The 72,089-nt window shown below is 39.4% G+C and overlaps 4 protein-coding genes across 5 annotated transcripts in view; all 4 read left to right on the top strand.

Annotated features, from left to right (window-relative positions):
- The window catches only part of LOC114291078 (uncharacterized), a 13,296-nt gene extending 1,696 nt beyond the window's left edge, over positions 1–11,600 (top strand). The window contains exons 2-3 of the mRNA XM_028235107.2: positions 9,699–10,444; positions 10,820–11,600. Of these exons, the coding sequence (XP_028090908.2) occupies positions 9,699–10,444; positions 10,820–11,339 (1,266 nt within the window). The 3' untranslated portion in view covers positions 11,340–11,600. The remainder of the gene's footprint in view (positions 1–9,698; positions 10,445–10,819) is intronic.
- Positions 11,601–17,113: 5,513 nt separating this feature from the next.
- LOC114291080 (uncharacterized) lies at positions 17,114–39,715 on the top strand. Of its 2 annotated transcripts, XR_014341290.1 has the most exons (4): positions 17,114–17,702; positions 34,011–34,756; positions 37,460–38,066; positions 39,519–39,715. XR_014341290.1 is itself a non-coding variant. In XM_082889171.1 (3 exons), exons 1-3 carry the CDS (start codon positions 17,403–17,405, stop codon positions 37,983–37,985), a joined length of 1,572 nt encoding a protein of 523 aa, XP_082745297.1. In that variant the 5' UTR covers positions 17,114–17,402; the 3' UTR covers positions 37,986–38,067. The 2 variants fall into 2 exon arrangements, 1 of the variants encoding a protein (XP_082745297.1); XM_082889171.1 differs by lacking the exon at positions 39,519–39,715 and having other exon boundaries at positions 37,460–38,067.
- A 2,324-nt stretch (positions 39,716–42,039) lies between these two features.
- On the top strand, positions 42,040–48,232 carry LOC114291079 (uncharacterized). Its single transcript, XM_028235108.2, has 3 exons — positions 42,040–42,543; positions 43,623–44,374; positions 47,413–48,232. The coding sequence occupies exons 1-3, from the start codon at positions 42,235–42,237 to the stop codon at positions 47,906–47,908; spliced, it is 1,557 nt and encodes a 518-aa protein (XP_028090909.2). The 5' UTR covers positions 42,040–42,234; the 3' UTR covers positions 47,909–48,232.
- Positions 48,233–59,458: 11,226 nt separating this feature from the next.
- On the top strand, positions 59,459–63,833 carry LOC145820823 (uncharacterized). The gene is made up of 3 exons (XM_082917369.1): positions 59,459–60,461; positions 61,635–61,763; positions 63,517–63,833. The coding sequence occupies exons 1-3, from the start codon at positions 59,459–59,461 to the stop codon at positions 63,831–63,833; spliced, it is 1,449 nt and encodes a 482-aa protein (XP_082773495.1).
- The last annotated feature ends 8,256 nt before the right edge of the window (positions 63,834–72,089 follow it).

Here is a 72,089-nt window from a genome sequence, read left to right as displayed (position 1 = left end):
AAAGACATGCATGATATAATAAGAATACATTAATTTAACAAATTATATTTGTGGGATTTCAAAAGAAATCTTAACCCCAAAATCTCAAGTCAAATCAATAGAAGAAAACAATAATATTTGCGCACCTGACTCCATTGATAGAGTTAATCTAAGCAGTAAACTTCTTAATGATTATTGTCTTCCACTCGAAAACCCTGCTCTTGTTTGCTCTCACACATTGATGGAAAAATATGAGATTGAGGCTAGGGTTGAAGTGGGGACCTTAACCATATATTTATAAAGCCCTAATTCCATATTAGCCCATCACAAAATATAGAATTACAAGTGGGCTTAAACTGGTCTTTACACATATGGTTTAACCCATACTCTTTTAGTGCACATAACATGACAAAAAAATATGTGCTATTAGAGATGTGTCCATAACCTGGTTATGTTTCTGTATGGATCATAATTTAATGAGTCTAACCGACACCACGCAAACTTCATTTAACCTCATACTTTATTTAACAGAATACAATGTATAATTATTTGATCTATGTAGGCCCACCTATAGAAAATTCCTTACAATCTTCCACTGGTCAACTTGATATTAAACATTGTTAAATTTATGAGCTCAAACTTTTTCCGTTAAAATTTATGAGTGTCATCTCTAAAACAATCTGGTCCACTAAAAACATCAATATAGGATCATAACGACCTTTGTCGCATTTATCATGGCAAGACCCATCCATGGTCACAAATACCAATATCATCAATGACATAGATCAAGTATGGATGTGTAGCATGGAAATTTCATGTAAAATGATCTCCTATCATGTCTATGTCCAACTGATCCAACTTTATAACTCAAAAGAGTTCATGTATTAAATTCTTTTTTTTCAACTTTATGTTTAACCACAATAGAAAAAAAAAAAAAAAAACATCTTTATTTCAGAATCATCCAAAAATAAACCAAAAGTGATCAAAGTAAGACAGACTTCCACTAACAACACACATCACTAGAACTAAACACTCCCATACGAGCTACATGCTCCTTGAATGCTTTAGGTGGTAAGCCATTAGTAAGCGGATCTACAATCATGAGGCATGTGCTAAGCTACTCAATTGACACATGATGACTCTGAACTTTTTCCTTCATGACAAGAAATTTTATGTCAATATGTTTTGATTTTGACAAACTCTTGTCATTCTTGGAATAAAGTTCAGCAGCTTTATTATCACAATAAATCTTTAGTTGAAGTCCCAAGATAAAATTCCGCATCCATATTGCTTGATTGGATGCCTCGTAGCAAGCAATAAATTCAGCTTCCATGGTAGATGAAGCTATGAGTGCCTGTTTGACACTTTTCCATGACACAGCTCCTCTAGCTAACACGAAAACATAACCACAAGTGGATCTCCTACTATCGAGGCAACCAGCAAAATCGAAGTCTGAATATCCAATCATCTCCAAGTGATCAAACCTTCTGTATGTGAGCATATAATCTTTTGTTTGTAGATACTGCATTACCCTTTTAACTGCTTTCCAGTGATCCATGCCTGGATTGCTTAAATATCTTCCAAGCATTCCAACTGTGTACGCAATATCCGGACGCGTACAAACTTGAGCATACATGAGGCACTCCACTGCTGAAGCATAAGGGATGTCCTCCATCTATTTCTCTTTCATGTTATTCTTTGGGCATTGGAGCAAACTCAATTTATCACCCTTTGCAATGGGTGCATCACCTAGTGCACAATTTTGCATTCCAAACCTACTGAGCACCCTTTCGACATATGCCTTTTGTGATAAGCCAATTATACCACGTGATCTATCGCGATGATTCTGTATGCCTATTACAAAAGATGCATCACCAAGATCTTTCATCTCAAAATTCTTTGAAAGAAATCTCTTAGTTTCATGCAATAAACCCATGTTACTGCTTGCCAGTAAAATGTCATCAACATATAACACTAGAAAAATAAATTTACTCCCACAAAACTTGTGATAGACACATTGATCTACAATGTTTTCCTTAAAACCATAATAGGAAATCACTTGATCAAACTTTCGATACCATTGACGAGATGCCTGCTTTAAACCATAGATGGATTTCTTTAGTTTGCAAACTAAATGTTCTGATCCCTTAGTCTCAAAACCTTGTGGTTGCTCCGTATATATGGTTTCTTCAACATTGCCATTAAGAAACATAGTCTTTACATCCATTTGGTGAAGTTCTAGGTCATAATAAGCCACAAGTGCCATAATAATCCTAAAAGAGTCTTTCAATGAAACCGGAGAGAAAGTCTCTTTACAGTCAATGCCTTCCTTTTGAGTGAAGCCTTTAGCAACAAGACATGCTTTATATCTTTCGACATTGCCTTTAGAGTCCCGTTTGGTCTTAAAGACCCATTTACAACCAATTGGTTTTATACCCTTAGGCAATTCAACAATATTCCAAACGTCATTGTCTTTCATAGACTTTAATTCATCGACCATGGCATCCATCCACTTTAAGGAGTGAACACTTTGTTTGGCTTGATTGAAAGAAGTTGGATCATCTTCCAATCCTATATCCAACTCATGTTCTTGGACATAAACGATATAATCATCCGAAATCCCTGATCTTTTCTCCCTATTTGATCTCCTTATAGACATTTCCAATTGAGGTTGTTGAGGTTCATCCGTATTAGTAGGAGGCAACTCAAGAATATTTTGATGGCTTGCATCCGCATCGTGTACAATGATAGTTGTCACTGTCTCATTATTTTCAATATTTACCATAGGAATGTCAATACTTTCCTCTTCAAATAAAATATTCCTGGGTTGTGAACTCCCACTACTTTCTGCATCCTTAATAAATTTAGCATTATCCATCTCAATAATGGTATTAGTGGAAGGGCAATAAAACTTAAAGCCCCTTGACCGTTTCGAGTATCCAATAAAGTAGCAACTAATAGTTCTTGAGTCCAATTTTCTTTCATTTGGCCTATAAGGCCTAGCTTCAGCTGGACAATCCCAGACATGAAAATGCCCAATGCTAGGGCTCTTTCCAGTCCATAGCTCATATGGGGTTTTAGCTGCTGCCTTACTAGGTACTCCGATTAAGAACGTAAACTGCAGTCGTTAAGGCCTCTCCCCAAAGAGATTCTGGCAAAGAATAATGATTTATCATACTTCTAACTTTATCTTTTAGGGTCCGATTTCGCCTCTCAAATACACCATTTTGACGCAGGGTCCCTGGCATGGTGTATTAAGGAAAATGCCACATTCCTGTAAGTATCTCGTAAATGGCCCTGGACGTTGTTCACCTGATCCGTCAAATCTACCATAGTATTCACCACCACGATCAGATCTAATGGCTTTAATTTTCTTATCAAGTTGATTTTCAACCTCAACTTTATATGCCTTATATACATCCAGTGCTTGTGATTTTTCATGTATTATGTATAAATAGCCATAACGAGAATAGTCATCTATGAAAGTGATAAAATACCGTTGACCATTCCAAGAAGCCGTAGGGAATGGACCACAAATATCGATATGAATCACTTCTAAGACACTTGAACTCCTGTTGGCACCTAACTTCCTTATGTTTGTTTGCTTCCCTTTTATACATTCAGTACAAATTTTAATATCTGTAAAATAAAGAGAACCAAGAACTCCACTTGACACAAGCCTTTCAATTCTCTGTCGAGAGATATGTCCCAAGCGCTTGTGCCACAACATAAAAGAGCTCTCATTAATTAATCTTCACTTTGTACCATAATTTATTATATGCAAAGTTTCATTAAACTTTACGTGAGAAACATTTAAGTCTAACCTGTATAGATTATCAATCAAAAAACCTGTACCAATAAAATTTGAATTTTGAAAGAGACTAAATTTTTCTTTTCCAAATGAACAAGTATAACCAGATTTGTCCAAACAAGAAACAGAAATCAAATTCCATCTAAATGACGGTATATAAACAGTCTCATCTAAATCCAAATAAAAACCAGATTCTAATTTTAATCTAAAGACTCCAATGGCCTCAACACTTGCTTTATTGCCATCTCCCATGTAAATAAACCTTTCGGCATCGCTGGGCAGTCGGCTCCTTAGGCAACCCTGCATGGTAACACTAATGTGAATAATAGCTTCCGTATCTATCCACCAAGTGAGGGGTGGTACTTTAGCTAAATTAAATTCAGAACAAACAAAACTGAAATTATCACCTTTCTTTGCGAGCCACTGATGGTACGTGGGACAATCCTTCTTCACATGACTGGCAGCCTTCTTGCAAAAGAAACAAGAAAGAACCTTATCATGTTTCCGTTGCACCTTTGCATGTGAAGTCCCGACATCTGCAGTTCCCTTACCTTTAATATCTCTTTTTCTTTTCTTAGTGCCCGATTTGCCATGAGGAAAAGTTGTCAAGTGAGCACTTTCCGTCTTTTCTTGTTTTAGCCTTTCTTCCTCTGCACACATTGAGCAATGAGCTCATTAAAAGTCCACTTTTCCCTTTGAGTATTATTATTAATTTTAAAGGGACCAAAAAGTGAAATCAGAATGAGATGCACAAGAATTTCATCAAAAAATTCTGACTTTGGAGCTCTCATTCTAGTAACAAGATTAGACATCTCTATAATGTACTCTCCTATATTTCCTTTGCCATTATACCACAGGGCGACAAGTTTGCTAAGAAGCTTACTTGTCTCCACCTTTTCTAATGCAACAAATCGGTCTGCAATTTGGCTTAAAAATTTCTTGAAGTTCTGTTCCTTAGGAATTGCACCTCAAATTGTGTCAGAGATAGAATGCTTTATTATCATAAGACTCATGCGATTTGAACGTTCCCACTTTTCATATGCAGCTTTTTCATCAGTTGAACTTTTATCTGTAAGTGCAGAAGGCTTATTAACATGAAGCGCATAATCCAAATCCATACACCCAAGAACAATGGTAACATGCTCTTTCCACTTTTTAAAGTTAGAACCATTAAGAATTGGAATACTGTTCAAACTGGCAAATATAGAAGATGTATTCACTATATACAAAAGAAAAGAAATCTCACAATTAATAAATGTCCCATCTACCTTAATGCATTGATAAAAGCATAAAACCATAATTATTATCATGCAAAAAAAATTAGTCTAATCAAAGGGGCAATAAATTAGACTATAGGGAATTAAATTTAATAACAAAAATTAAATCTGTAATAATGGGCCCTCATGAGAAACCTAATCCATCATTACAATCAAGTCTTTGAACAAGTATTGTAACATGCAAGTGGTTTTTTCCCAATGAGGCTAATTAATATGAATAATGTAAAAATAAGTCTGGCCAAACAATAGGTCTTCCTTTGGGCCGACTATTGAATGCATAGATTAATCCCATAATTATATCACCCACACCTTGGATTGTCTATGATCCAGCCAAAATAATAACTTTCCTATGGGCCAATTAGTACTTGCATGAATCTAGACATAACCATATGCAATCCAAAACTTTTATCTCGAATTCAAGAAAATTTACATGACAGAGACCACTTAGGTGGTATATCACTTCAATTATCTTAAATTCTAGGTATGAATTGCGAATTCAACTTCAATATTCTGTATTCAAATAAATAGTGCAATCATAACCACAAAACAATATGGTTATTGACAGCACCACAATAATAACAAGAATGTATAAATAAAAAAGAACCTGATCAAACTAGATTCATGACCATAAAAAGATTCTATACATGATGCAACAAGGCTGCCTTTTGCTTTAATAATAATTGTTATTATATTAATCAATGACAAATAAGAGAACATGAACTCAAACCATGCCATGGGTATGACAACATTGTATATTGCGCAGTGGAAATCATAATGATATACATACACGATTAGTCAACAATCCATAATAATTATAAATAAAAGTACTAATGCGAGAAACCGACGCTAGCCGTAGGATACATAGATCACATATCAATAGCCTTATATCTCCTTCAAATAATTAATATATATTTGAGAACAAAAGTCTATGCAAAGAAGCCATTAAATCTTTGAATGGCCTTCAATCTTGACCTATGTCATGAAACCACTATTACGGTAATAGGTAACAGTTTGAAAATATCATATGCAGAGGCAAAAAATAAAATATGTATACTGATCGATACGGTGACAATAAAACTAAATAGAGATATTAAATTGTCACATGGCTTGGAAAAAAAAAAAAAATACTAATTAAAGAAAATAAAATTTATATTTTCTTCAATGATCTGACAAGAAGCTCTGATACCACTTGTGGGATTTGAAAAGAAATCTTAACCCCAAAATCTCAAGTCAAATCAATAGAAGAAGACAATAATAGTTGCGTATCTACACCATTAATAGAGTTAACCTAAGCGGTAGACTTCTTAATGATTATTGTCTTCCGCTCCAAAACCCTGCTCATGTTTGCTCTCACACACTGATGGGAAAATATAAGATGGAGGCTAGGGTTGAAGTGGGGACCTTAACCATATATTTATAAAGCCTTTACAAGTGGGCCTAAACTGGTCTCTACACATATGGTTTAACCCATACTCTTTTAGTGCACATAACATGACAAAAAATTTGTGCTATTAGAGATGTATCCATGACCCGATCATGCTTCTGTATGCATCATAATTTAACGAGTCTAACCGACACCACTCATACTTCATTTAACAAAATACAATGTATAATTATTTGATCTATGTAGGCCCACCTACAGAAAATTCCTTACAATATTATTTTAACTCACTATGTTCTTCTTATCAAAAGCAAAGTATTGATAAACTATTCTTGTATATATTCTTATAATTATATTATATTATAGGAAAAATTACATTTGTAGTCCCTATATTTTAACCCTCCCCGGGTCATTTTGGACCCTATAGTTTCAATGGGCTCGATTTTGATCCCGAATTTATGATTTTGTCTCAATTTGGTCCAATTGATTACATTTGGTAGTAAGTTTGATAGAAAATACACACATAAGTGACTTGTGTTATGTTTTTATAGGCAAAATTGATACTTATTTAACTTAGTGAGTTAACTTCATTAATGATCATTTTCCTTCAAAAACACTAATCGGCATTATGAATTGGACCAAATTGACACAAAATCTGAAATTAATGGTCAAAACCAAGCTAATTGAAATTACAAAGACCAAAATGATACAAAGAATAAAATGCAAGGACTATCGATGTAATTTACCATATATTATATTATAATGCTATGCAAAAAATGCTACATTTCTAATTTCAAATATATTGAAAAAATAGTCTCTCTTTCGTCTAATGATCACTCTTGTTAATATTAAAATAATTTAAGAATATTTATGGATGAGTATTTTAATACTAACGTTTTTGTATTAGGTGAATGATAAAGCAAGAGGTGTAACATATATGCATATGATACCTATGATTTCTTAATTTCCAAGTACAATTTGAATCATAACGTAAGATACACATCTAAACTCAACAAGCTATGTTGTAGTAAACGTGCCATAATATCATTTGCTTAGTCTGGGAAAGAAACGGGCAAGGGAATGATCAGGATTGAGAGGTTGCACTTCAAAGGTATTGCTATCTATCCATCTCTCTATGGAGTCGATTCACTGGAAAAGGGAGGACGACGTACGAGTTCAATCCTGCCTTGTTATCTGGGGCATTTCTATATTGTTGGTAGGGGGTGGACAAAGACCGTCAACAGCTACAAGCACAGGAGAGGAGAACGGAAGCAACTTAGCAGTGAAATGAGCCTTTCAACGGAAACCACTTACTGAAACAAGCCACTCCTACCAGCTCAGCTAGAGACGGCTCAAAGCAAGCAGAAGCAATCGGAGGTGCCATGACAGAACGCTCAAAGTAGGGTGGCGCCTCTTCCAGTTTCATATCTGGGTTTACCTCTAGGGGCATCATTCAAGGCAACGGGGGTATGGGATGGGGTGGTGGCCCGTGTTCAGCGGCGCTTGGCAGGCTGGAAAAGGCAGTATTTATCTAAAGGTGGCAGACTTACGTTGATTAAGAGTGTCTTGTCCAGCATTCTGACTTACTTTATGTCCGTTCACGTGATTCCGGTGTCTGTAGCAACACGGATTGAGCGGTTGCAGAGGGATTTCCTCTGGGGAAATGGAGGGGAGGGATCTTATCATTTGGTGGCTTGGGATTGGATTTGTAGTTCCAAGGTTCATGGGGGTTTAGGGGTTCGGAGGTTGGTCCTGTTTAATGTGGTTTTGTTGGGCAAGTGGTGGTGGCATTTTGTGGAGGAGAGGGATCGCCTTTAGAGGAGGGTGGTGGTTGCGAAGTTTGGTGTGGGGCAGTGAGGGTGGTGTTCAGGTAGGGTGGGGCAATCGCATGGCCATGGTCTTTGGAAAGGGATTTGGTTGGGGTGGGAGGAGTTTTGGAAGAGGGTTCTGTTCCAAGTAGGGGTGGGAGATAGAATTCGATTTTGGCGGGATAGGTGGTGTGGTGACGTTCCATTGGAAGTGCGGTTCCCTTCGATTTATGCTCTTGCCGTTGATAGAGAGGTTTTGGTGGGTGATGTAAAGTGTGGCCATGGGGATTCGATTGTTTGGAATGTGCACTTGCGCCGTGCTATTCAGGATTGGGAGCAAGATCAGTTGATGGCGTTGTTGGGTTTTTTATATGAGTTGCGAGTTGGGAGGGCTGGGCAGGATTCTTTGGTGTGGAATTGTCCTGGGGCTAAGGGGAAATTTTCTGTGTCCTCGTATTATACAGTGCTAGCCCATGCGGAGGCTGTTGTTTTTCCGTGGAAATGTGTCTAGGTGTCAGGTTCGCCATCCAAGGTGGCATTTTTTGTGTGGACGGCTATGTTGGGGCGTATCTTGACATTGGATAATCTAATTCGCCGTGGCCATATATTGGTTAATTGGTGCTGCATGTGTTGTGGTGAAGTGGAGTCGGTGGCCCATTTGCTCGTTCATTGTCCAGTTACTCATCGCCTATGGATGCTTGTGGTTGCAACTTTTGATTTGGCCTGGGTGCAACCAGTTTCAGTTATGGCGGTTTTGCAAAGTTGGATGGGGGGTCGTGTTGGTAGGCGGCGGTGGAAAGCGTGGTTGCTTGCTTCTCATTGTATTGTTTGGTTGGAACGTAATAGGCGTGTTTTCCAAGGGGTGTCTCATTCTGTTCCTTGGTTGGAACGCCGACTACTTGTCGTTTTGCATAGTTAGCTGACCTGTTCGGTTGATCCTGATGTTTTGGCATTTGTAGATTTTGTGGAGGATTTGACTTGTTAATATGTTGAGCCTTTGTGGCTTCTAGTTTGTATTCTTTGCATATTCTTGATACTTTTCTAATAAAGTTTGGTTATTTATCAAAAATAAATAAATAAATAACAGAACGCTCAAAGTGGAACACAGAGTGGAGTCCAATCCATATCTATATTTCTTTAGTGGTGAAGCTATCACAAATTTATCTTCTTTGGGTTGGGTGTACGATACTTGGTTGATCCGGATTCTCTTCTCAAAAATTTAGAGCCACTAATCCTAATTGAAAAACTCATTTCAGGGTTGGTTGACATTCCATAGACTTTCAAGTAATGTCAAATAAAGTTGGGGGGACTTGAGATTTTTTTATTTTTAAAATTGATGTCTTGCAAGCCGAGAATAGTCAGTTTTCTGTAACACAGTATTTGCTTCCTTTACACAATATATTGCATCATCTAATGCTTAATTGTCTTAACTGGTTAATCAGGTGGCTATTTCAAGAGGTTTGAATGGAATAGGACTTGCCATAGTCACACCAGCCATTCAGTCCCTAGTTGCAGACTCAACTGATGAGACCAACCGTGGTATGGCTTTTGGATGGCTACAATTAACCGGAAACTTTGGTTCAATCATTGGTGGGCTTAGTGCAGTGCTGATAGCCTCAACATCATTCATGGGTATTCCAGGTTGGAGAATAGCTTTCCATCTGGTTGGACTAATTAGTGTTATAGTTGGTGTTTTGGTTCGCCTCTTTGCCAATGATCCCCGCTTTTCTGATAGTAATGCTAAAGCTCAAATTCCACGTAAACCCTTCTTGTCTGAACTGATGGACCTGGTTAAAGAAGCAAAATCAGTAATAAAAATACCGTCTTTCCAAATAATTGTGGCCCAAGGAATCGCAGGATCATTTCCTGGGTCAGCTTTGTCATTTGCTCCTATGTGGTTAGAGCTCATTGGTTTCTCCCACAAGAAAGTGGCATTACTTTGGACCCTTTTCGTTATGGCTGGCTCACTTGGTGGTCTGTTTGGAGGAAGGATGGGGGATATCCTTGCCCAACGCTTTCCAAATTCTGGGAGAATAATTCTTGCACAGATTAGCTCCATTTCAGCTGTCCCTCTAGCTGCAATACTGCTGTTAGTATTGCCTGATGATCCTTCCACGACATTTATGCATGCTTTGGTCTTGTTTATCATGGGATTCTACACATCCTGGAATGCTCCAGCTGCAAACAAGTATGTCTCTTCAAACTCGAATATAGTTTTTTCTCATGTTTATGGACTAAAGGGAGTGGAGATACGAGCTTTCTTAAATCTCTCATATTGCATAATAGAACTTGATTGGCATGGACCAACAATTTTAAGTTTAAACTTGCACCTCTAGGGAACCTTGAATATTTGTGAAATTTGCTAATGTGGATATGATTGTAAGGATGATTATGATACTCCCACTAACATGTTTGACATGATTCTCCCCCAAATCAATTACAAGAATGCATGTTATAGCGTGAATCAAAAATACAATATGGTATATATTCAATTGTGCATGAACCAGTGATACTACAAAAATTTAGTACATTACTGAACTATTCATTGTTGACACGTGTACAGTCCAATATTTGCAGAGATAGTTCCTGAGAGATCTCGAACGAGCATCTATGCCTTGGATCGATCTTTTGAGTCCATACTAGCTTCATTTGCTCCGCCTGTAGTTGGGGTTCTGGCACAGCATGTTTTTGGTTACAAACCAATTAAAAAAGGATCAACAGACTCGGAAGAAATTGAAACGGATAGAGAGAATGCTGCAGCACTTGCCAAGGCACTTTACGTAGCAATTGCCATTCCTTTTGCGGTATGTTGCCTCATATACTCCTTCCTCCACTGTAGTTATCCAAGAGACAGAGAGCGGGCAAGAATGCATGCTTTAATAGAGTCAGATACTCAACTGGTTGAAAATCCTGCTCCAGGAGAAGAATACTCTCAACTTCATGTTTCAGGATCTGATAAGCTACAGGAAAAGGAAATAAGTGTGACTGAAATGGATTATGAAGCTAAGGAAACCCTTGATTTTGATGAGAATGATAAGAAGAGATTGCTTTCCCACGAGATGGCTCTTTCAGATTCTAGATAGCAAATAAACATGATTGATGGAAAGCTGGTTCACACAAGTTGGACGAGCACTAAACCATTTTCATTCAAATTACATTCACCAACATTGTTTCCCCAAACTTGGTATGTGCTTGCAAGATCCCCTTCCAAGTCTATATTCATATGTTGTTTGCGTCTTGTTACCTTTTATTTACTCACGCTGTCTAAGAAGCAAGCAAGACGTTATTTTATTGTTATTATTATTGTTGTCATTATTTATTATTATCTATTATATTTTTTTCTAGACCTCTGTTTCACTATTATGAAGTTCAAAAACATCCTATGATATAAATCATTTGAGAGTTTCATTAGTTAGAACTGAAATGTCAAAGAGACATCATATTTTATCCAAATCAAAATTTGTGGGATATTTTGCATCCTCGAAGGATATTTTCTAGGATTTCAAGGCTATTCCTTCGGAATTCTTTAATGTTTCTTTATGTGATAGCTTCGATTTAATAATCTTGCATTCTAGAGCTTGGTTTTAGCATTCAAATCCTTGTAAAATTAGTAGATTTTATGACTATTCTGTCCATACCCAAGCCCAAGCTTCAATATGATCATTGCAATGAAATTGCCAACACAATTGATTCACTAAATATGCAGAGTTAAAGAGTCAATGCAATTACAATAGGCATTTCAAATAATTAACGATATACATGACGAACTCATTTTGTTTGAACAACGTATTCGGTAGTAAATTTGATATATGGATTATGTAACAATCACAGAACTTGGAAGTACCCTTTTAACAGTTAAACATCTGAATTTTCTTATTTCATGGCTTCATCATTGTGTTCCAAAACTGTTGCATCTTTGATTTCAAATTGCTGCCGTAAAATCAATGACATTTCAACCTCTGATATTCTTGGCTCTGAATCAATGCTAACATTATGCATGAATGAACCAATCTGCTCAAGTTGCTACTGTTTTGATTTTAATAATTGTTTCTCTTTTTGTTCAGTACTACAGTAGTTTGCAAACACATCTACACAGAATGTAATCAATCCTTTCTAGTGCTGAGTATTGGCCATAATCATTCAGCAATTAGAGCATCTCCACCCAAACATTCAAATTTTGGTATGCCAAATTTTTTGTAAAGCTTAGGTGGCAAATTGACATGTGTCGATTTGATATAGAAACTCTCCACCCAATATGTCAAATCTATTATTTTATTATTTTTAAAAATGAAATTATTTTATCTGATAGACTTAACATTTGACATCAATATGGAGCATGCCAAATTTGACATGTTGAGTTCATGCCAAATGCTTGGCATATCGGGTGGACTTCATTCCTCATGTCAAAATAGAATTGTTGGACTGCTACATTAGATTTGGCGCATCAGGTGGAGGTTGTCTTATATTATGAAAATATTTGTGGCAATTTTTATGAAGGAAAATCACTTATCATGCAACATATTTATTTTTTTAGTTTTTAATAATTAAGATCTGATAGATAGAAATAAGAGGGAATAAAAAAGAAGACCACGACGAACCATATCGATAGCTACTTGAATAGACACGAATTTCGATCTAACCCTTAGACTTAATTAATCGGCCCAAGAAGCACTACTCATTAATGTTTTGTATTTTGTCCTTAAAATTTGGAATAATTATATGGTTCAACAAGAAAATAATAATGAAACAAAGGTACCTCAAAAAGAAAATGCGTGAAGTCTGGCCGATTTTCGGTGCGATCTCCAGTGACTTCTAGGGAGTTCCAGAACACTCCTCACTCATTTTCATCAGAGCATGTCTCTCTCCTGGGAGGGGGGGTTGCAAAGGTATGATCTATCCATCAACTGTGCTATGAGCCGTATTCGACCTCCTTTTTTGGCGAAGAACTAGTCTTTCCCTCCCTTGTTCTCAGTCCAGATTTAGTCTTGGTTTGTGCTTTGGTTTTCTTGAAATCTCTATTAACTTGCTATAGTTAGAAAGTTTGTGGGTTGTGGTTCTTCTCTGCACTTAGGGTTCTATTTGTTTGGTGTTTTTTAAATTTTTGTGGTGTAGTTTCTTTACTATTTGATACCTCTTTCGCTGGCTGGTTTTTGGGTCTTTCTTGGTGCTCTTGGAAGGTTTGTCACTATGGTGAAAAAAAGATTTTTGCTCAAGTCTATTCCGGTCATTAAGAGGCTATCAAGGATAGAAAAAGGCAAAGGTATTGTGATAGAAAGTGACTCAAATCATGACAATTCACTATATTTGTTGCAAGATGATATGGTTTCTTTTTTGGACCCCTTTGAAATTGCTCTTATCAATGATACGGTAGATGATGATTTCCATTTTGATTGGAAAAAGGCTAAGCGGACTTTTCAGAATAGGGATTTTGTAGCTATGGATGAAGATATTGGTATGAATGGCAGTGCTTTTTCTAAATTCCCATAAGATTTTCCAATTGTGGCATAGGAGTTGATTCTAGTGAGGGGGTCCATCAGGAAGCTCACATCCGTATGAACACAATGGTAGCGGGGGTAGGAGGGGGCACAAGTGGAGCCACTCTAAAAAAGCCTCTCAAGCCAAAAAAAAAAAAAAGGTGATCATGGGCATAAATGTTCTTTTTATTGATCATAGTTTGCGTCACAACCTTAATGATGGTGGTACATTCAGATTCTTTCATCACCAGAGCTTGTCGGTTGTCCAAGTGCAAACAAAAGAGTCGGCCCTCTCCGATGTACTAGTTGGCATGGCTGAAGATCTTATTGTTGAAGTGCAACCTAATGAACATCACCCGAGTGTTCTTGAGCCACAATCACAATAGGTTAACGATATTTTTCTATTGGAACAAGCAGCCCCTGTCTCAATAGTACATGAAGCGCAACTGCTAGATCTGATCTCGGAGCAAGTTGAGATTTTTCGTGTAGAAGGCCCTAAAAAAATTCGAGCACCAAGACTTTAGTTGCTAGCACCAGTTCTTGAGCACGTTGGGAATTTCCGTGTAGGAGGCCCAAAGAGAATTCGAGCACCAAGACTTCAGCCCTATGATCTTGATCTTGGCAAGCGCAAGAGAGAGCCATGCATTGAAAACAGCGGCAACAAGCCCAATCTTTTTCGACCTCCTTGGCATAGAACTATCTAATGTAGTAATTTGTTCTTATTCTTATACTTATGTGTCTATTGGATGTGTTCTAATATTTTTGCAGGGATTTGTTGTTGAGGCTTGCGGTGTGAGGTTGCTGGTAAAGAATTCACAATCTTCGTTTGGACGTGCTAATGAAACTGGCTCTTGCATTTGCATTGTTAGAATTAGTTTTTGATATTTTTCTATGTTTGTTCAATTCTCTATAAGGGGACTATCTATGTTCTTCGATCTTTATATATATGCAGTTTTAATTGTTTTCAAAAATAAATAAGTAAATAAATAACGAAAATAATAAGAGCCACTGGATCATCTTAGTGGTTAGAACCGGTGTAATTGGTTGTACCTGCGGTTTGAATCCTAGTAGCCCCCTCCTAGGTATGCTATGTTTTTATTCTTGGTATATTCTTTTTCTTATTGTACTAAGAAAAATAAAGAAATGATAAAATTTAAGGAGAATTACAGTGTCAGTCAAAAAATATTTACAAGTAAATAAAAGATATTATAAATATTAATAATTAAAATTATAATTTTTTTATTAATATATAATTAAATTACATTGAATTACATTGATACCACTACAGTGTTATTCTCCCTAAAATTTATGTGCTTAAAACTGTACTTCTAAATGTTAATATGCCAACTCATTGAGCTCAACCATCCTATATGTATATGCCTTCGTTTGGCATGGGATTAATAGGTTAAAATAGTCACGAAAATGTAAAATAAGTTAAAAAATTAATTAGACAAAATATTACTTTTAAATTATAGTCATTTTATTTTTTCTTTTACAAAAATCGAAAAAGTCAAAAAATTCAAGCCAAACGAGATTTTTTAACTGAGGCTAAAAATCAAAAAGTCAATCCACTTTTCAAATGAAACTTATGTGTCGAGCAAAAAATAATAATAATTATAATAATCTTGTCTTCTCATAAAAAAAGAAATATTAGAAAATGAAAATACACTAGTTGATTCTAATTGGTCCAATTATATGAATACCTGCATCATTTAGAAATATTAAATATAATTTTTTTTAATTAAAACTCTAAATATAAAATTATAAATTAAAAAAAGTAAAGTAAGTTTAAGATTAGGGGTTTAGAGATATGGGATTCAATTATTAATCCTTAAACCTTAAAAAAAAAAACCCCGCATGCTTGATTTTTAAAATGTTATGGGATTATGAAACCCTACTGATGAGATTAGCATTATCATGGAGAATTTGAGATTGCTAATGTAAGAATTGTTCATTTTACAAAAATGATAAAATTATCTTTTCGATAATGAGAATTTTTATGTAATTTAATAAATTTAATCTCAACTAACCAAATATAATTCATGTTAGAGCATCTCCAACGGTGACTCAAATTTTTCACCAAATTTGAGTAAAAAAAGACCCATTTCACTAAATTGATATCACTCGCTCCAACGGTTCACCTTTCACCAAATCTATCCCGGGACAACCGGGTGGTCGACCGGCCAGTTGACCGGTTAGGCAAATTTATTTATTTATTTATTATTTTTTTTTTTTGCGAATTGTCTGAACTTTTTTTGAACTTTATGAACTTTTTCGGGACGACCAGGGTGGTCGACCGGCCGGTTGACCGGTTAGGCAAAATTTTTTTTTTTAACGGTTTGAACTTTTTTTCCTGAACTGTTTGAATCTTTTACTGGTTGACTAGTTGGTCAACCGGCCGGGCAACCGGCTGGTCGACCGGTGTACCTCTTTCAACGGTTAGTAACAGTGATTTGGTAAAATCTACGTCTCGTTCTCAGTTTGATACTTTTTTTGCTGAAATCTCATTTTGATATCAATCTGGTGCAACGGTTGGAGCTTGAAAAAGTAGGTTTTTCATCAAAATTTGAATTTGATGCTGGGTTTGGTTCACCGTTGGAGATGGTCTTACATGTTGAATCTAATACTAGTAGATCTTATTTGATTGACATGATTGATAGTGAAAAGATAAATAATCCCATACATTCGTGCAGGATTAGTTATTCAATTAAATTAGTGAAATAATCATTTATTATGTATTTATTTTATTTTTTTCTTTCATACTAGAAATTATGATTTTTAACCATTCTCAATATTAAAAATTTACCAATTTCGTCATATTTTATAATTCAATTAATAAAATTTATAATCAAATATAAGATTGTGAAGTCATGATTTAATAATCTCAATTCTATATTATGTTATAGTATGTCTTTTTATTCATAATCTCATCTAAACAGATCATTAGACAAATAAACATGACCAAAAAGGATTAAGGAGAGAATCCAGGTGGGAATCTAGCAATTCCTATTTTATCGGAGGTATCCGAAGAGAATCCAGAGATTCCACTTTACAGTATAGACACCATGTGATCGGAATTATTAGACACATTAATTGCGGACTGTCCCAAAATTCTTGCTACAGTTTTTATTGGTCTAAATCTTACCACCGTTTCTATTTACTTCCATTAAAAGCAAAAGAAAGGTTACTCCCACCGAATCAAGATTCTCCTTAATTTCTCTTTTTAATTCTCTACTTGATAAGTTATTAGACTCATTTTTAGACTTAATTTTGATAATTTGGTTCGTTCATATTTTAAGATTTATTGAAAATATTATACTTATAAAAAATCAAATTAATCGAATATCAAAAATTACATATTTGAATCATCAAACAAAAAATTATTTTTTTAAAAAAAATTAATAAATAATTTTCTAAATACATATTTTTTTGATATTAGATTAATTTTTTTACAGATATAATATACCTAACAAATTTTAAAATATAAACGGTTTCCAAAAATGAATCCAATCGCCCAGCAGATAGGAAGTCAAGGAGAGTTTAGGGAGAGGATCTTGATTCCTGCCCACTCCTAACGCGTTTCCTCGCCGTTACCTTCCTTCACGCTTCAAAAAAAAGAAAAGAAGAAAAAAAAGACAGCAAAAAAACAGAGGATTGCTTTGAAACAGAGAGATGGTGATGATGATGAAATCAGAGACGTTGACGCTGTTATTGGTGAATCTGGCTGGGATTATGGAGAGAGCCGACGAGTCTCTGCTTCCTGGAGTCTACAAGGAAGTCGGTGCGGCTCTCCACACCGACCCAACTGGGCTCGGCTCCCTCACTCTATTCAGATCCATAGTACAGTCGGCTTGTTACCCACTCGCCGCCTACCTCGCTGCCCGTCACAACCGTGCCCACGTCATCGCCCTCGGCGCTTTCCTCTGGGCCGCCGCCACTTTCCTCGTCGCCATCTCCTCCACTTTCTTTGAGGTACCCCCCTCTCTCTCTCTCTATATATATATATATATATGCATAAAATGGTAAGTATATATTGGTAAACAAGTTTGATTTAGTGAAATGGGGATGAATGAGAGATGGTGTTTGAACTAGTGTTATTGTGGACCTGGTCAATTGTCAGGGTTTTAGGGTCACAAAATGTGGTTGTGTTGGAGTGAAATTGAGTATCTTCAAGATTAGATATGTAGATCTGTTGGGGGGAGTGTTGAGTGGGATTGGTTTGGAGAACTGGGAAAATGGGTTTTTGTTGGGATTTTGGGAGTTGGTGGGTTTTAACGTGGGGTTTTGGTCTTGTGAAGATCTAGCTGCAATCCCAACCAAAACTAATGAATTAACCAGTTGCAATTTAAGCAAGGAACATGGCAAGTGGTATGTGTTCCATGTGTTATAATAGAGCGGTAGAATTGCTTACATTGATGTAGCTAGCATTGTTGAATTTGTAAAAACCAGGCTGCAAAGACTTGTATTCTTCTGTCTCTCTCTCTCTCTCTCCCTCAAAGCCACATGAAAAGGGAATTATCAGGTTTCGGTCAAAATCAGGATTTTTTTTCTTTTTTTCTTTTTGGGTGATTATATTATATGAATAATGGGAAGGATTTCTTGATTTACATGCTGAAATTTTTAATAGCTCTATGAAAAGAAAATACACCCATTTTAAGTTCTAGTGAAACTAAACTGAACCCGTATTGAACACTTGGTTAAGTTGTGTTTGGGTGGGTAATTTTTTGGGTTATGAGCCGAGTTATTGTGTGTTAAATGATCTATCTAGGAATAGGAAGGAGAAGAACTCCATATAAGTTTGGTTTCATAACCCTTAGGTAGTGTTTTGTTCATTAGAATGAATCGGAATGGAATGATCATTCTATCAAAATATTCATTCCTATGTTTGGTTAAACTAAAAATATAATGACAAATGCATTACAAACGGGATCGTATTTCACTATGTTAAGGGAATGATCATTCCCTAAGAAAGCCTAAGGAATTGCCATTCCATCTCATTCCAATGCACCAAATAGAGCACTATTGTTGATCTATGCATTATTTATTATCAATGGTGACAATCGTAATTTTTATGCTCTGTTTGTATTTGTGAATTTGAAATGCATGGATTTGACATTATTCATTCAAGGATAAAGTAAGTAGAATAACTCAAATTTAGATTTGATAGTTTACCCAAATATGTGAAGATTAAATTAAAGAGCTTGATCATAGTGGATTTGAAATACCTATGCAAAAGTAATTATTTAAAATCATGCTAAGGATTCCCCTTTTAGGTACAGAGATGCAACTAAAATATATCTTTTCTAGTTTTTCTATCTGTGGTAGCCGAATAAATGAAATTGAGTCCTGGGCTGGCATAGTACGAGTCGGCGAAGTACGCCGAATCCATGGTCACAAACAAGTTGGCCATATCAGGTCCAGTGGGCCAAAGCCGAATGAAACCAGGCTTAAAGGGCCATCTGAGTCAATTATTCCATGGGCTATATAGAGGGTCCATGAATGGGGTCAAAGCCCAACAGGGAGCAGTGGGCCCTTGGAGGGTCACTAGGGAAACAATATAAAAGAAAAGAGAGGAGGACAGAGGTGGGGGATATATTTTTTTTTCTGTTCTTGGACAATAGAGTATTCCTAAAACCATCACACCACAATTGGCGCTGTCTATGGAAATACTAGAGCTTGTTCATGACAGACGTAACAGATGATCCTCCATTGGTGGCTGACGATGTTACACCAAGAACCATGCTTGGTCCGGAGAACATCACCGCAAAAAGAGCTTTGAATTTCGACGCAGTAACTCAGTCTTCACCTTCAACCTCGATGCAGCAAACCATGCAGACGATAATGGACCAGGCAAAATGAAAATTGGCGCCGTCTGTGGAAATACTAGAGCTTGTTCATGACAGACGTAACAGATGATCCTCCATTGGTGGCTGACGATGTTACACCAAGAACCATGCTTGGTCCGGAGAACATCACCGCAAAAAGAGCTTTGAATTTCGACGCAGTAACTCAGTCTTCACCTTCAACCTCGATGCAGCAAACCATCCAGATGATAATGGACCAGGCAAAACGAAATAACGACTGGAAGAGATGGTGGTTGACAACAAACAATTACGCAAAGAGCTAGCTTTGGAATTAGCCAAATCTTAGCAAACCACACAGCATCTCGAACGAGGTCGGTCGCTGGAACAGAAGAAAGATAATCCACGACGTCGACATCGGAGGCACGATAGTAGCACCGCCTTCGACTCATCAACTCAAGAGCCCAAAAAAAAGGAGTGTATTAGCGCTTTTAGCTCATCTAAAGGGAGTCCATACATGCGCTACAGACAAGGAAAAGGTGACGATTCAGATGAAGAAGATAGACATAATTCTTTTGCACGACGAATTGCAAGGGTCGTCCTGTCTAAAAAATTCAAGGCACCGACGTTTACGTTGTATGACGGTAAATCAGATCTTACGGATCACATTCGCCATTACAAGCAGGCAATGACGTTGCACGCTGACGATGAGGCGCTTATGTGTCGCATGTTCCCAAGCAGCCTGGATCCGTTGGCAATCCGGGGATATTATAAACTCGAACCAGCCTCAATCAAAAGTTTTCATCAGCTCCAAAAATCCTTCCGGGCAAGATTCATCACCAACAAGGTTCAGCCAAAGCAAGCCAACTCACTCTGGGCGATGCAAATCAATCCGGAAGAAACTCTCCATGAGTATTCAGCGTGTTATTGGGAATGTTTCAACCTGGTTGACGACGCCAGCAATGATTCCATGGCGATCACTGCCTTCAAGATGGGTTTACACCCTGACAGTCCGCTCTGGAGCTCATTGACAAGGCGACCGCCTAAAACTGTGTAGGCCTTGATAAAGAAGGTTGAGGAGTACTACAAAGTGGAGGATGATGCACTCTGCGTCAAAGCAAGTCAGAAGGTCATGGAAACGGCGGCACCCACCCTGGTGTAGCCGATAAGTGTAGTCTCGCCACAAGGGAGCCTGAGCCATGAAGTAGGCCAAAACGAGAAAGTCGCCAAGACAGCCGCCGATCGAGGGAGCAACGTTCATGCCGATCGAGCAAACAATATCAGGTGGAGAGCAGGCGCCCCACGCGGTCTGACAAGAAATATACCGAGTTGACCGAGCTAATCAGCAAAATACTACCCAAAGTTCAGCACCTACCCTTTTTTAAATGGCCGACCAAGATGATTGGCCCCCCCGACGCAAGGCGAAGGGATCGGCAATGTGATTACCACAAAGACCATGAGCACTAAACCGACAGATGCTACGCCTTGAAAGATCATCTCGAAGAGTTAGTGCAAGATGGCCGACTAGGTCAATACCTCCCACGAAAGGTCAATGCATCCAACACAGTAGCCTTGTGCCCGGAGTCACCACCACTGGGAGTAATTCATATGATTTATAGTCTTCCATCACCAAATAGCGTCCATGCGATTCAGTCTCAGCAACCTCAACCATGCCCATCCAAGCCGCTCACACCAGCTAAACGGCCTTATTCAACTGGCAAGATTAGCTTTGACGACACAGATTTTGAAGGGTTGGTCCTTCCCCATGACAACCCTCTCGTTATCGAGTTATGTGTCAACAAATTTGTTGTTGAATGCATTTTGATAGATCAGGGGAGCACATTAGAGATAATGTACTACAAGACGTTTCTTAAACTCGGCTTCACAGTATCAGACCTCCTGCCGACCGAATACCCCATGTTCGGCTTCAACGCGAATCCCGAATACCCTCTGGGCAAGGTCAGGGTCGCAGTGCGTGCAGGCACTAGGACACTCGACGTGGAGTTTCTGGTTGTAAAACTTCCATTGTCATACTGTTAGAATATAATAGAATATTATAAATTTGTGTTTTGTACAAATTAGAGTCCTATTAGAGGCATGATTGTGTTATTAAGTTAGAGTCCTGTTAGAGACATAATTGTATTTGTATTTTCCTTTTTGGTTTAGGATTTAGGGCTATATAATCTACGATCTGATTGTAATCTTTGATACATTGAATTTTGCATATACAGAAAAGTTTTCAGGATTCTTACATGGTATCAGAGCTTGGTTCGAATCCCTAATCTGACGGATTCGAAACCCTAGCAACCATCTCTGTTCGTTTTCGTCTGGTTCGAAATCAACCCATCCATCGTGATTCGTCTGTTCGTCGCATTCCATCTGGGTTCAGGTCAAGACCCATCGTCACAACCTGCTGGTTGTCTGTTTCTGCCTCTTTCGTGCCTTGCGCGATGGTCTGGTCTGCTTCTCTCCTCACAAAGGTCTGCTTACTGGTTCTTATATAATTTTGGGTTGATTCGTCTCGCTCTGTCTGTGGTTTGTTGCTACTTTGCTGGTTGCTTTGTCGCATCTGCTGGTTGCTTCGAAGTGATCTCAGTGCTTCTCTTTCTCTACATGGGATTTCTAGCTATTAGTTCTTGACTTCTAGAAACTTTTTGTTTGAGTTACTGAATTTTGGAAAATCTGGTTCTTGGTTTATTATATCTTGACTCATCTGATAGTAGCTTTGGTATCTCTAAACTGGTTGTCAACAAGTCTGGTTATTCTGTTCAAAAAAAAAAAAAAAAAAAAAAAAGAAGGAAGAAGAAGTAGTCTGGTTATTACTCTTTTACCCAAGGTTCTCAGAAATTATAATTTGATCCCAAAGTTTCAAGTTTCTTGGTTCTTTAGTATCATCATGTCGGATGATAAAATTCAGGCTATCAGCTGTAGGCTCACTGGTGCCAATTATGGTTATTGGTCCATTGTTATGAAGAATTTTCTTACGGGTCGAAAAAAATGGGGTTATGTGTCTGGGTCTATACCACGTCCTTTGGATCCAAAACAGGACAATTATCTAGCTGCTTGTGACACATGGGATTGTGACAATGCTCAAATTCTGACTTGGTTTCATAATTCTGTAGAAGATCGCATTGGAATGATGTTCTCCAAATATCCTACTGCCAAAGAGGTGTGGGAATACTTATTTGGTGTCTATCAACAGTCTAACTTTGCCAAACGGTATGAGTTAGAGTCCGCTATTCAGCATGCTCGTCAGCGGGATAAATCTATTCAGGATTTTTATGTTGAGATGACGGGTCTCTGGGATCAGCTTGCTCTTATGGAACCTCCTCGTCTTACAGCCCTCGATGCTTATGTGCAGTTTAGGGAAGAGGGTCGTTTGGTGCAATTTTTAACGGCTCTCTCTCCTCAGTACGAGGCTATCCGCGGTGGCATCCTTCACCGTTCTCCTCTCCCTTCTGTGGATGCTATTGTTCGTGAGCTTCTTTCCGAAGAAACACGTCTCAAAACAACCAATCAGACTGTGTCTCCTTCAGTCTTCTTAACACAACCACCCCTATTGGCACCTCCATCTGCGTCTCCGCCCCAGTCTTCTGTCAAACCCACAAAGGGGCCCTTAGCATCAGATGAGTGTGCTTTCTGCCATCAAAAGGGTCACTGGAAGTACAACTGTCCTAAGAAGAACCGTCAGTCTGCTCAATCATCTCAGCCACAATTCCGAGGTCCTGCTCCGAGTACTTTTCACCCTCCTGCTGCTTATACTTCATCTGCTCCGGCTTCTGATCCTAACTTGGCTTCCTTGAGTGCTCAGGTTGCACAACTTCAGCATATCTTGTCCACCTCTCAGTCATCCCCATCTGCCTCCGCTCTCACCTCTTCTCATTCAGGTTTGCTTGGGTCCTCTTCAGGATCGGGTATCCAAGAAGCAGATTGGGACCGGCCGTAGAGTTGGAGATCTCTATGTGGTGGAACGCCTGCATCTTCCTCAGTCTACCTCCCCCGTTGCACTTTCATCTTTTCAGTTAGATTCTCAGTCGAGTCAGTTATATCTGTTGGGTCTGTTATACTGTCTGCTGTGTCTGCAGTCTCTATTCCGTCCGTTTTATATGTTTCTCAGTTATCTGTCAGTTTATTATCTATTAGTCAACTGGATGCCTTCTGAGATTGAATCTGAATCTGAATCTGTCTCTGACTCTGAAACTGATGTTCTGGATGCCTTCTGAGATCGAATCTGCATCTGAATCTCACACTACCGCTCGGTTTCAGTTTCTTCTTAGCAAACTCTCAGTGTTTTCTGCTAAAACACCTTGAGTTTGAGTGGGGGTGTTAGAATATAATAGAATATTATAAATTTGTGTTTTGTACAAATTAGAGTCCTATTAGAGGCATGATTGTGTTATTAAGTTAGAGTCCTGTTAGAGACATAATTGTATTTGTATTTTCCTTTTTGGTTTAGGATTTAGGGCTATATAATCTACGATCTGATTGTAATCTTTGATACATTGAATTTTGCATATACAGAAAAATTTTCAGGATTCTTACACATACAACTTGATTATGGAAAGAACTTGGTTGCACGCAATGCAAGCCATACCAAGTAGGGATGGCAATGGGGGTTAATGGAGTGGATATTAATTCCCCATCCCCATTCCCCTATAATAAAATTTTCCCATTCCCCATTCCCCATGGGTACCACCCTCCCCATTTCTTAATGGGTATGGATTTTCTCCAACCCACTTTAATTCCCATTTTTATTTTATTTTTATTTTTTATATTTAATGTTAACAACTACTTTTTTTTTTTTTTTAAGGTTCACAACAAAAGCTAAATATACCTTCAATCTTTTTTCTTTCTTTTTTAATATATTTAATGTTAACAAATTTTTTTTTTTTAAAGGTTTTAGCTAAATATACCTTCAATCTTTTTTCTTTCTTTTTTAATATATTTAATGTTAACAACTTATTTTTTTATTTTTTTTTAAGGTTCACAACAAAAGCTAAATATGCATTCAGTCTTATATTATTTTATTTGGTTCAACAACAAAATCAAATACATATTAATTAATTAATTAAAAAGTTTGTTTTATAATAATCAAATATATAATTTTGAGACAATCAAATAAGTTTTAGTAATTGAAAAAAAAATGTGGAAGAACGTGGAATAAAAAAAAAATTACATCCATCTCTCTCTCTCACTCTCACTCTCTCCCCTACATGTTATAAGAACCTGATTAAAATGTTATAAGAGCCTGTTTGAAGAAATAAAATGTGAAAGAACCTGTTTGAAGAAAGTGTTATAAGAACCATATTAAATTGCATCAGGGCATAAATAAGGAATTGTTTGTTGATTTCTTAGGCACAGACATTTTAGACATTAAACCATGTTTCTCTTAGCAAATTTGAACCATTCATTTTAATTTATTCAAAATCTAATTATACCTTTTAACAAATCTGAACCACTCATTTTAAGATATCTATGCCTTACCACACCCAATCCATCCTTCATCTTCTTCCTTTAGTCCCTCACGAATTTTGTTGTTTGTTACTTTTAAAAAATAAAAAATGTTTTTTCAATTAAATTTTTACTAATTTCACAACACCATCACCACTATTCTCACCTTCACTGTCACACTACCATCACCATAGCCACTACCATCATCACTGCCGCCATCACCCCACCACTATGTCACAATCTCTACTTTCACCTTCGTTTCATCACCACAACCACCAAATATAAAAAAAAAATATTTTTAATTTTTTTTATAAAAAATATTTTTCATCAAAAAATATTTTCTATCTAAATAAATGAAGCATAACATTGGGAAACAAGCTGATTTCAGTTAAATCTGTTCATAACTAAGAAAAATTCTTTTATTTTAAAAAAAATTATTTAGTAAGACTTTGTATCCCTTTTTTGTTTTTCCAGCAAATAAATTTTTGTACCCATCCTTTCTAACCAATCACGACTCATACTTGTTTCGATTCTCTACAATTTTCTTATTTTCAAATACATTCATATATATATATATATATATGTTGTATAAATTGTGTGATAACATAAAACAAATAGATTCATACTTGTTAATTGAAATTCAGAACAAGCAAACCATTCTGAAAATTACAATAAATAACAAAATAAAATAACATAGAAAAGCGAACCGAAACCTACACTAGACATTGCCTTTAATTTTTTAAATAAATTTAAAAAATTCTAGATATGCATAAAATTTGACAAGAATAATGTGACAATGTTAATTAATGTGTATTTGATTTTATTGTTGAGCCAAATAAAATAAAATAAGATTGAATGCATATTTAGCTTTAGTTGTGAATCTTAAAAAAAAAACAAAAGAAAAAAAATTGAATGTATATTTAGCTTTGGTTGTGAATCTTAAAAATTTTTAAAAAAATGGTTGTGAACCTTAAAAATAAAAAAAAATAAAAAAGAGATTTGATGTATATTTAGCTTTGGTTGTGGATCTTAAAAAAAAAAAAAAAAAAAAAGAGTTGGTTGTGAACCTGAAAAAATAAATAAATAAATAAAAGAAAAAAGATTGAATGTATATTTAGTTTTGGTTGTGAATCTTAAAAAAAAAATATATATATATATATATATGAGGAATTAGTGGGTACCCATCCCCAACCCATCCCTTATGGATATTTAAAGAATATCACTTACCCTACCCAATGGATAAGAAAAAAAGGAAAAAATTCATGTATTTGGGTTGGGTCTCCATGGATACCCACAGGGTAGGTTATCTATTGTCATCCCTAATACCAAGTACTTATCATCAGTTACTTCGCTTCCCAACGCAACACGACATTGAGCAGATTCGTGGTTCTCAGAAGTCGGCGAAGGAGTGTTATCTTATAGCTTCAGTCAAAAAGCCAAAGGAGATGGAAGTAAATTCAATTGAAATTTCAGACTGAGAAAGCCTCGAGGACGTCGGGAAACCTCCAACCGATAAGGTAACCAAGGATCTTGATCAGATCGGACTTGCAAATGAACCAAACAAGTTCTTCCTGATCGGGACACATCTCAACGCCGACGACCGCCAAGAGTTGATTTCATTCCTACTCGACAATATTGATGTATTCGCCTAAATGCCTTACGAGATGCCGGGTGTAGACCCCAACGTGGCATAACACCATTTGAATGTAGACCCAACTACTAAGCCTGTTGTCCAGAAGAAGAGCCGCCGATCCGCAGCCGAACATACTTTAGCCGTTGTTGCCGAAGTCGACAAACTTCTGGAAGCCGGTGCGATCCGCGAAGTGAAATACCCCACCTGGCTATCCAATACAGTTGTCGTTAAGAAAAAAAACGGATCCTGGCGTATCTGTGTGGATTTCACGGACCTCAATAAAGCCTGTCCCAAGGATTGTTTCCCTCTTTTCAGAATTAACCAACTGGTCGACGCAACTGCTCATCATCAACGTATGAGCTTCCTGGACGCATACAGGGGTTATCACCAAATCGCCGTGCATCCCGAAGACCAGGAAAAAATCGCATTCCTTACCCCGAAAGGCACTTATTGTTATAAAGTCATGCCCTTCGGTCTGAAGAATGCCGAGGCAACTTACCAAAGGCTTGTCACTACAATGTTTAAAGAGCACTCGGCCATACCATGGAAGTATATATCGACGACATGGTGGTAAAGTCCAAAGCAAAGCATACCGCGAGCACTTATTTCCGACAACGGCACCCAATTTGACTGCGCTGTCTATCGCGAATTGTGCAGCACATATGGTATACGGCCGTACTTCTCACCAGCTTATCGGCAGAGCAACGGCTAGGCTGATACCACCAATAGAGTGATCCTAGATGGAATCAAGAAACGCCTAGAAAAGGCCAAAGGTAAGTGGATTGAAAAACTGCCCAGTGTATTGTGGGCTCATCACACCACGCCAAGGCGACCTACCGGCGAAACTCCATTCGCCTTGTGTTTCGGTACGGAAGCCATTATTCCTCTTGAAATCGGCCTGCCTACTTTAAGATCAAAGGCATTTGACTCGGGGCAACATGATATGATGTTGGCCTTAAGACCTCAATCTGATTGAAAAACGTCGTGATCGAGCTCTTGTGCATATGGCACGATACTAGCAGTAGCTTGCCAAATCGTACAACCAGCATGTGCAGCAACGCCGATACACCCCAGGCGAATTGGTTCTTAAGAAGGTGCTTCCTGCCACTAAAAATCCGGCAGACGGCAAACTACAAACTAGGCCCCAACTGGAACGATCCTTACCAAGTTAACTCAATTGCTGGGGCAGGAGCATATCGGCTCTCGGATATGGCGAGCAATAAGCTTCCCCAACTATGGAACGCGACTCACTTGCACAAATTCTACCATTAAACAACATCGAAACCAACTTTTTGTTATGATGTAATGACTCGGTTTCTTTTCCACAAATGTATCTTTACAGTTCATCAATGAATCGAGTCTTTTCCGCAAATGTATCTTTACAGTTCAATAAATCTTCATGGCTCATATTTGCTTGAATGATTGACCGAATAAGCCTTCGAATTCGGAGCATCCTTTGTGCTTGGCACAATTGGCCAATGCAAAAGACTCCGAATTCGGAGTGCCCCTCGTGCAAGTCACGATCGGCTGAATAAGCCTCCAAATTCGGAGCGCCTTTTATGCTTGGCACAATTGACCAATACAAAAGACTCCGAATTCGGAGCGCTCCTCGTGCAAGTCACGATCGGCCGAATAAGCTTCCGAATTCGGAGCGCCCATTGTGCTTGGCACAATTGGCCATTACAAAAGACTCCGAATTCGTAGCGCCTCTCGTGCAAGTCACGATCGACCGAATAAGCCGCCGAATTCGGAGCGCTCTTTATGCTTGGCACAATTGGCCAATACAAAAGACTCCGAATTCGGAGCGCCCCTCGTGCAAGTCACGATCGGCAATAAGCCTCCGAATTCGGAGCGGCCTTTGTGCTTGGCATAATTGGCCAATACTAAAGACTCCGAATTCGTAGCGCCCCTCGTGCAAGTCACGATCGGTCAAATAAGCCGCCGAATTCGTAGCGCCTTTTGTGCTTGGCACAATTGGCCAATACAAAAGACTCTAAATTCGGAGCGCCTCTCGTGCAAGTCATGATCGCCCGAATAAGCCTCCGAATTCGGAGCGGCCTTTGTGCTTGGCCCAATTGTCCATTACAAAAGACTCCGAATTCGGAGCGCCCCTCGTGCAAATCACGATCGGCCGAATAAGCCGCCGAATTCAAAATACCCTTTTTGCTTGGCACAACTAGCCATTACAAGACTCCGAATTCGGAGCACCCCTTATACAAGTCACGATTAGCCGAATAAGTCCCAACCATGAGCCAAGTTTGAATGCATAATTGGCGTCCTGTAATCAGCAGAATGCCATGTCATGGTCAGGATTGGATTTTTCCGAACTAATTATAAAAGATAATACAAGTGACATCGTATTGTATGAAAGAAACAAACACTTAGTATTAAAGTAATTCGAGTTTTACTAGAACAAACGGCAATAGGCATTAAAATTACAAGAAAAACACAATACTAAACTATTTCATCCCTATCATTCGCCTCCTCTTCATCGTCAATCTTCTCGGCATCATATGCTTTGAATGGAAATTCGTAATACAGGGACGACGAGGATCTGAAGAGCCTTAAGGCATCCGTGTTTGAAACCGTAGTTCTCGCAGCGACAAACATCATTGGCCAGCTTTTCCTTGGTTTTCTCGATACCGACTTTTCGACCATCAAAGAAGCCTTCCTCATACGCGCGGGATCGTATGGTCTCTTTGGCAAATACGGCGGCCGTGTCCCAATCGGCTTTAGCATGGTCTATCAGCCGCTGGTTTACTCTATCGCTAACAGCCATATTCGCCGACCTTATGGGCGCCTTCTCGGCGCGACATTCCAAATCTCGAATCCGCCCATCTTTTTGAACAATTTCTTTTTGAGCGGCCCGCAGTCGCATGACGGTCTCGTATGCTCAATAGAGTCCCTTGATCGACCCATGGACTCCGTCTCTAAACACCTCATAGTCACTCCGCCCGATCATAGATTGCTGTACCTCAGGCGGAAATATTTGATGAGTAAAGTCCACCGCCACATTGGGATCGTAAATGATCAAGTTTGCTTCAGTCATGGGCTTATTGCCAATAAACAAAGCGAAACTAAGAGGACGTGGCGATCTGCTCGGCTCCTGTCGAACGGACGCCCGTGCACCTGCCACCCTGTCGTTGCCTTTTTGTTGTGACCCGCCTCTGGGCGATTTCTTCACTTCGCTCCTCCTTGGAGACTTGCTTCGTCGATGAGGTGAATGTCGTCTTCCTCGTTCCTCCGACGCCACAGTATTCGCACGGGAAGCTGTTCCACGATCCATTTCCTTTCCAACTCTGCTAAACTTTTTCCCTCACCTTTACTGTTGAAAAATAATCTGCCAGACATACGCTCACACTTAGTAATTGCGCAGATGCTTTCGCCTCTTCCCCTTGACTCGCTGCTCACTACGGCTAGATACCCCTTTTGTGGGCTGCTCAAGGGCTATTTAATGATGCCCGCTTCATTAATTACGTGCACTACTAACGATGCGCTCGCAGTCGCTGCCGTCGCCGCTGATAATTGGCCAAATTAAGTGAAAATAATCTCATCTGGCCGAATTATTCTGCTGCCCCACTTGATCATGGAGGCCATGTTATGTAGTCGGCGTAAATCTCATGCTCAATTGGGGTAAGGGCAGATTTTTCATCTGCTCGGCTCATTCATTTCTGGCCGAATTATTCTGCTGCCCCACTTGATCATGGAGGCCATGTTATGTAGTCGGCGTAAATCTCGTGCTCAATTAGGACAATGGTAGATATTTCATCTACTCGGCTCATCCATATCTGGCCGAATTATTCTGCTGCCCCACTTGATCATGGAGACCATGTTATGTAATCGGCAGAAATCTCATGCTCAATTGGGGCAAGGGCAGATATTTCATCTACTCGGCTCATCCGTATCTGGCCGAATTATTCTGCTGCCCCACTTGATCATGGAGGCTATGTTATGTAGTCGGTGAAAATCTCATGCTCAAATGAGGCAAGGGCAAATATTTCATCTACTCAACTCATCTATGTCTGGCCGAATTATTCTGCTACCCCACTTGATCATGGAAGCCATGTTTATGTAATCGGCGTAAATCTCATGCTCAATTAGGGCAAGGTCAGATATCTCATTTACTCGGCTCATCCGTATCTGGCCGAATTATTCTGCTGCCCACTTGACCATTCGCCGCAGTTCATTTTTTGCTTTAAGCATTACAATAAGTTCATTACAATAATTTCAAACACAAATCATTACTATGATTTCATTTGTATACATACATCACTTCTCAAAACTGGTATTTTTCATTCATAAACTGTATACGAACAAAGTATTATTTTATCAATGAAAACCGTCCTAAATATAAAATATTACTAATGCTATATTAACAACTACAAATAAACAGCAAAAATAAGCAAACTATTGTCAAACACCTTCAAAATCCTCTTGGTCCGATTCTAGAGGTTCAACCTCCAGCTGCTCATACGGAATCGGCAGATCAAGAGTCACTTTGGCAACCGCCAAAGCTTTAAGCCAGCCATGCTTGAAGCCTCGGTATTCGAACTTCAATGCTTCATCGGCATATAATCTTTTGGCTTGAAGTTTGCAGGCATCAAACGCCTTGGCTGCATCCGCTTCCGCTCGCTCTTGGGCCTTATTTGTCTCCTCTAACTCGGCCATTAATTTCACATTCTCCGCCTTAGCTAACTTTAACTCACCGTCCATACTGGTAGCCCTTTCCTTGGCGCACCTGGCTTTCTCTTTTTCGGCAACAGCCTTCGCCCGCTCATCTTTTGCCTTCGTAGCTTCGGCCTTCGCCTTATCTGTCACCGTTTTCAAATCAGCCATCGCAATCGCAGCCTTATTTCTTTCATCTTCAAGTTGGACTTCGATCACGCCGAGTTTCTCTACGGCATCATAGTGATGACGGCCAATCTCCGTTATCCTGCCCGCCGCCTAAACAAGTAAAACAACAACCACATTAGTAAACATAAAAACGGCAGAACAGATTAACTCAAGTGCTTACCAGTATAGCCGACTACGCCACCAAAGCAATAGAGACGACGTTCGGCTCGGCACGGAACATGGCTTTCTCCGACAGAAGTGAAAACGCCGATGCTACACTCAGAGCCACAACGGGATCTTTAATGGCCGACCCGTTGGACAGAACCGGCGCATTTTTCATCCTTGGCTGGATGACGAACGGCTCGGCCGAATCCGGAGAAAACGCCTCCAGCCTTTGCCGTTTGTCAACCGATTCTTCTGGCGATTTGGCAATCAATTCAGCGGGGCGCTTTTCGTCCCTTTGATCGATTTGATTAGAGCCCGAGGTCTTCATTGGCTGACGATCAGGGACTTCGTCAGCCACGATTAATTCTTGAGTTGTAACAACGGCAGCCAGAGAGGGAGTTTCTAAGCTCCCTCCATTACCACTGGCTCTCCTCCGTGCCGTCATCTTCTCGGCATTTCTTCTCCTAGCGAACTAGGCAAGCGACTCTCCGCCTATTTCTTCAAGGTCGGCTCCAAGCAAATCTCCTAATTCGGAAAAAATGTCCTCTGGAGAAGTAATCTCCACTCGGCCTGAAGTAGAGGGTTGGCCGTTGCTCCCTTGGTTGAGTTGCTCAAAGGCCAACTCAACTTCTCTATTCAGCTCTTGTTCTTCGAAACGGATCCCCTGTCTAGCATCTTCCGCGTCTGAACTCTCTTCTTCTAAACGACCCTCCGGTCTAGCCTCGTCGGCGTCCGAACCCTCAAGACCGATGTCCCTTAAGCTCTTAAAGCTGGGGCTTATGAGTGTCGTGAGATGCTGCTCTTCTCTCGGCACGGGGATATGAGCTGTCACCAAAAAGGTTGCGTAGGTTGGGTTATATCTTAACAGAATATGCGCCGCGCGTCCTTGGGTTGAGAGGGAATGAAACCCCAGTAGCGCAGAACAGTCCTAAGGAAGGGGTGTAAGGGGAAACGAACCCCACCCTCAGCAATTGACCAGAGAAGGAAGATTATGGTGTTTGCATCAACCCTTTCCATGTCAACCACACTGTCTGCTACAAGGGACAGGTGGATGTCGTCGGGGATCGAAAAGTGACGACGGAAGGCGGCGACTCACTCCTCAGAAAGGAGAGCTTTCAAATGAGTCGCCATTCTAGACGGGATAGAAGATAAATAAAAATGCACAAAGGGATTGGAATATGAACAAAAGATGAAGAGAGGGAAAGACTTACAGACCAGAACGAGGAAGCAAAGTGAAAGAGCGATATGAAGCAAAGTCAGAAACACAGGAGTCTTGTGAGGGAGGAAGAACGGTATGAAGAATGCGAAGGAGCCAAAATTCAATACGTACTATTTTTTTAAAAACGCATTAAATGAACGTCAAATTACGAAGGGACGGGAAGTAATGATGACCCCAAATTGCGACTAATCTGACGCATCGCCGTATTTCCGACTTCCAAGATTTTTAGTCGAAATATTCAAGAAAACTGACCACGCCAAATAACGGATGTTAATCGGATGTTCGGGGGGCAATTGTGGTAGCCGAATAAATGAAATTGAGTCCTGGACTGGCATAGTACGAGTCGGCAGAACACGTCATATCCATGGTCACAAACAAGTTGGCCATATCAGGTCCAGTGGGCCAAAGCCGAATAAAACCAGGCTTAAAGGGCCGTCTAAGTCAATTATCCCATGGGCTATATAGAGGGTCCATGAATGGGGTCAAAGCCCAATAGGGAGCAATGGTCCCTTGGAGGGTCACTAGGGAAACAATATAAAAGAAAGGAGAGGAGGACAGAGGTGGGGGATATTTTTTTTTTCTGTTCTTGGACAATAGAGTATTCCTAAACCCATCACACTACACAATCTATCTATAATAGGTAACTCTCTAATAGTTTTATAAAATCCAACCGCAAATCCCTTGATTTGAAATCCACATCTATCCAAACGCAGCCCTAATGAATATACATCTGCATATTGTTGTTTTAGTTGAATGATTAGGCAAGAGGTGTAATGTATATGGATAAGCAATAAATGTAGTACATTACTTATGGTTTCTTGATTTCTAAGTCCAGTTTCAACCTTTATAACTCAAACATAATCATAACATGAGATACACATCTCAACTCAACAAGCTATGTTGCAGCAAACAAGTCCTAATACCCTTTGCATAAGTAAACCAAGTTTTCATAAAATTAGAGCCACTAATCCTAATTGAAAATCTCATTTCAGGATTGACATTCTGTAGATTTTCAGGTAATGTTAAATAACGTTGGGGAGAGACTTGAGATTTTTTATTTGTAAATTTGATGCCTTTTGCAACCCTTGAAATGTCAGTATCTGTATAACATTGTACTGTTTTCTTTCACACAATATATTGCATCATCTAATGCTTAATTGTCTTTACTGGTAATTCAGGTGGCAGTTTCAAGAGGTTTGAATGGAATAGGACTTGCCATAGTCACACCAGCCATTCTGTCGCTAGTTGCAGACTCAACTGATGAGACCAACCGTGGTATGGCTTTTGGATGGCTACAATTAGCAGGAAACTTTGGCTCAATCATTGGTGGGCTTTGTTCAGTGCTGATAGCCTCAACATCATTCATGGGTATCGCTGGTTGGAGAATAGCCTTCCATCTGGTTGGGCTAATTAGTGTTATAGTTGGTGTTTTGGTTCGCCTCTTTGCCAATGATCCCCGCTTTTCTGACGGTAATGCTAAAGCTCAAATTCCAAATAAACCCTTTTGGTCAGAAATGAAAGACCTGGTTAAAGAAGCAAAATCAGTAATGAAAATATCATCTTTCCAAATAATTGTGGCCCAAGGTGTTGCCGGATCCTTTCCTTGGTCAGCTTTGTCATTTGCCCCTATGTGGTTAGAGCTTATTGGTTTCTCCCACAAGACAGTGGCAATACTCTGGACCCTTTTTGTTATGGCTGGATCACTCGGTGGTCTATTTGGAGGAAAGATGGGGGATATCCTTGGCCAACGCTTTCCAAATTCTGGGAGAATAATTCTGTCGCAGATTAGCTCTGTTTCAGCTATCCCTTTAGCTGCAATACTGCTGCTAGTATTGCCTGATGATCCTTCTACAGCATTCATGCATGGTTTGATCATGTTCATCATGGGGTTATGCATATCCTGGAATGGACCGGCTACAAACAGGTACATATCTTCAAAGTTGAATATATATTTTTCCTCGTATTTGTGGTCTAACAGAAGTGGAGATGTGAACTTTGTTAAAGGTCTAGTATTTCACAATGACACTTGATTAGCATGGATGAACATTTTTACCTTGCACCTCAAGGGAACTTTGAATAGACTGAAATTTGTTAATGTGGATTTATTTTTTATTTGTTATTTATTTTTGAAAGAATGAATATGATACATCACTAAATTTTCAATGTTTAAACCCCCCCCCCCCCCCCCCCCCCCCCCCCCCTTCACTTCCTCTTCAAGATTTGTTGGAGAAGTAGATATACAAATGCCAACTTAAGGAAATACTCTATGGTCTTATTTATTTGCACTTTGCACCAAGTGGAAATTATAATCTCCAACATCACCAACTTTGCGTGTAGTTCATATAAGCACTAATGGGAGAGAGAATCAAGGCCCTTTCTTGAACAATCTTCAGCGTTTTGGAGTTTAAAAAGTCTCCTATTTTACATATGTTGTTTGGGTAACTGTAGTTTTGTTGACTATGGTTTAAATTCCATGGTAGCAATTTGTAGGTACATGTTCAGCTCCAGCATGTGGCATTACCATGTCATCTACAAGCTAGATTCTCCAAGGAATCTAGTGTCATGTGTCAGCCTCACGGGGTGACATGTGGGCATAGGGGTGAGATATGCACTCAATGCCCTAGCCTCTAGCCTAGCCACTTAAGAGCAAGCCCCAAGGCCATTTTTGAAGCACCCCCTCAGTTGGGCTGAGGATCCTTCACTATAATGTGCCACCCCCTCCGATTGTGATCAGTATATTCAGTATTCCCTTTGGCTCGACCAAGCTATTCTATTTGAGTACGCTTTCTCTTATAATTGAGCTTTGCAATATAAGGGTGCACTCGTACTTTGGCTGATCACTTCCCTCAATGGCATCCATTGTCTGCCTAGCTTGCCTATAGTCTCTGTTGAGTGGTACCCCAAATGTTCAGCACACTTGGTCCCCGTAAGAGCATCCTAGCATTACCATGATCACCTAGGCTAGGATCTGGGCCAAGAAACCCCAATGGAGATCGCTAGAGGCTTATGGCTATAGGGCCAGAGTTAAGGGTTCGTCAAGGTACCTCATCACCCCCTTCCTTCAGGGAGCTACACCTTGACTTGTCTTAGAGAGAAGTTTTGATCAACAGACGAGTCTCCATAGAATGTGTCACACCTATCACTGCAGTGTTGTAGTGCACAGGGCCAACCCAATAGTAAAGCCATTATGGCCATTGCCAAAGCCCCCAATTGAAGGAGGCCCTATATATAGACAGGTTGGGAACAACAGAAATTTTTAACCACCGTTGCTACTGTTGGTTTCAAACTTATGACTAGAAAAATTAAATAAAGGCACACTAACCACCAGGCCATAGCTTCACATGGGATGTTGTAAGATATTTTTTACTTATGTAAATACTCTTGAACATGTAACTTAAAAATAAGGGCCCTATATAACGGACCTCCATGCACACATTATGTAAATATTCCTGTCCATGGCTGAGTTGTCTCCATGGTTTAGTTTACCTATATAAGGGACCTCCATGCACACGTTGAAGGATCTTCAACTATCCTTTGTCTCACCTCCACCCCCGGGCTCTAGCCTGTGCTGTCTCAGTGCCTACCATCTTACTAAAAGGCTACCTCCATACTATCTTATCCCCATCCCTCCATCCACAAAATCTAATGTGCTACTATTTGGAAATATTTTTGTTTGGGTACAAGTTAAAGTTGTCGTGCCATAGTTTTTCTTACTTTCTAAGGGATTGAATTTGAAACATAGCAGCATTTTTTCGAATAAACATGAATGTAGTTACTTGTTATGAAAAACATTTTTTCTTGATAGATACTTTGCTTGAGCTGATATTAACATACTGTAGATGGTTGTTGCTATTAAGGGCACTGAAGCTAGAGATCCTTGTGAAACGGTTCGGCCAATAGGCCCAAGCTGGAATCATTTTGGGCCAAAAGGACACTTGTTCAAAGTTTAGCTATCTATCTATCTGTTTGAATATCGCCTATCTATTCAAATATCAGATATTTGTACACGTGTCACTTATCAATCCAACTATCTATTCAAATGTCCACTTATTTGTACACGTGTCACCTATTTGTTCAACTATCTGTTCAAATCTGTACACATTTCACCTATCTGTTCAATGTCACCTATCTATCCATCTCATTGCCACTAGCTACCGTCGCCGGCGACTTTCCAGCCGCTTTAATGTGTGTCCTTATCACAAAATAAAAAATAAAAAAAAATTAAACATTGGAGTAAATAATATATGGCTCCATAGGAATGGATTTTTCATCAATTAATCCTATTTTAAATTGCTATTCTGATTATTTTGTTCACATTTATCCAATGCACTTTTCCAAAAATGTACTTATTAAGTGGTGAGGAAACTATAAAAACAAGATCAATAAAAAAGTGAGGATGGACAAGAAGAGTCATCCAGTTATAACTTCAAACTACTCTAAAAGATGAAATTCGTGATTTCAGTCCTTGCAAGTTGCAAGTGTGTGATAACAGCATGAATCAAAGTTAAAGTGCAATATGGTATATTCTGGAGTTAACATGACCAATCTAGTATTCAGTTGGCATGAAACAGTGATATTACAAAAATTAATACATTTATTTAACTCAGGATTGTTGACATATATGCAGTCCAATATTTGCAGAGATAGTTCCTGAGAGATCTCGAACAACCATCTATGCTTTGGATCGATCTTTTGAGTCTATACTATCTTCATTTGCTCCCCCTGTAGTTGGGATTCTGGCTCAGCATGTTTTCGGTTATAAACCAATTCAAAAAGGCTCAACAGACTCGGAAGAAATTGAAACAGATAGAGAGAATGCCGCACCACTTGCCAAGGCACTTTACTCAGCAATTGGTATTCCATTTGTGATATGTTGCCTCTTCTACTCTTTCCTCTACTATACTTATCCAAGAGACAGAGAGCGGGCAAGAATGCATGCTTTAATAGAGTCAGAGATGCAACCAATAGAGAATCCTCCTTCTGAACAAGAATACTCTCAACTTCATGTTTCGGGATTAGATGAGCTACAAAGAAAGGAAAGAAGTGTGATTCAAATGTATTATGAAGGAGAGGAAAGCCTTAATGTTGACGAGAATGATGAGAAGAGATTGCTTTCCTGTGAGCTGCCACTGTCAGATAATGGCAAATCATAGAAGCTGGTTCACACAAGCTGGACAACCACTTACCATGTGTAATCAAGAATAGCGTTAACCAACATGATTTTCCCAAATTCGGTATGTGCTTACAAGAGCCCCTTCTAAGTTTATAATCAAAGTTTGTTTGTGTGTTGTTGCCTTCTATTTACTCACACTCTACCTTAGAAGTAAGTTGGTATGACATATAAAAAAAAAAAAACTAAAAACTAATCTAAACCTCAATGAATGTACAAGTTGTACACCATGGTCCATTTGTGTTATTATTACTTTAATCTTGTGATAAATGGATGACAAAAAGTTGCTCAGCTTACTGTGAATTTCAGAACATCCTATGACATAAATCATATAGAGTTTTATTAATTATTAACTAAAATACTGAAGGAAGGTTCATATTTCTATCCAAATCAAAATTTGGATGGGATGTTCAAAATAGTTTGTTTAACAGACTGATGAGAAACATTATTCTCTCTGAATGGCCAAAACATATAAACATTACCTAACAATACATTCATAACTTGATCTGCTCAAACATTGTAAATGTCCAAGAACCTATTGTAATGTTAATTTATTCTAGTTCTGGTTGCTTATCCAGAGATGGAATAAACACTTCTTAACATTACCCATCTGCCGAAGCATAACTTATTTCATCAACCTTGGGTTCCTCCTTATCTGCTGTAGTTTTGACTAATTAATTTACCTACCTTGATCTAGTCATATATGATTTCAATACGTCTAAAAAACCATATGCTTTTACTGTTTTGCAGGAAAAATTGTCGACGACTGTATTTCATAAAGATCATATTTAGATATATTTGTTTACAAAATCATTTTATAGTGTTGTATTCAAGTTTTTGGATAAGCCCATTTTGTTTGTGTAGTAATTAAGTTGAGTCTGTCAATTGAAAGCTTGAAGGATATTTGGTAGGATTTCATGGTCATTTGTTTGCAATTCTTTAATGTTGCTCCAATTTAATATTCTTACATTATAGAGCATGATTTGAGTCTTTAAATCCATGTAAAATTAGATTGTAGTAACTCTATTCTGTGAAATGCCCGAGCCAAGCTCCAATGATGATATTTAACATCAAATTGCCAAATCAGTTTTGAATGTAATCTGATGCACTATGCATTGCAAATTATTAACCATAAGCATTGAAAACTCTGTTTGCTGAACTATGTAGTAATTAGTATTAAATGTGATATGTGATGTAACAATCACAGAACTTATAAGTACTTTTTTAAACAGTCGACATCTGATTTTTCCTTTTTCATGGTTTTAACCAACATAAGTTCCTAATTCTAATCCTAGATGTTCTGGACTACTTGCATTCCTGAAACAATTGCATCTTTTGTTTCAATTACTGCCATAAAATCCATGCTAATTTAAGTTCTGACGTTATTGACTCTGAGTCAATTCTAAATTAGACATCATAAAGTAAATCGCGCAATTTTTTGTTTTTGCTTGTGTTCTTTTTTTGTTTTTGTCGAAAGCTGCTCATGTTGATATATATCCACTTTCTTTCTTGATAGGTAATGGAAGAGGAACCTCGGCTTCTGCATTACCACAACACCCAAAGCACCAGTTCATTTGATTTTTCATACTTGCTTCTCTATCTCTTTTACATATTTTCATGCCCAGAGGGATTGATTGGTTTTACTTCTATAATGATCTTGTACAAACTTGTACATAACACACAAAGGTATAATCAAATTACATTTTTATAGAATAGCTTAGAATTAGCTGCAATTTGTGAATGTGAGACTGGATTATGGGTGTATGGAGTTAATCAAGTTTTTTTTTTTTTTTTTTTTTTTTTTTTTTTTTTTTCCAAAAGAAAGATGAGTTAATCAAGTATGGAACACTGATTCTTGTTCCTTTTTCCCACATTTGGTACATCAAATGAGGGTTAGAAAGATGGTTTTATTAGAATGCTTGTTCCAACATTTGGTTAGAATGGTAATTCCATTCCCTTGTGAAATGAACTGACTGATGATACAGAAAATGTATTATATTTATATGTAACTTATTTACAAATTTAGGAGTTTTTTCAATTTATTTTTCAAATTATGTTAAACGTGATTATTAATGTTTTCTTAAAAAATATTTAGTTACCACGCTTTATTATTTTCTGTTTGATTAGAACTTTGATGAAAACGTCATTGTTAACGCTTTGAATAACCACACTTGGCGGCTGCTTGGGCCCTTAAATTTTGTCCAAAAAAGGGGCCCTTGTTAAATAACCATGATATATATATATATATATATACTAATAAAAAATTCATATTAATTTCCCTTTTATCTCTTCAACTGTTATCAAATTTTATTTCATGGGAAATGCTAGATTGGTATCTTTTTTGACTTTTTACGAAAAAAACGATAAATATGAATTAGGTTTAAAGAAATGTGATAGAGAGATGATATAATTTAAATAAGATAATTATGACCTAAATAGGATAATGTGCTGAAGTAACATGTACTATTTTAGCACATGTCAAACAACCACTTAATCCATATACTTTTAAATATTAATTTATAGACTGTAACATTTTCTTCAAATAAGTAACTGACTTTTTTATTTTAAGACAATTGTCAATAAAACAAGTGGTTCCAATTATGAGGACAGTCTTTTACTATTATTATGGATGATCTACTCCACACAGTAGCATTAAAAAAAATTAAGGAATTGAATAATTGAAGTTTATAGTATGCTCATGGGCCCAAATTGAACTATCCTTTATTTAAACGACTGATAGAAGCTAAGGTTTTTAATTTTAAGATCAATTATACTAACTTTTCTTAAGATTCACAAATTCTATAATTTCGACATGATTACATTGATATCTTTGATCTCCTTAGGTGCCGTTTGGAAAGTGGGTTGGTTTTTTGGTTTTTTGACTTTTTGACTTTTTTTACTATTTTAGCCTGGGTTAAAAAACTTGGTTTGGGAATGACTTTTTGATTTTTTGATTTTTTTTACTTTTTTTGTGAAAGAAGAGTGTAATGATTATGGATTGAATGTAATGTTTTGTTTTTTATAATTAAAATAGTCTATTTTGTCTTTTATGACTAAAATAGCCAAAAAAAGCTTGGTTTAGCTCTTCCCAAACCGTGTTAAAATGACAAGACCTAATAGAGATAGTGAGAGAACACAAAGAAAAATAAGAACAAAAAATATACATTTTCATTAAAACATAGGACACTTTTCCTTCATGTCTATGTGATTGACAAATTATTGAGTTAATTGTTATACAAATTAAAATCTTCAGAGAATTTAATAGTATAATTATATCAAGACTGAATTTACTATAAGAGAATCTAATAATATACTTATACCAAGACTATGAATTTACTGTAATTTTTTTCAAATTTTATATAAAAAAAAAAAAAATTGGTGTAATTTATCTATAATTTACTGTAATTTATCTCTACTTATAAGCTTGGTTTAGTACACTTATCAAACAATTTATTTCAAGTACAGGCAAAGAAAGTTTGGTATATGGCTCCAACAAACACCTTTGGATGTGCAATCTAGCTATCCGTGACTATGGTTTCGTTTTGGATGAATTTTTTAAATTATTTTAGTTTAATTAATTTTTTATTTGTCTATGATGAACTTTTAATTTTTTTATAATTAAAAAAATAAATAAAATAATTATAATTTAAATATAATATTTTACTTTAAAAAAATTTTAACCTATTTTATCTTCTAATAGACAAATTTAGGTCAAGTTTGGCTAAACTAAAAAAGTATACTTATTTCATCTTTTTATCTTTTTTGAGTCACATCAATCAACATCTCCTCTCTACTTTTTCTATACATAATACAAAAAAAATCAAAAAATATATTTATTTAGTCTTCTCAAACTTGGCCTTACTCTCAATTGGCAAATATGAATCAAGTTTGAAGGGAACCATACCCATTTATGGAAAGTAAGTTAAATTCGTGAGTTTCCTTTTATGGAAAACAATGCAAAAATTTGCTTAGACTTGCTACTGTTTGTCGTGGTTGGTTCCCTTGAAGCTTTTTAAAATTTCATTACAATCTGGGATAGTTCAGTTCAATCAGTAGTTGCCAAGAATCAATAAACAAAGTGGGAATGTTAAAATTAATGAGCCCCAAATCAATCACTGCACTCTCCACCATCAAAATGCACTTACCCTTACAAAGCAAACCAGCTAAAAACAGAGGAAGAAGAGGGTGGTTGTTTTTTGTTTTGTGAGAGAGAGAGAGAGAGAGAGAGAGAGATGGGGATGATGATGATGATGATGAAATCAGAGACGTTGACTCTGATACTGGTGAATCTGGCTGGGATCATGGAGAGAGCCGACGAGTCTCTGCTTCCTGGAGTCTACAAGGAGGTCGGCGCGGCTCTCCACACCGATCCAACTGGGCTCGGCTCACTCACTCTCTTCAGATCCGTAGTGCAGTCATTTTGCTACCCACTCGCGGCTTGCCTCGCTGTGCGTCACAACCGTGCCCATGTCATCTCCCTCGGCGCCTTCCTCTGGGCCGCCGCCACTTTCCTCGTCGCCATCTCCTCCACCTACTTTGAGGTCCCCACACACACACTCTTTCTCTCTATACATATATACACACACATGTATTTGTACATTTCTATTAGTATGTTTTGGTAAACAAGTTTGATTTGATGAAATGAGGAATGAATGGTGCTTGAACTAGTGTTGTTGTTGTCCTTGTCACAGATTTAGGGTCATAAAATGTGGTTATGTTGGGGTTAAATTGAGCATCTTCAAGATTAGATGTGTAGATCCATTGGGGGACTGTTGAGTTGGATTGGATTGGAAAACTCGGAAAATGGGTTTTTATTGGAATTTTGGGGGTTGGTTGGTTTTGGTATGGTTTTTGGTCTGGTGAAGATCGAGATGCAATCCTAACATATGCTAATGTAAACTATTTATGCAAATCAGGGAAAAAAATATGTCAAAAAGAAATGATTTCTTATTTTATGTACTGAAATTTTAATGTAATTGTGTGTAAGCAAATACACTCATTTGAAGTTCTACTGAAACTAAACTGGCCTTGTATTGAATGTTTTGTTAATTTGTTTTTTGATAGGTCTTATAGTTGACTTAAGAATCGAATTCTTGTATGTTAAACTAAGATTGTGTTTAGATCACGGATTTGAGTAGGGTTTGAAAATGGAAAGAAAAAGCAGAGGGAATAGAGAAAAAAATTAGCTTATGCTTCATTTACATTTCCTATATCTTTTTCCTTTCCTTTTCCAAATCCCAACCAAAAACCATAATCCAAACACAAATGATTTAGGAACAGAAAGGAAAGGACTTCAATTTCACTTGGGTTCATGATACCTCTTGTTGATCTATGCATTATTTATTTCTCATTTGTAGTTTTAACAGAAGGGCATCTGCATATATTGTTGTTTTAGAGCCACACCAGGTCCTAATAAAAAAACTCCATTCTGGGTTGACATTCCATAGATTTTCAGGCAATGAAAAATGAAGTTTGGGGAGAGTTGAGATTTTTTATTTGTAAATTTGATGCCTTGCAATCCTTTAATTGTCAGTCTGACAGACAGAGTACTGTTTTCCTTCAAAAAATATATTTCATAATTTCATCATCTAGTGCTAAGTTATCTTAACTGGTTATTCAGGTGGCAGTGTCAAGAGGTTTGAGTGGAATAGGACTTGCCATAGTCACACCAGCCATTCAGTCCCTAGTTGCAGACTCAACTGATGAAGCCAACCGTGGTATGGCTTTTGGATGGCTACAATTAACAGGCAATGTTGGCTCAATCGTTGGTGGGCTTTGTTCAGTGTTGTTAGCCTCAACATCATTCATGGGTATCCCTGGTTGGAGAATGTCCTTCCATCTGGTTGCGCTAATTAGTGTTATTATTGGTATTTTGGTCCACTTATTTGCCAATGATCCTCGCTTTTCAGATAGTCATGGTAAAACTAACGACCAAATTCCACATAAACCCTTATGGTCAGAAATGAAGGACCTGGTTAAAGAAGCGAGGTTGGTAATGAAACTTCCGTCTTTCCAAATAATTGTATTTCAAGGTATTGCTGGATCGTTTGGTGGGGCAGCCTTCTCATTTGCCCCTATGTGGTTAGAGCTTATTGGCTACTCCCACAAGACGGTGGCATTGGTCTGGATTCTTTTCATTATTGGTTTTTCACTCGGGGGTTTGTTTGGAGGAAGGATGGGGGATATCCTTGCCCAACACTATCCAAATTCTGGGAGAATAATTCTTTCACAGATAAGCTCTGGTTCAGCCATCCCTTTATCTGCAATACTGCTGCTAGGTTTGCCTGACGATGCTTCCACAGCCTTCATGCATGGTTTGGTGTTGTTCGCCATGGGATTAAGCATATCCTGGAATGCTCCAGCTACAAACAAGTATGTCCCTTCAAACTCAAATATATTTTTTCAGCATGTTTGTAGATTAACAGAAATGGAGATAAAATGAGCTTTCTTAAATCTCTCTAAAATTGCACAACCACAATAACACTTGATTGGCATGGATCAACTGTTTTACCTTGAATATCAAGGGAACCTTGAATAGATATTAAACTTGGTAATGTGGATTTATTTGATGATGATTATGAAGCATCACTATTTTTGGTAGAGAACTTGGTCACTTTTTTCATTATGTTTCTTTTGTTCCTCACTTTCTTTTCAAGATATATCAAAGTAGTAGATCAAAAAAATGCCAGCTTAAGGAACTCTATGATTAAGTTACCAGAAAAGACTAATACTAATACCCTAGTGAATTACGTATTGGTACACACGTTCCGAAATATGGTACACTTTCGTTCCAAAACAGTAAATTTAGTGATCCAAAACGATCTCAAAAGTTTTACTAATATATTTCCTTAAATGTTATCTTAAGAGGAAAAAAATCAAATATATGAACTAAAATCTAAGGTGAGTTAATTTTTGACAAGACAAAAACATAAAACAAAATAAAAAAAGGTTATAATTTTCATAGAAATGATTTGACACATGAAAAAAAAAATATTGGATATCTAATAGTTGAAAGAAAATTACTCTAGAAGTACATTAAATTCTTAAGTGTAATATATACAAGTCTACTCTTATCGTACCGCATTTTAGAGTATGTGGCATACCATGTTCCCATTTCCGTTCCATGTACCGAAACGATCCATGTTTATGATCCTATTTGTTTGTGCCAAGTGAAAACTGGATTCTCCAACATCACTGTGCTTTTAGCTGATACAAGTACTAATGGGAGGGAGAATCAAGGGCCCTTTAGTGATGCAAACCATGAAGCTACAAATCTGACATGCTAAAGAGACTCAACATTTTTAGTGCAAAGTCTCCTTGGATTTTCCGAGAAATATGAAAAAAGAACAAGATTGAAAAAATATTGCATTTTTTGCACTAAATGCCTGTATAGTCAACAGGCAGTCTGCCAGGATAGCAGATTATTCACTGCCTCAACTATGGCTAATCAATATTTCAACATGAGCATATCAAAATGAGTCTTGAGGTCTTGGAAGATATACTTGGGTAGAATGACTGGACCAGGGAGCAGTATATGGAACCAGAAGGAGAATGTGGCAAGCCTCATAATCCAAGCTGTTGTATGATGTTAGAATGTATTAGATATTTCAAATCATGAGATCAGTACTCTTTTACTTATGAGAATTTGAGATAAACAATCGCACCAGTGTTATTAAAAACAAACGGGTAAATTACAAATGCACTTTTGAGATTTGCATAAATACGAATAGCCCCCTTTGATTTTGGAAATTACATTTCGCCTCTTGAAGTTTCTAATTTCATAATAAATTGCTCCTTTTATTAATAAATCATTAAGTCAATTAACAATTTTTAATAATGTTAGAAATATATTTTAATTAATAATTAAGGTAATTTTATTATTGTATAGGAGAGTAGTTGGAAATTTTATTTTTTCAGTTAATTCTGTTAAAAAAATTTTTTTGACAAGGGGGTATTTGTAATTTTTCAAATCACATTGGACAATTTGTATTTTAAGCAAACCTCAAGAGGTATATTTGTAATTTATCCAAAATACACAAGATGTCAACTACTTTGAGACTTTCTCTCTTTTTTTTTTTTTTTCTTTTTTTTTTTTTTCATTCGGGTAAGTATTTTTGCTTGTGAAATTGTTAACCCGTTTTTAATTCATCAATAAGAAAAAAAACTAGCCTCCGTTTGAGAAGTGGGTTGGCTTTTTGGCTTTTTGACTTTTTCGACTATTTTAGCCTGGGGCTAAAAATCCTGATTTGGGAAGGGCTTTTGGCTTTTTTGTTTTTTTTGACTTTTTTGTGAGAGAAAGAATGTAATGATTATAGGTTGGATGTAATATTTTGTCTTATTGGACTAAAAAACTTTTTTTATTTTTTGTGGCTATTTTAGCCAAAATAGCCTCCAAACCAACTTCCCAAACGGAAAATGACTTGAGTATGATGACTTTCTTGGAACACTAAGCCTCCGTTTGGGAAGTGGGTTGGCTTTTTGGCTTTTTGGCTTTTTGGCTATTTTAGCCTGAGCTATTTTAGCCTGGTTTGGGAAGGGCTTTTTGGCTTTTTGACTTTTTTGGCTTTTTTTGTGAGAGAGGATTGTAATGATTAGGGGTTGGATTTGATGTTTTGTTTTTTGTGGCTAAAATAGCCTATTTTGTTTTTTGTGGCTATTTTAGCCCCAAACCCACCCAAACCTTCTTGCCAAACATAGGCTAGAAGTCGCAATTTCAGTGTTTGGGAATTTTAGAAGTCGCAATTTCATTTATGTTGTTTGGGTATCCATAGTTCTGGCAACTGTGATCTAAAAACATGGTAAGAATCTAGTGTGCCATTATTTGGAATGTAAAAAATAAAAAATCTTTGGATTCAAGTTAAAAGTGGCTCTGCCCTAGTTTACTTCATGCCATTTTCAGTTGTGTTCTAATTTTCTAAAGAATTGAAATTCAAATGTAACAGTGAAATTTTTTTTCCCCCCAAATGTGTGTAATAATTTGACATGAAAACATTTTTCTTCATAGATGTTTTTCTAGCTGATATTAACTTGGGCCTGTTTGATAGATTGGCCTGTTGCTATTAACTGCACTGATTTAACTGTGTGAGCATGGAATATTTTAAAGTGAATGGGCCAGACCCTGTTTGTACTTATTTATTCATTCAGCTTTATCCAATATCGCATGTATTCCAAAAATGTACTCTCAGATGGTAAGAAAACTGTAAAAGCGCGATCAATTGAAACTCTTTAAGACAATTCTTCCAAAAGATCAAATTTGTGGCTTCACTCCTTGCAAATCAAAAGTTTAAAGTGAAATATGGTATATTCTAGGGTAAACATTGCCAATCTAATATTTGATTAGGCGTGAAACGGTGATTTTACTAAAGTTAATATATACATTATTGAACTATTTGTTGTTGACATATACACAGTCCAATATTTGCAGAGATAGTTCCTGAGAGATCTCGAACAACCATCTATGCTTTGGATCAATCTTTTGAGTCCATACTATCTTCATTTGCTCCCCCATTAGTTGGGATTCTGGCTCAGCATGTTTTTGGTTACAAACCAATTCGAAAAGGCTCAACAGACTCGGAAGAAATTGAAACAGATAGAGAAAATGCTGCACCACTTGCCAAGGCACTTTATGCAGCAATTGGCGTTCCATATGTGATATGTTGCCTCATCTATTCCTTCCTCTACTGTAGTTATCCAAGAGACAGAGAGCAGGCAAGAATGCGTGCTTTAATGGAGTCAGAGATGCAACAGATAATGGTGAATCCTCCTTCAGGAGAAGAAGAATACTCTCAACTTCATGTTTTAGGATCAGATGAGCTACAGGAAAGAAGTGTGATTGAATTAGATTATGAAGGTGAGGAAAGCCTTGATTTTGACGAGAATGATGAGAAGAGATTTCTTTTCCAATGAGCAGATATGGTATGTGCTTACGAGAAGGCCTTTCCAAGTTCATATAATCAAGGATTGTTTACATGTTGTTACCTTTTATTTACTCACACGATGAATTTTTAGTTAAATCCCAATCTGACTATATGAATTCTTTTTCAGGGTCCACCAATTTTGTTATTACTTTAGTTGTGTGATAAATGATTAAAATCAAGCTGTTCAGCACATTGTGAAGTTGAAGAGTGTCCTATGTTATTGGTTATGAATCCATGTTGAATTATTAATAAATAAAGTAAACTGCTCAAGTTTTGATCGAGTAACAAGACTCGAACATGGGCATTTGTATAATAGTCTTTTTTAAGTTAGCACTAGATCCAAACACCAGTACAAGTTGCAATGCTTGGTTACCACTTTTTAAAAACACTTTTCAGAAAATTCTACTTTCTTATTTTTCGTATTTTTTTGTTTTTACTGAATTTTTTTAATATTTTAAGCAATTTTTTTAATTTTTAGACATACCTAACATAAATATACCTAAAAAGTAAAAAAAAAAAATTGAAAAAAAACCTTTTAAAAATTCACTAAATACCAAAAATACAAAAAAAAAAAAAAAATGAGAATTCAGTATATTTTTTGTATTTTTATGTATTTATTAATTTTTAAAAATATTTTTTCATAAATTTTTGACTTTTTAGATACATCTAAGTAAGGTGCATCTAAAAAAGTAAAAAAAAAATGTTTAAAATTTTAAAAATATTCACTAAAAACTAAAAAATACGAAAACTAAAAAACTCCGTTTTCAAGAAATTTAATTCAGAAAACTCAATCCAAACACACTGATATTGTTTTGATTCTAATAATAGATCCAAACACCAGTACAATTTGAAAAAGTTTTGATTCTTTTTTCTTTTCTTTTCCCTTCGGCTGATGAATGTAGGCCTCAATCATTGAGCAACCATAATTTGAATATTTGTAACAACTATTGAATTTAATTTCAACTTTGACAATAAACATATCAGCAGAGTGGTGCTAAAGGGATTGATTTGGATGAAAAAGTTTACGTGCATAGAAAGTATTGGAGGCAGAATACATAGATGTGATGTGAGACAAATATTCACAATTATAGATGTAAATATTTTGGGCTCGATAAGTGTCTCATTCTATGAAATTCTTATCATGCGTGTTGCATAACTATATTTTGATTTTTACACTTGCTTTAAAAGATTTATATCAGCCTAGATAGTTGGAGGTCAACCATTTTGTTTGAATTATTTACTGAAAGTCTAAAACAGATGTACTAAAATACACAATACCATCTGAAGAATTAGATCCCGGTTCCCATTGAATGTATAATGTATTTACAGTTTACATCTATGAAGTCAAATTCATATAGGTTTGGACCCTGCAAATTTGTTTCTCTTCAATCTTAACTTTGATTATGATCTGGAATTGTATATTGGCTTGCAAAAAAAAAAAGGTGAGAAATGTTGATAGCAATTAAGCAACAATTGAATCGTCATCATAAAGCCATCAAAGCACTCAAAAAGCAAACTAATTATTAGCTACTTTTAATCCACAAAGACATTGTAATCTGGGACACAAAAAGCAAACTAATTGTAATCTGGGACACAAAGGTTCTTCCAGGTCTTTGACTTGGGAAAAAAAGAAAAAAGAAAAAAGCATATGGGAAGCAGGCAATTCCCCTCGCCATTTTTCCCCGCATCTTCCACTCCTTTCCCACCACCAGTACTTGGGGTGAAAACTTTTAGGCTAACCTGACCCAATAATTTATAAAATATTTTAAAAAGTTTAAAAACTCTCGAGATATTAATTTGTGATTATGTTTCAATTTTAAACAATAAATATCAATTTCAATCAAACAATCAATAATAAACCGATACAACGATTTAACGTGGAAAAAAATCACAATTGGAGCACTTCTAATTATGATAAAAATTTATGGACCAAAATCACTAAAGAATCCACTAAGAAGACAAAAAAATAAATTACACACGAGTGCTTTTAATTACCTGACAAATTCAGGCCCGAATTGAACCAAACCCAATGTGCCTCTTCGAACACCTTCTTCACCTCGAAATTACTTTGCCCAACGTTGAATCCACAATGCCGATGTTGAATCCACAACGATGAGCTATTTCGGAATCCACCAAAGTTTCAGGCTTAAATTCTCCAAACTCCACCGATAAACACCTCTCTCTTTTTGTGAATAAACGAAGAAAATTAACACTTGATGTTTATCAATATGTGGTTCATTGATCAATTGATCACCAAATACATAAAAAAAACTCTTATAAACCACCCTCCAAAATATAATACTCTGTATTTTACTCGTTTCTAATTATCTAGACAGTTAAATCCTAAAATGAGCAAACGGCACAGTTTATAATAAACAGAGCTGCAAAGACTACTCGAGCTACCACTTTACGGCTCAAGTGGTGTGAGTAAGTGCAAACATATACGCCAACCACTCGAGCGCAACATTCAGCGCTCAAGCGGTGAAACATATTTTTCAAAAGTTCAGTTTGCAAGTAAAGATACTAGATGATCCACTTCACTGCTTGAGCACACAAGTGACTGCTTAAACGGTTAAATAACTTTGGCGATTCCTATACATAGTTAACGAAGTGACAAACAAGGAATGCTCAAGATACAAAATGTCAGCACAAACTCCTGTACACAGACATAATTCAAGTTGGATTAATATCTAAACACTCACAGTCTAATTGAAAACATAAAAGCGAATAAATTTACAATTAAAATGAGTTTTGTCAAACGAGATTGTCAATTACAAAAACCTAATAATATTAATATTAACTTTATACTATTTCGTTACATAACAAAATAAATAATAATAAAAGATAAGAATATATGTGTTTCTTTTTATGCCTTAATTAAATTCAAGCATAGTTAAAAGTCCTAATTCATTTGAGGGCCCTCTAAGATTATTGAAAAAATAATAATCAAATACATGTTGGATTAAGTAGGCGGGTTTGAGGGTTTAAAATTCTTTCAAGATTAGAATGATTACATTAGGCTCGATAGGTCTTGTCAAACTTAAAATAGAACATATCCTCTTATTATGTAGTGCGACAATGCTACGTAGTTCAAATTTTGTGGCTCAAAAGTGGCTCAAATGGCCAAAACGACGTCGTTTTGAGTACAAAACAACATAAAAATCGTTTTGGCCATTTGAGCCACTTTTGAACCACAAAATTTGAGTTACGAGACATTTTCCTATGTAGTGTAAATCCTATTCAACTCCAACCCGAACCTAAACAAAACCACTTTATGTCCATACCCCTAGCGTCAAGTCTTCGTATGAGAGGGTTTAAATTAAATCTGATACATACATTTTATTTTTTTAGCGACATTTTAGACTTCTTTTTCTCTGTGTTTGTAAACAATACCATTGTTTTGGGGGTTAATTATGCCATAGTTTCTGTCAACGAATTGATTAGTATTAGGTCTCGTTTGCTTTCAGAGGTAAAATTAAGAGAATTGATAGTGAGGAGAATAAGTAAAATTATGTTTGTTTTGATGGTAGTGGTTAATGTGAAGATTGTTATATTATTACCCTATAAAAGAAATATAAAATATTAAAACAAATAAAATTATGATTTTTACTTAACAAAAAATACAAAAACATTAAACATTAATGTTAAAAAAAAAAATGCCCAGCATATAAATAAAAAAATAAAAAATAAAAAAACCTAATCCCATAGAACTAATTTTTTAATACCATCTCTACCTTCTCCATCTCAATCCTAACACCAAGGCCCATCCTAATCCTATGGGATTATGAATCCCCTCTTCATCTCTCAAAACAAACACAACATATAGTGAGTCTCACCTCCATTTCAATCCCAATCCCACCTCTATCTCCCAAAACAAATGAGGCCTATATGCCATTTTTACTGCTCGGAATAATTCGATAATTTGTCAAGTATTCACATGAAGAACTAAAAAATAAAAAAAATAAACACTTTTAACCATAATGATATGATAATTACATTTCTTTATCATTTTTTATTTACATTTCTTATATTATTATTGTATTAATAATAACATAAACTTATTAAATTAATAAATGTAAGAATAGTTCAATTTGGTTTAGTCTAGAAGAAAATTAAAAGCCGAACTAGCTCTTATGGTTTTATAAAATTTGAAAATAATTCAAACCATAAAAATTTTGAAGTCAAATTAATGAAAGGTGACTTGATTCAATTTAAAATTATAAACTTTAAAAATATTTATTATTAACAATATTGATGATACAGTTCGTGATGGCAGAATGGGTCGGACTGATCCACGCTCCTCAAACCTATGTCTGAATGACCAAGCCCGCCTGAAGACCTGCACAAGAGTTCAACAGGGAACGGGAAGTCCCCCAACGAACCCTCCGACGAGCAAGTTAGAAAGAGGAGTGGAGTATAGAACAAGATCAGAGATAAAAAGCTTAACCTTCTTCTTGTCTTCAACATATGCTTATATCCTCTGGTAATCATTTTGTTGTCCCTTCCGACCTGTCACCTTGGCCGAAAGTCTATGTTGTAGCTTACCTTGTTCAGGGTGGTGGCGTGTTGTCCCGACGGAGAGGGATTATCGCAATAAATGCTGTAAGGGGCCTCATTAATGGCGATGTGGCGTAGCAATAACTTTGCAGATCTTTGTCTGCTGATGTGACTTGCCCTTCTCTTGCCATGTGTCTTGATATCATTGGTTCTTATTGTCATGTGGGGCTTCAGCGGTGCTGGGCTTCATTAATTGGATTATGTATTGGGCCCTAAGTAGTGGGCTTGGGTTGTTCATAGTGGGTTGTAGCCTTTATGGCTCTTGCCATGTCAGTAGTCCCCCCTTTCCAAGTGCAGCTTTAGTCCAACGAAGGGAATAATGAAGAAAATAAGGGTTGTTAGAGACCGACAGGATGGAGGCCGACCGATAGGAGTGACCAAGTGGATGGACCGACCAGGAGAAGGGCCGACCGCGGAGGGTCGCGGAGTGGAGGGACCGACCACAAGGAGGGCCGACCGCGAAGGGTCGCCGAGTGGAGGGACCAACCACGAGGAGGACCGACCGCGAAGGATAGCCGAGTGGAGGGACCGACCATGAGGAGGGCCGACCGCGAAGGGGGAGGTGGCGGGGTGCGGGGCTCGAAAGGCGGCGGGTCACGTGGTGACTTGAAGTGGAAAAGACGGGGTAGGGGAAGGGGGCAATGAATCGTGGCCGTACACGTGACAGAATCACGTGGTGGGGAAGGTTAGGCATTGGGCTAAAAGTGAAACGATAGATCATTATGGGTGTTGAAAAGACAGTTTTGGCGGATGGTTGAAAATTTTTCAAACTAGCGAAAATTAATTGTGACCCTTGGAATACAGGCAAGCCTTGGGCTTTTGGTATTATACGTTTTACCTACCTGTTTTCGAAAAATCAAAACATTCTAAGTATAGACTCCTTCGTTGCAAGTGATACACCCTTGCGACATTTTTTGAATTTCCTTGCACCCGCATCTGAAGCTATTCGTAGACACACCACAGAAATGGCCCAAGAAGATGCTGCAAACGTCAAGGTTGATCCATTGGGGGACGACGATGCGGTGGATTTGGCGGAGTAATACAGGACGGAGAGGCGAGTGGGGAGTGGAGGGAGCCGTCGAGGCAACCTCGTTCGTCCACAATGACGGCGGCGCCGACGCCAATCAGCCAGGTAGAGCCAGATCACTGGCATACAAAGGCCGATAAGTCGATCATTACCTCGAAGGAGTTGGAGGGTATGCGGGAGAAGTACCAAATTCCTGCAGAGATAGAGTTGAGACTGTTGGAATCAAAAGAAAGGGCATCCGATGTTCGACCGGGGGAATTCAGCCTATACGAGGAGGCGCTAAAGGGGGGTTTGAGGTTGCCCCTACCCCGGATAGTGGTGGACGTGTTGAACCGGTTGGAGGTAGCTCCAGGCCAACTGATGCCTAATGCGTGGAAAATCTTGTTGGCCTGTGCGAGCGCGTGGCCGAAGGCGAACGGGGGGGCTGAAATGACGTTGGACGAGTTTTTTACGTGCTATAAGGCGTCGGGGCAGTAAGAGACTTGGGTCACTTTGCAGGCGGCGGCAGGGAAGGGGTTGATGGCGGGGTTGCCGTCATCGATAAAGAGGTGGAGGCCGCAGTGGTTCTATGTGTCCGCCAACGGTGTGGTTGGAGTGCGCACAGTTTGGAAAGTGTCTACCAAGTCTGTGGAGCCAAAACTGGGGGCAGCAGCAGAGGCGAGAGTGAAGGTGGTGAAGGAATGGAGGGAGAAGGAGGGCGCCAGATGGAACGAACTTGTTCAGCCGTCAGCCTTGTTTGCGGCAGGGTTGGGTCCTCAGCCGATCGGTGGAGACCTAGGACCGGCGGAGTTAGAGGCGAGAAGGAGGGCACAAGAGCCTGAGGATAGGACCATCCTCGCCAAAGCTAGTAAGTTCAAAGAGTCCTAGGCAGACCGACTGCCGAAGCTGATCGCGAGGGAGAGGATCCGACCGTGCCCCAAACCCTTGAGGGAAAAGGACTTAGGTGGATTTGAGCCACGACCGCCCCCAGTTGATCCTTTGAAAGAGAGAGCCTATAAGGGGATGGAGGGTGTGGTGAAGAAGAAGAGGAGGCTGAGGAGGAGTGAAGAGGAGCCTGCCTTGAAGAGGAGGAAGGAGGCGACGACGGAGCAGACCCCCTTGGCGGGGGAGGCAGAGGGAACCCCTGAAATGGGATTGGTGGAGGCGGCTAAAGAGGCAGGGAATGGGGCGACTGGCCTTGGGGAGGAAGTGCAATGTGGTGGGTCGGCGCTAAGCCAAAGGTAGAGCCAAGGGAAAAGCCACAACCACAGGAGGGTCTAGCATCCCAAGAAGAGGGAGAGAGGCCTGGGTTGAAGACCGCCTTCTACCACGTCCCTGCGGTGTCTGGGCGAGTGGAAGGGGAAGGGAGATAGGCCAGGATGGCTGCAGATCACCTCTTGGGGGTGGTGGAAGACGCAGTTGTTCGCTCAGTGGCTGGCTATACTGAGGCTGAGCTGATGAAGGGGTTGTGCTCAGCCCAGATGGAGGCGGCTGCCTTAGTAGGAGCCCTGTTGAATAAGGACGCGGTGGCGAAGGGCGAATTGAGGAGGGAGAGAGAGAGGTTAGGGCAGGTGGAGGGCCAACTTGAAAATTTCAAGAGGGAGAGCGTGGGTTGGAGGAGGGCTGCGCAGAGTGCGTGTGCCAGGGGGTTGGAGGAGGCTTAGAAGGCGAAGAAGATGGAGGTGTTGGCGATTGTGCAGCGCAATGTTGCCGCTCGAGCCCATGCTGAGCTACGCGCGGTCAAGTTGGAGCCAGAGGACGAACGCCGCAAGGTAGTGTCACTCGAGTTCTAGCTAGTTGGCGAGCAGAAGAAGCTGGGAGATGCTCAAAGAGCCTGCACGGTCGCCACCAAGCGTTTTGAAGAGGCTATAACCAGCAATGAGGAACTGCGCGCCCGGCAGATCAAAGAAAATGATGAAGCAAACCTGAAGATTGCTGGGCTGCAGAAGGAGCTGGAAGATGAGCGTGCCAGGGCAGTGGAGAAGAAGGCGAGGTTGGAGAAGGAGTTGGAGGAAGAAAAAACCAAGGAAGCCTTCGAAAGGGCAGCATACCCCGATCTGTACGTCGCAGCGGTAGAGCAATTTAAGGGGTCGACTAACTTTCAGATGGCCATCGATGCTGCTATTGCCAGCAACTTGGCGAGAGAAGGGGCTGGGGGAGCTGGTCCGTCGGGGACGACCGCTGGGAGCAGGAGCGAAGACGAAGTGGTCCAGAGATTCCAGCAGTCAGACTTTTATAAACACGAAATGGCTAAATTCTGGGACAATGGCTGGAAGATATTCAAGCGTAAAGCAGAAAAGCTATTCCCAGACATAGACTTTAGTAGTGTTAGAATTGACGAAGACGACGTGGCCCAGACCCCCTTAGATGAGGGCATTGAAGAGGAAGATCTCGCCTCAAGTGAAGAAGAGGAGTGAGTGGAGTGGAGTGGAGCGGAGAAAATATGTACTTAGAGTTTTGGTTGTTTGTTTGTTTGTTTTTTTTTTTGAATGACTGTAATAAACTTATGTACAAGTTTGTAAATAAATAAAATTTTGAGTCTTGTTTTCATGCTATTGCTTTTGTTTGTGCATCTGAAATGAATGAGAATGGTGACTTGTATAATGCTTGTGTATAAATCATTGTAAAGTGCAAAATGTAAGGAAAACTCTGTAAAGTGAAGTTATAAACGTAAGGCAACCTTAATGCAGAGTCACTGTAAGGAAAACTCAATGTAAAGTGAAGTTTAACTTATAAGAAAAATTCAATGCAGAGTGAATGTGAGAAAAACTCAATGCAGAGTGAAGTTTAACTTGTAAGAGTGTTAAGGAACCAGTCTGATTTGGAAAACGTTGGACTGGAATTTGACTAAGTATGGCCACTACGCTCAGTAGCTTTTTGTGACTCGGTTTGGCCGAGCTTTTCATGCTCAGTCTAGCTGAGGCTTTTTGTGCTCAGAATGGCTAAGGCTGTAAGTGACTCGGTCTGGCCGAGTTTTTCATGCTCAGTCTGGCTGAGGCTTTTTGTGCTCAGACTGGCTGTGGCTTGAAGTGATTCGGTCTGGCAGAGCTCTTCATGCTCGATCTGGCTGAGGCTTTAAGTGATTCGGTCTGGCCGAGCTCTTCATGCTCAGTCTGGCTAAGGCTTTTAGTGATTCGGTCTGGCCGAGCTCTTCATGCTCGGTCTGGCTGAGGCTTTAAGTGATTCAGTCTGGCCGAGTTCTTCATGCTTAGTCTGGCTGAGGCTTTTAGTGATTCAGTGTAACAACCCCAACCTCTGATTAATGCTAATCCATGATTAATTATGCCTAATTAGAAATTTAGTTGAATCTTGAATTAAATGCATGTGTGTGTGTTGCATTGTTGTGATTATATCTGTTAGGCGTAGAAAGATCTGTTCACGATTTAGTTTCGGTTTGCGAATTGAAAGCCTTATCGGCATTCGAATCAGAAATTGACTTGATTGATGTGCTAGTTAGGATTTATAGAATTTTATGGTGGGCTTAATTAAAATTCAGTTCGGAACAATTAAATTCGATTAAAATAATGCTATTTGTTTTATTTTGTCAATTACCACTTATTAGGCCTTTTGACCCCACTAAGTTGCCTTTCTCATTTTCATTCCTTCATGCCTTCCAACTGATGCTAGAGACGAGAGAGAGAGGGAGAGTTGAGAGATTTGGGTCCTAGTTCAAGAATTGACTTCACAATGGGGGAATTGGCTAGAAGATTGAAGATAATTTGAAGCTTTGAGTTAGGATCACACTTGTAATCAACTTTAGGTAAGAATGTTAGTCTCTAGCCTTGTAATTTAGTTGATTAATGCTTAAAATCAGTTATGTAGGCGAATTAACATGTGAATTGAATTAAAGGTTGGGAATCAAGAATGAATTCATGCATGCATGTATGTTTCATGGCATTTTAGAGATTTATTTCAAGAATTCCATCATGCATGTGTTGAGTCTATTCTGATTTTGGAAACACAATGAGTTTCATGTGATTTGGTAGCATTTGATCATGTTTTGAAGAGCCTTAGCTCAAAAATGTACTTGCATGTGATGTTCATAAATTGATTTTGAATTTAAGTTGAGTTTGTGTAAAATTGATATCCTTTTGGGCCATGATTTCTTGAAATGATCTTTTAAACATGTTGTTCTATGAGTTATTAAGTGTTTTCCAAAGTTTTGGGCCCAGAAAAGTGAGTTTGATGCTTCAAAGGTCGAATTTGAGCTTGGTGATCAAATCTGAAATTTCCAGAAATTTGATCCACGCTCGAACGTGGGACTTTACGCTCGAGCGTGCACCCTGAGTACATGCACTCCGCTCGAGCACGAAAGTATACGCTCGAGCGTGAAATGCATATACCCAAAAGTTCTTGTGTTTTACAATCCGCTCGAGCGAAAGAATCCACGCTCGAGCGAGGCTCTGAGTCTCACGCTCGAGCGTAGGTCGAGAGCTCGTCGAGCGTGAAAATCATGCATCCAGCACTTTTTCCTGAGTTTATAGTACGCTCGAGCGAAGATACTCACGCTCGAGCGAAGTTTCATTGTCTGCATATCCGCTCGAGCGAGGAAAGCCACGCTCGAGCGTGGACCTTATTTTCAGCAAATCTTGAGAAATGTTTTCCAACGTATTATTGCATCATCATTCTATCATAGGCATTTCTAAGCCATGTTTAAGACTCTATAATAAGGATTAAGGGTTAGAAACACAGTAAGAGCAAACGACATAAGTTATGTACAATTCGAACGTGTGTTTCAAGTGTGTGTTCGTATGTGTGTTCATGTAGGTCACGCGTCTCAGAGCAAATGAAGGGCCGTCTTACCATCTACTTAGGGCTACCAATCAACTGTGAGTAATAACTTTGTAAAGATATGTTTAATGTTAAGTATTTTCTGAAGATTATGATACGAAGTAATTAGTTCTCTAAAATGCCGTGCTATGTTTGAAATGAATGAATGGTTGTCCAAGATTCTGAAAGTTATTCGTGTCATCCTTAGCATCATATGATATGCGTCCCTTTATGGGTCATCAGGTCCCTTTGTGGGTCATCAAGTCCCTTCATGAGTCATCAGGTCCCTTTATAGGTCATCAGAAACGTCTCTGTGCACATGAGTCATCAGAATGCCTTCAAGGCTGTCCCTTTATGGGCCATCGGATTTGTTAACGCTAAGGGATGTACCATGTATGATTATATGCCAAATCTAAAAATGGGAATGATTATGAATATGTATATGAATCTGTTTCTGATAAGAATTTGATTTCTAACTCTGTGATGGACATCATTCATTAAATCCTTTACTCTGTTATTATTCATTGGGCTTTGGCTCACAGTTTATATTATGTATGTATGTGAGCCGGCGTGTGACCAGGGCCAGAGTTGACGGCCTTCGTTTCTGTTTTTGCCAGCCAACCGTTGTGCCTCCCGAGGAGGTTCTGATCGAAGTCTAGTTACATGGCTGTTTTTGTATTCATGCTAGTCTTTGTGTATGCTCTGTAAAGTCAAGTTTGGGAAATATTATGTAGCTGGACTGGCATGTTTATATATATATAAATAAGTTTTAAAATGTTCTGTCCCATGTACGTTATCACAGTTCATTGGATCTTGTCTGTTTTGTATTATTGCTTCCGCAGCCCCTTATTATTTACTAATCTGTTCAGAGGCCTTTGGTAATCCACGGATTACTAGCCGGTTACGGTGCTAAACCTACAGAGGCGGGTTTGGGTCATGACAGAGTGGTATCAGAGCACGTGTTCTACCGCACATACAGGTCCACATGAGCTTAGGAAGTCCTAGTAAGAAGTAGGGGCATTTCATCTGCATGTTTATGTGTATTGTTCGAAAGTGAAAGCAAAGTTCAAGTATAAACATGTAAATTTGAATACATAAAGTTTTGTTTACCTATAGCAAATTGACAATGCAAGGAATGATGACACAGCAGGGTCCTCTGATACCCGAATGAATAGAATGGAACAAATGCTTGCAACCTTAACCGAAATGGTAATGCAACAACAGAGGCAACAACCTTTACCAGCTCCACTCCTGCCGGCTCAAGTTGAAATGGGCACCGGTGACGTCATCAACTTGACACAGAAGTTCATGAAAATGAAACCGCCAACATTTTATGGTGGAATTGAACCATTGAAAGCAGAGACATGGTTACTTGAGATAGAGAAACTATATGAGGTGTTCCCTTGTTTTGAAGTTCAGAAAGTCCTCCTAGCCACCTATACTCTGAAGGATGAAGCCCGAAGGTGGTGGTTACTAATTCGAAATGGCCACGAGAATATGAAATGGACTCAATTCAATACAATTTTCTATGACAAGTACTTTCCCCAGTGCTTCCGAGACCGGAAGGTTTCAGAATTCCAGGAACTCAAACAAGGTAGAATGTCTGTAGCCGAGTACGAAGCTAAGTTTACTGAGTTGGCAAGGTTTGCTCCTCACATGGTGGACACAGACTACAAGAAGGCCTGCAAGTTTGAGGGTGGATTGGATCTGGACATACTGGATAGGGTAGGAGTCCTGAACCTACCCACGTACGTGAATGTTTTGGATAGGGCATTAATGGAAAAGTCCATTCTAGCACCGAAAAAACAAACTCTCGTCCCACGAACTGATTGGACGGGGAAAAGATATGGGAACAATTTCAAAAAGGGTCGTTCATTTTCTGGGAATAAGAGGCGAAACACAGGAGCTTACAGTAGCTCAAGCCAAAGTAGTGGTACTATACCGACTTGCTCGGAATGTGGTAGGAAACACAAGAGGGATTGTTATCGAGCTTTGGGCGCCTGTTTTAGATATGGAAAGACTGGTCATATGATGAACGATTACCCTATCAGGTTCGAAAATACCAACCAACCAGCGGCAAGCTCAGCTGGATCCGCTTCTGCATCTAAGACGAATACGAGGGCCACTACTGGGAAAGAACCTCTGAGACAGGGTCGAGTGTTCGCCTTAGTGGCTGGTGACGTACCAAACACCTATACCGTGGTGTCAGGTACACTCGTTGTATGTTCTCAAGATGCATGCGTATTGATAGATTCTGGTTCTACACATTCTTTTGTATCGCATGCTTTCTCTCGAAAATTGACTAGACCATTAGAACTTATCACATATGTGTTGTTTGTATCTACGCCATCTGGGGATTCTATGATGTGTGCTCATGTTTGTCCTGCATGTGATGTTATGATTGGCGATATGATGTTATATGTGGACTTATTACCCTTGGACATTAATCATTTTGATTGTATTTTTGGGATGGACTGGTTGACTAAATATTGTGCAACCATTGACTGTGCAAATAAAACTGTTGTGTTTAGACCATCGGGTATGCCTGAATTTACTTTTATTGGGAATGGGGTAGTTCCTCCCCCATATTTGATTTCGGCTGTGAAAGCTGTAAAACTCCTTAGGAAGGGATGTAGGGGTTATCTGTGTTGTATATTGACTTCACCATCTGACAGTACTACTATAGAAACAATCCCTGTTGCTTGTAAATTTCCCGATGTGTTTCCGAATGACTTACCTGAGGATTTAGTCGATAGAGAAATTGAATTCACCGTTGAAGTGTTTTCGGGGACACAACCTATTTCCAAGACTCCCTATAGAATGTCTACCTCTGAATTGAAAGAATTGAAAACCCAACTTCAGGAACTGTTAAATAAGAAATTTATCCGTCCGAGCATTTCACCTTGGGGTGCTCCAGTTCTGTTTGTCAAAAAGAATGATGGATCTTTGAGGTTGTGTATAGACTACCAAGAACTGAACAAAGTGACTCTCAAGAACAAATACCCTCTGCCTCAAATAGATGATTGTTTGATCAACTTCAGGGTGCCCAAGTGTTTTCCAAAATTGACCTCCGATCTGGGTATCACTAATTAAAGGTTAAGGTTGAAGACGTAGAGAAAACTGCATTCAGAACTAGATATGGACATTATGAATTTTTAGTAATGCCTTTTGGAGTAACAAATGCACCTGCAGCTTTTATGGACCTAATGAATAGGGTTTTCAAACGATATCTTGATGAATTCATTGTCGTGTTTATTGATGACATTCTGATTTATTCTAAAAACAAGGAAGAACATGAGAACCATCTGAGAACTACTTTACAGATTTTGAGAGAAAAGAAATTGTATGCTAAATTGTTCAAGTGTGAATTATGGCTTGACAGTGGAGCATTTTTTGGGCCATGTAATTAACAAGGATGGTATTTCTGTTGACCCTCAAAAAATTGAAGCTATTGTGGATTGGCCTAGACCGACGAATGTGACAGAGATTAGAAGTTTTATGGGACTTGCAGGTTACTACAGGAGATTTGTAAAAGACTTTTCCAAGCTTGTCATGCCATTGACTCAGTTAACTCAGAAAAATGTGACATTTGACTGGAATGAACAAAGAGAGGCAGCTTTCCAAGAGTTGAAAACCAGGTTAGTGACTGCACCAATCTTAACCTTGCCTAATGGTACTGATGGGTTTCAAGTGTACAGTGATACTTCCTATAAAGGCTTGGGGTGTGTACTAATGCAAAACGGAAGAGTGATTGCCTATGCTTCCTGACAACTTCGACCTCATGAAAAAAATTACCCAACACATGATCTTGAATTAGCGGCTGTGGTGTTTGCTTTGAAAATATGGCGTCACTATTTGTATGGGGTAACTTGCGAGGTGTATACAGACCATAAAAGTTTGAAATATTTCTTCACCTAAAAGGAATTGAACATGAGACAGAGACGATGGTTAGAACTAATCAAGGATTCTGATTTGCAAATCTTGTATCATCCAGGAAAGGCTAATACCGTAGCAAATGCCTTGAGCCGAAAATCCAGTGCGAATTTGTCATGTTTGCTATCCAACCGAAAAGAATTGTTGACTGACCTAGAACAAGATGGGCTATTAACTGCTATCGCCATTCAACCTACAATTCTTGACGAGATTAAACAGAAACAGTGCGAGAATGAATACCTGAAAAAGATCACGGAGGAATTTGATTCAAAGCCGAGGCCAGGATTTGTGTTCGAGAATGATGTGTTGAAATTTCAGAACCGTCTTTGTGTGCCCGATTGTTATGATTTGAGGAAACATGTTATGACCGAAGCTCTTAGTAATAAGTTTGCTATGCATCCGAGGAACATGAAGATGTATCATAATTTGAAACAAAATTTTTGGTGGCCTGGGATGAAATAGAGTATTGCAAACTTTGTAGCTAGATGTCTACAGTGCTAACAGGTTAAAGCTGAACATCAACGACCCGCTGATTTGCTACAACCACTCCCAGTACCGGAAGGGAAATGGGAGCACATTACCATGGACTTCATTGTAGGGTTACCTTGTTCTTCTCGAGGTATGGACTCTATCTGGGTTATAGTTGGCCGTTTAACTAAGTCTGCCCATTTTTTGCCTGTCAAAACTATTTATAACGCTGATAAATTGGCTGATATCTATATGACTGAAATTGTGAGATTGCATGGAGTGCCAATATCTATTGTGTCTGACAGGGACTCAAAGTTTGCATCGAGATTTTGGCAGAGTTTGCAACAGATTTTGGGGACTGAATTGAGACTGGGCAGTGCCTATCACCCACAGATGAATGACCAAACTGAACGAACGAACCAAACTCTAGAGGATATGCTCAGAATGTATGTGTTAGACTTCTAAGGGAATTGGGAGACCTACTTGCCATTAGCTGAATTTGAGTACAACAACAGTTACCATTCAAGCATTGGAATGGCTCCTTACGAAGCTTTGTATGGAAGAAAATGTCGTTCTCCGATATGTTGGGCTGATGTAGGTGATAGACCTTTGTTGGGATCGGAACTTGTGCAAGAAACAACCGAGAAAGTGAAACTGATACAGCAGCGTCTGAAAACTGCACAGAGTCGGCAGAAGAGCTATGCTGATATTCAAAGAAGAGATAGAGAATACGAAGTTGGGGACCATGTGTTCATTAAAGTGACACCAATGAAGGGTCAAACTCGGTTTGGTGTTAAGGGCAAATTGGCGCCAAAGTATGTTGGACCATATGCACAATGTGTTTCATGTATCAATGCTTCGAGAGTATTTGAGAGATCCACTCCATGTCATTGAGCCAACACACGTACTTTTGGAAGATAATTACACCTACGAGGAAAGACCTATCCAGATTGTGAACCGGAGGATCAAAAAGTTGAGAAACAAGGAAATACCGTTAGTAAAAGTTGATTGGCAAAACCACGGAGGAACCTATGCAACCTGGGAGACTGAAGAAGACATGATGAAAAGATATCCGAATTCATTCCCATTAGACCCAATGTTGTCCCAGAACGAAGGTAATTCGAGTTTGGAGGACAAAACTCTTATAAGGGGGGAAGACTATAACAACCCCAACCTCTGATTAACGCTAATCCATGATTAATTATGCCTAATTAGAAATTTAGTTGAATCTTGAATTAAATGCATGTGTGTGTGTTGCATTGTTGTGATTATATCTGTTAGGCGTGAAAAGATCTGTTCACGATTTAGTTTCAGTTTGCGAATTGAAAGTCTTATCGGCATTCGAATCAGAAATTGACTTGATTTATGTGCTAATTAGGATTTATAGAATTTTGTGATGGGCTTAATTAAAATTCGGTTCGAAACGATTAAATTTGATTAAAATAATGCTATTTGTTTTATTTTGTCAATTACCACTTATTAGGCCTTTTGACCCTACTAAGTTGCCTTTCTCATTTTCATTCCTTCATGCCATCCAATTGATGCTAGAGACGGGAGAGAGAGGGAGAGTTGAGAGATTTGGGTCCTAGTTCAAGAATTGACTTCACAATGGGGGAATTGGCTAGAAGATTGAAGATAATTTGAAGCTTTGAGTTAGGATCACACTTGTAATCAACTTTAGGTAAGAATGTTAGTCTCTAGCCTTGTAATTTAGTTGATTAATGCTTAAAATCAGTTATGTAGGCGAATTAACATGTGAATTGAATTAAAGGTTGGGAATCAAGAATGAATTCATGCATGCATGCATGTTTCATGGCATTTTAGAGATTTATTTCAAGAATTCCTTCATGCATGTGTTGAGTCTATTCTGATTTTGGAAACACAATGAGTTTCATGTGATTTGGTAGCATTTGATCATGTTTTGAAGAGCCTTAGCTCAAAAATGTACTTGCATGTGATGTTCATAAATTGATTTTGAATTTAAGTTGAGTTTGTGTAAAATTGATATCCTTTTAGGCCATGATTTCTTGAATGATCTTTTAAACATGTTGTTCTATGAGTTATTAAGTGTTTTCCAAATTTTTGGGCCCAGAAAAGTGAGTTTGATGCTTCAAAGGTCGAATTTGAGCTTGGTGATCAAATCTGAAATTTCCAGAAATTTGATCCACGCTCAAGCGTGGGACTTTACGCTCGAGCGTGCACCCTGAGTACATGCACTCCGCTCGAGCGCGAAAGTATACGCTCGAGCGTGAAATGCATATACCCATAAGTTCTTGTGTTTTACAGTCCGCTCGAGCAAAGGAATCCACGCTCTAGTGAGGCTCTTAGTCTCACGCTCGAGCGTAGGTCGAGCGCTCGTCGAGCGTGAAAATCATGCATCCAACACTTTTTCCTGAGTTTACAGTACGCTCGAGCGAAGATACTCACGCTCGAGCGAAGCATCATTGTCTGCATGTCCGCTTGAGCAAGGAAAGCCACGCTCGAGCGTGGACCTTATTTTCAGCAAATCTTGAGAAATGTTTTCCAACGCATTCTTGCATCCTCATTCCATTCTAGGCATTTCTAAGCCATGTTTAAGACTCCATAATGAGGATTAAGGGTTAGAAACACAGTAAGAGCAAATGACATAAGTTATGTACAATTCGAACATGTGTTTCAAGTGTGTGTTCGTATGTGTGTTCATGTAGGTCACGCGTCTCAGAGCAAGTGAAGGGCCGTCTTACCATCTACTTAGGGCTACCAATCAACAGTGAGTAATAATTTTGTAAAGTTATGTTTAATGTTAAGTATTTTCTGAAGATTATGATACGAAGTAATTAGTTCTCTGAAATGTCGTGCTATGTTTGAAATGAATGAATGGTTGTCCAAGATTCTGAAAGTTATTTGTGGCATCCTTAGCATCATATGATATGCGTCCCTTTATGGGTCATCAAGTCCCTTCATGGGTCATCAGAAACGTCTCTGTGCACATGAGTCATTAGAATGCCTTTAAGGCTGTCCCTTTATGGGCCATCGGATTTGTTAATGCTAAAAGATGTACCACGTATGATTATATGCAAAATCTAAAAATGGGAATGATTATGAATATGTATATAAATTTGTTTCTGATAAGAATTTGATTTCTAACTCTGTGATGGACATCATTCATTAAATCCTTTACTCTGTTATTATTCATTGGGCTTTAGCTCACAGTTTATATTATGTATGTAGGTGAGCCGGCGTGTGACCAGGGCCAGAGTTGACGACCTTCGTTTTCTGTTTTTGCCAGCCAACCGTTGTGCCTCTCGACGATGTTTCAATCGAAGTCTAGTTACATAGCTGTTTTTGTATTCATGCTAGTCCTTGTGTATGCTCTGTAAAGTCAGGTCTTGGGAAATACATTCTGTAAATACCTTGTAAATATTGTGTAGCCAGACTGGCATGTTTATATATATATAAATAAGTTTTAAAATGTTCTGTCCCATGTATGTTATCACAGCTCATTGGACCTTGTCTATTTTGTATTATTGCTTCTGCAACCCCTTATTATTTGCTAATATGTTTAGAGGCTTTTGGTAATCCACGAATTACTGGCCGATTATGGTGCTAAACCTACAAGGGCGGGTTTGGGTCGTGATATTCGGTCTGGCCGAGCTCTTCATGCTCAGTCTGGCTGAGACTTTTTGTGCTCAGTCTGGCTGAGGCTTTAAGTGACTCGGTCTGGCCGAGCTCTTTATGCTCAGTCTGGCTGAGGCTTTTTGTGCTCAGTCCGGCTGAGGCTTTAAGTGACTCGGTTTGGCTGAGCTCTTCATGCTCAGTCTGGCTGAGGCTTTTTGTGACTCGGTCTAGCCGAGCTCTTCATGCTCAGTCTGGCTGGGACTTTTTGTTGCTCAGTCTGGTTGAGGCTACAATCAAAACGTTATTGGAATATCACAGATAACTGAGATATAAGCTTGCTATCATACAAAGTGTAGCCCGTTGGATCATAAATTTACACTATATGAGGAGAAAATGAGAACATTCAAGTGTACGGATTGTCAAAAAGAACATACAGCAATTGAACAATACAAAAATACAACTTTTATTGAAAATATCGCTTCAAATGCTCATCGTTCCAAGGATGGGGGAGGTCTCGACCTTCCATATCCTGAAGTCAATAAGTGCCCGGACGTGGTCTAGCTTTCACAACGTAAGGTCCCTCCCACTTGGCTGCCAGTTTGCCCTCAGTCGGATTTTTTGTGGCAAGAGTTACTTCTCGCAAAACAAGGTCCCCCGCGGCGAATTCCCTCGGTCTGACTTTGTGGTTGTAATGTGTTCTCATTTTCTGTTGGTATGAGGCCCATTTGACAGCGGTGGTTTCTCGGAGTTTTTCGATCAGATCTAGGTCTGCCCGACGCAGCTCTTCGGTTTCTTCTGAATTCGGGTGTAAAACCCTTGGGGTTGGCAGACCGACTTCCACTGGGATGACCACCTCAGCGCCGTATGTTAGGCAAAAGGGGGTCTCCCTAGTGAGAGTCTGAGCGGTGGTGCGGTAAGCCCAGAGTACATTGGGTAATTCCTTAGCCCAAAGTCCCTTAGCAGCTTCCAGCTTGGTTTTGATGATCTTCCGGAGAGAACAGTTGGTGACCTCAACTTGGCCGTTGGCTTGGGGATGACCTAGGGAAGATAAACATGGCTGAATTTGTAGTTCTGCACAGAATTTCCTGAACTTGGCGTTGTTGAATTGTTTGCTGTTTTCGGAGACGATAGCTTGAGGAATGCCAAACCTACATACGATTGACTGCCAGATGAATCGGGTTGTGTTCCGCTCTGTAATGGTAGCAAGGGGTTTTGCTTCTACCCATTTAGTGAAGTAGTCGATGGCGATAATTGCGAATTTGGTTTGGCCTCAGCCAATGGGCAATGGGCTAACCAGGTCGATCCCCCATTTGGCGAATGGGTAGGGGCTGCAAAGCGTGATCAATTTTGTAGGAGGAGCATGGAGGATGTTGGCAAAATGTTGACACTTATCACATTTGAGTACGAAATCAGTCGCATCTTGATTGAGAGTAGGCCAAAAATAACCAGTGCGAAGTATTTTATGGGCGAGGGACCGGGCGCCTGAATGATTACCACAGATACTCTCATGAACTTCCCTCATCACATAAGTTGCTTGAGCGGGATTGAGGCATCGCAGATATGGGCGTGAAAAGCCACGTTTGTACAAGAGGCCGTTGACAATGATGTAATTAGACAATCGGGCCCTGACTTTGGCGGCCTCCTGTTTGTCGTCTGGAAGTTCCCCCGTTGTCAGATACAGAAAGATGTCTGCCACCCATGGGATAGGTTCATCTTGGAGGAAGTAGACTTCCTGCAGGTTGAGGGAGATGGCCGGGTGGGACAAGTATTCGAGGCGAACACTGTGGTTGAGGTCTGACTGGTCTGCAGAAGCCAATTGGGCCATTTCATCTGCCTTAGAGTTTTCAGCCCGAGAGAAGTGCTTGATGTGAAAGGTATTAAGGAGGCGAGCAAGGGGGAGAGCAATATCCCTATATGCCTGCATGGTGTCCTCCTTGGCGTCGAATTCTCCCGTAATTTGCCCGACGATAAGCTGGGAATCGCTGAACACCTGGATGTGGCTGACACCAATGTCTCTGGCTAGGCGGAGACCTGCTATCAGTGCCTCATATTCGGCCTCATTATTGCTTGCATCGAACAGGAAGCGGAGAGCACATTTGAAATAACCACCATCAGAGGCGGTGAAGATGAGACCAGCCCCACTGCCTTCTTTGCGGGACGATCCGTCGACATTGAGGGTCCAAGAATGAGGGTCTTCTGGCTCGGTAGGGGTTGGTGGGGGTGGAGGAGTTGTGGTTGGGGTGAGGTTAATGAATTCCAGGATGAAGTCGGCAACAGCCTGCCCCTTAATTGCTGTCCGAGGCCGGTAGGAGATATCAAACTAACTGAGTTCGACTGACCATTGCATAAGCTTGCCGAAAAGCTCTGGTTGTTGCATTATCTTCTTCAACGGTTGGTCAGTGAGGACCACTATGGAATGGGCTTGGAAGTAAGGGCGGAGTCGTCTGGGGGCGGTGACCAAGGCCAAGGACATTTTTTCCAACAATGGGTAGTTATGTTCCGCCCCCCGAAGAGCCCGACTGATGTAGTAGATCGGTCGCTGGACAGAGCTATCTTTCCTGACGAGTGCTGCACTGACCGCAGTGTGTGACACGGCTAGATAGAGGAAGAGGGGTTCTCCCGTGATGGCTTGAGAAAGTAGGAGGGGTTAGCCATGCACTGTTTCAATTGTTGAAAGGCCTCTTCAGATTTTGCCGTCCATTCAAAAGTTTGCCGAAGGACTTTGAAGAAGGAGAGACACTTATCTGTTGCTCGGGAAATAAAGCGGTTGAGGGCGGCCACTCGGCCAGTAAGCCTCTGAACCTCTTTGACCGTTTTGGGTGACTGCATTTCGATTAAGGCCTTGATCTTTTCGGGGTTAGCCTCGATGCCCTGCTGACTGACCATGAATCCCAAAAACTTCCCAAATCCTACACCGAAGGCACATTTTTCCGGATTGAGCTTCATCTGGTACTTTCGTAGGATGGCGAAGGTTTCTCGCAGGTCGGCCAAATGATCGGTGGAGAGCTTGCTCTTGACCAACATGTCAACGATGTATACTTCCATGTTCCGGCCTATCTGATGATGGAAGATGGCATTGACCAATCGTTAATAAGTGGCCCCGGCATTTTTCAACCCAAATGGCATCACACGGTAATGGTAGGTGCCTTGGTCGGTGATGAAGGAGGTGTGCTCCTGGTCAGATGGGTGCATTAAGATTTGGTTGTATCCAGAGAAGGCATCCATGAAACTGAGCATTTGATGACCGGCCGTGGCGTCAACCAACAGATCTATGTGAGGGAGAGGGTAGCTGTCCTTGGGGCAAGCTCGGTTGAGGTCCGAGTAGTCGACACAGAGTCGCCATTTACCGTTGTTTTTACGAACCAGAACCACATTCGACAGCCATCTGGGGTAGTCCACATTAGTGATAAACTGTGCCTCAAGGAGTTTGTTTACTTCAGAAGCAATAAGGTTATTACGTTTCGAGTGAAAATGTGTTGCTTCTGGTGAATAGGTTGGAAATGGGGCTCAACACTGAGATGGTGGCTGATGAAAGAGGGATCAATACCCGGCATATCGGAGTGAGTCCAGGCAAACACGTCATTGTGCTCAACTAGGAGGGCTGTGAGGTCGGCCTTGGCTTGGGGGGATAGTTGGCTACCGATCTTGGCAGTTTTGGCCGAGTTGGTGGGGTCGACGAAGACCACGACAAACTCCTCCACTGGTTCCCCTCTGACCAGCTCGTCCTCATCTCTGATATCGAGTTGTTCAATGATCATAGCCTCCTTCAGTTTGACTTCTTTAAGTGAGACAACATAACATTCTCTGGCCACGGTCTGCTCTCCCCTCACTGTTCTGACCCCAAGGTCGGTAGGGAACTTGATGGCAAGGTGGTAAGTGGATGTGATAACTTGGAAAGCATTTAGGGCAGTGCGGCCAAGGATGATGTTGTAGGCAGAGAGGCAGTTAACAACGAGGAAGGTGAACAACTTTGTGGTTTGCCGCGGGTACTCGCTAATTGTGATAGGAAGATCGATGGAGCCGACGGAGGTCACCCAGTCACTAGTGAAACCGACCAAAGGGGTTTGGAGGAGAGACAGACTTTCTTCTCCAATCTTGAGCTGGCGGAAGCAATTGAGGAAGATGATGTCTGAAGAACTACCGTTGTTGACGAGAACCCGTCTGACCTTGTAATTGGATAGGAGGGCAGAAATGACGAGTGGGTCGTCATGAGGATAACGGATGCCTGTGCAGTCGGCGTCCGTAAAGGTGATAGGCTCAGTCGACTGCTTGGGGTGTTTGGAGGGTCGGTCCAACGTGGCAACTTCTTTGTCTGAGCCCTGCCTTATTTTTCTGAGTTTTGCCAGCTGAGCCGACCGGGACGGTCCTCCACAAGCAAGCCCGCCGGAGATAACCCTAATTTCTCCAACAGGTGGAGCGGGGTTACCTCGTGCCCAAGGTTGCTGTGGAGGGCGATCATGACCTTGGTTAGGCTGTGTCGGCTGTCGGAGAGGGGTGCGCCGGCGGTTGTTTCTGATGGGTTTAGTTCGCTGCCTCTGCTGAGGGTGAGTATCCGTGAATCAGCTGAGGCGTCCTTGACGAATCAGGCCCTCGACCTGATCTTTGAGGTTAACACACTCCTCGGTATTATGGCCGTGATCCTGGTGAAAACGATAATACTTGGACTAGTCTTTCCGATTGAAAGGAGTCCGTGATGGTTGGGGCCATTTGAGGGGGTAGTCCCGCTGGATCTGATGGAGGACTTATTTCGTGGGGGAGTTTAGGGGGGTGTACCACTCGAACCGGCCGGGCAGTTGGGCTGCGGCCGACCGGTCGGTTCTGGGGGGTCGGTTAGTGTATTGAGATGTTTGGTTATTATACTGGGTATTTCTGGTTTCTGAATCTTTTCTCTTTTCTCTGGAGGTCGAGTTTTTAGTTATAGGATCTTGCCGGGCGTCTAGGGAATCTTCAGCATTCATGTATTTTGGGGCTTTGGAGAGTAGCGCTGCCATAGAGGTCGGGGGGTTTTTAGAGAGAGAGAAAAGGAAGTCAGACGATCGCAGACCGGCCATGAAAGCCGTAAGGATGATCTTGTCATCATTTTCAACTACTTGCAAGGCTTCGGTGTTGAAGCGGGTAACGAAACTGCGTAGCGACTCCCCCTCGGTCTGACGAATGTTGAGGAGTTGGGTTGCCTGACGCCGCTGACGTTGGGCTCCAATGAAATGGCTGAGGAAAGAGTCACTGAGGTGCTGGAAAGTGGAGACAGAGTCTGCTGGCAATTGACTAAACCAAAGTCGAGCTGACGCCTTGAGTGTCACGGGGAAAGCTCGGCACATGATTTCGTTAGGGAAAGCATGGAGAATCATGAGGGTCCTGTAGGTCTCCAAGTGGTCGACCGGGTCCGTCATACCGTCAAAAGAGTCGATGGTGGGCATTTTGAACTTGGGGGGTAGAGGTTTATCCCGGATGGAGGCAACGAATGGCGAGTTGGCGGTAGTAGAGGGTTTATGCTAGATGTTCTGCATGACCTCTTGGAGTTGGAGCTTCATAGCTCGGAGTTCTGTGACCCAGAGAGGAATGTTGTCACCACCGGAGGGCAACGGGGGCTGGATGCTACTGGCCTCTCCTTTAGGGGTTGGTGCCGGGACCGATGGATGTGGAGGTTGGGGTGGTGGATTTATATTTGGGGGAGAAGGTTGTAAGCCTTCCAAGTTGGGTGGATTAGGCTGCAAGATAGTATGGCTCAGGGCTCGTTCTCGGTTGGGGGGAATATTTGGAGGTGGTGGAGGAGGCATACGAAGGTTTCTTTGGAGTAGAGCATTTATCAGGGCTTGGTTTTGCTCGGCCATGCGATTAA

This window comes from Camellia sinensis, chromosome 1, assembly GCF_055761805.1.
Source record: "Camellia sinensis isolate YWXY chromosome 1, ASM5576180v1, whole genome shotgun sequence".
NCBI lineage: Eukaryota > Viridiplantae > Streptophyta > Magnoliopsida > Ericales > Theaceae > Camellia > Camellia sinensis.
This window is presented reverse-complemented; position numbering and strand designations above follow the sequence as displayed.

Excerpts from the sequence above, each read along its gene's own strand:
- LOC114291080 (XM_082889171.1), top strand. The coding sequence starts at position 17,403 with ATGGTGATGATGATGAAATCAGAGACGTTGACGCTGTTATTGGTGAAT. Across the intron at positions 17,703-34,010 it reads TCTCCTCCACTTTCTTTGAG|GTGGCAGTTTCAAGAGGTTT; the intron begins GTACCCCCCTCT and ends CTGGTAATTCAG. Across the intron at positions 34,757-37,459 it reads AATGGACCGGCTACAAACAG|TCCAATATTTGCAGAGATAG; the intron begins GTACATATCTTC and ends ACATATATGCAG.
- LOC114291079 (XM_028235108.2), top strand. The coding sequence starts at position 42,235 with ATGGGGATGATGATGATGATGATGAAATCAGAGACGTTGACTCTGATA. Across the intron at positions 42,544-43,622 it reads TCTCCTCCACCTACTTTGAG|GTGGCAGTGTCAAGAGGTTT; the intron begins GTCCCCACACAC and ends CTGGTTATTCAG. Across the intron at positions 44,375-47,412 it reads AATGCTCCAGCTACAAACAA|TCCAATATTTGCAGAGATAG; the intron begins GTATGTCCCTTC and ends ACATATACACAG.
- LOC145820823 (XM_082917369.1), top strand. The coding sequence starts at position 59,459 with ATGGTAATGCAACAACAGAGGCAACAACCTTTACCAGCTCCACTCCTG. Across the intron at positions 60,462-61,634 it reads CACCTATACCGTGGTGTCAG|TGGAGCATTTTTTGGGCCAT; the intron begins GTACACTCGTTG and ends ATGGCTTGACAG. Across the intron at positions 61,764-63,516 it reads AAGTTTTATGGGACTTGCAG|AGTATTTGAGAGATCCACTC; the intron begins GTTACTACAGGA and ends CAATGCTTCGAG.